Below are 67,316 nucleotides of genomic sequence, written 5' to 3'. Positions count from 1 at the left end.
GTAATTATTGGTTATCAACCTGATAATAGCCATTGCTCCACTTACTGTAGCAGTTTCCACATACTTATACAATTATGGCAATTATTAACGAAGCTGTGTTTTCTCTGCAGCTCTCTGCTTTGCATTTCAAACATATAATGCAGACACTGAAAGGGCTTTTATTTTGATACTGAAACTGTGTCCTTCACAGAAAGAAAAAACAAGAAGCCAGCCTTTCCAAACAACAGCTCCAACTTACTGGTCTTAAAAGAAATATCAGAACTGTCTTAATGAAAAGGGAATTAATACCCCTGTTCTTTCAGCCTCTCAGTTTCGGCAAGTTTCTAAAAATGACGGTGGTTGACTTGGGACTTAAAAGCTAGAAGTAAAAAAAGACAAGAAAATGTGGACCAAAAAAAGAGGAAAAAACAGGATCACAGGGAATACCTAATGAGTTGTTGCATGTTAGAAATCTGGCAACGTCAAGACAATTGTCAGAAAAAGTTAGGAGATCATCGCCCAGCGTAACCAAGGAAGAGCATACATGATTCAAAAAATGTGGGCGAGATTCCGAGATGACCTTTTTAACGACCCACAAGTCAGTCTATTCGTTTAAAAATCCATTGGGCCATATTTTGGAGACTACTGGCATTAGTAGGGCCACACATTTTTGGCCACAAATTAAGCTGCAGTGGCCTCTCCCGGCCTATCAAAGTAACCCTAACCCTAACCCTAACCCTAGCTGTAACCCTAACCCTAACCCTAACCCTAACCCTAGCTGTAACCCTGACCCTAACCCTAACCCTAGCTGTAACCCTAACCCTAGCTGTTACCCTAACCCTAACCATAACCCTAGCTGTAACCCTAACCCTAACCCTAGCACTAACCCTAACCCTAACCCTAGCTGTAACCCTAACCCTAACCCTAACCCTAGCTGTAACCCTTACCCAAACCCTAACCCTAGCTGTAACCCTAACCCTAACCCTGCCTGCAACCCTAACCCTAACCCTAACCCTAACCCTAGCTGTAACCCTTACCCTAACCCTAGCTGTTATCATAACCCTTACCCTAACCCTAACCCAACCCTAATCCAACCCTAACCCTACCCTAACCCAAACCCTAACCCTAACCTAACCCTTACCCTAACCCTTACCTAACCATAACCCTAACTGTTCCTGTTATCCCAGACCCTAACCCTAGCTGTAACACTAACCCTAACCCTAGCTGTAACCCTTACCCTAACCCTAACCCTAGATTAACCCTAACTCTAACCCTAACCATAACCCGTGCTGTAACCCAAACCCTAACCCTCACCCTAGCTGTAACCCTAACCCTAACCCTAACCCTAGCTGTAACCCTAACCCTAACCCTAACCCTAGCTGTAACCCTAACCCTAACCCTAACCCTAACCCTAACCCTAGCTGTAACCCTAACCCTAACACTAACCCTAACCTAACCCTAACCCTAACCCTAGCTGTAACCCTAACCCTAACCCTAGCTGTAACCCTAACCCTAACCCTTACCCTAGCTGTAACCCTGACCCTAACCCTAACCCTAACCCTTACCCTAGTTGTAACCCTAACCCTAACCCTCACCCTAGCTGGTAGGGTTAGGGTTGCCCTAGCTGTAATCCTAACCCTTACCCTAACCCTTACCCTAACCCTAACCCTACCTGTTTTCCCAACCCTTACCCTAGCTGTAACCCTAACCCTAGCTGTAACCCTAACCCTTACCCTACCCCCAACACTAGCCCTTACCCTCACCCTAACCCTATCTGTTATCCCAACCCTAACCCTAGCTGTAACCCTAACCCTAGCCCTAACCCTAACTAACCATTGAACATAAAACAAATTTTAAAAGTCAGTAACCAAAATCTTTTTTTTCTGCTTATATAATAAAAAACTTTTCTTCTTTACCCCAAATAAAAGAAATTTAATTAAAAAATACACAAATTATTAATGAAAAAGCATTTTTTATCATGTTCGTAGTTTTGTTTAACCCTGAAACAGCACTCAAGTCTTTTCCCACTTAAATTTTAAAGAGAGGTTAGTGTTAGCATACTTTCTTGACTGTATTTTAATGTTTTTTATCATTAGATTGGCATTGTCAAGCTCAACCTCCAAGTTCTGGTTGTAAAACACAGTCAAACTCTGAATTTTAGCGGCCCCCTTGTGAAATTCCTCTGGAAAGTTTGTCCGAAACGCAGCATGTTTTTTTAGTGTGGACTTTATAATCTTTTACCACTGCAGTGTGCTTGTTGCAATGCAAACACTATGGTTTGGTTTCTGTACTTACAAATAAATAAATAATTTCCACTCCAAGCAGGATCATCCTTGCTGATTTTTTCGTTTTTGGGTGGAAAGAGATGCTACTTTCACCTGTGTGAGACTGCTAATGTTAGCTTTGCAAACGCACCTGCTTATTGACACAATGCATTGGGTTAGTTGCTAGGTTACGGTAGGTGTTGCAGTCAATATTTGTAATAGTGTTGGAATTTTTGTAAGAACTTTCCCATGTTAGTATAGGATGTTTTTCTCATCTGACCTGAATCCCAATCACTTGGTAGCTCTTTCAGGCCACTCAAGGGTTACTTTCGGCTGCATGTGGCCCACGGGCTGCTGATTAAATAGCGCTGGTTAAAGGTATAGTTAGAATAATCATGTTTGATTTTTAATGTTATATCAAAAGCTAAAAGAGCATCAACATCAAGTCAGCAGGAAGTTACTCGTGAGTTAACAGTTCCAGGGACTTACTGGGGTTTACTTGTGAGTTTGATAAGTTTACAGGGAGTTTGAGGACAACATGCTGCAGGCAGGAAAGAAGCAAAGGCAGAAGACGGATGGAGGAGCAAGGTGTGCTCAGCAGCTTCTGCCGTGCGGGGAAGTTATCCATTTTAAAAGCAGCAGCAGCAGAGTACCTGCTAGCTTATCATTAGCAGGTGAGACACACTGATAGGATCTGAGGACGCGAATGGATGGCGGCTCAGACAGACAGATGGCTCTGCGCTCCATTAAGCAGTGACACAGCAGTGTGCTGGACACACCACACTCTCTACTCACACACAGAGTAGATTTCACATCAAAGAAGAGAACTTGACTCTTTAAAGAGAATAAAAGAGGCACAGAGATATAACCACAGGATTTATGGCTGTATACTTTTTGCGTCTCTTAAATTAAATGTTTTTTTTCTCTCTTTCTTTTTGATTTGAATTTCAGTCGAGCGCCCCAGAAAGTGCCACAACAGCTGTTCAGCTGAAAAAGCAAAGAAGTCAGCGGTTATTTTTCTACTCTGTGTTTGATTCAGTCATCAATTACTGTACAGTGGCAGCAGTCACGATAAATAAAAGTCAACAACTCACAAACAGCAGCGCCCTGTCACTGGCGCTCATCCAGCGCCCACAGCAACATATCGAGTTATAGAGACCGCCTGTATACACATCATTGATCTCTATAAGTTCTTCTCCAAAGTCTACACGTTTGATCAAAGCTCGGGGAGGGTGGATGGCATTTTTCGAAAGCGAAAAGACCAGTCGTGCACCCGAGGAAGAATAAGGGGGGGAGGGCGTCTCTTCTGCCACGACAGATCTGGATCAAAAGTACCTATTGCAGAATCAAAGTCAGGGCTATCAATATTTCATCACAGGAGAGCCTGCTGGTCATCTCACACCTCCTCCTGCAACCTTTCCTTTCCGTCCTTTCTGTTTCAAGGCTACTGTTTCTGTTTTCTACAAACCTCCTGAAGGACAAATGATTCCCCCTCCAACCATTAGTGTCAGAAAGAGGAGTTTACATTAATACTACGAGCTCTATGAGGATCTACCTTACTCAGTAATGAATCAAAGCTAAGATTAGCATGATCATAAAAACACCAAGATTATGAAAATATATGAGGACACCACCTTTTACCCTCTATGCTAGCTTTTGCACGTATCATTACACTAACCAAGGTAAATAAGTTTAGCTAAATACCAGCTAAAGTTAAGTTATGCTAGTGAAGTTAAGTGTATTTACCAAGTTAAGCTAATATAAGCTAACATAAGCTAACATTTGCGTTGTTATTTATCTAAATTAAGCCCTGTTTTTTGTTGTTGTTGCTGTTTTTACCAGTTAGGAAAACATTAGCCAACATTCTCTGCTTTAATGATCTTAGTCAAACAGAAATGAAGTATTGAAGCTAATGTTAGTCAACATTTTTACTGAATTAAGCTAAAATTTTCTACATAAAAAGTCTTCTTCAATCTTTCTTTTTCTTTTTTTTACCAGCTTGAGCTAACACAAGCTAACATTTTCTGCGTTAACCATCAAGGCTAGATTTTACAGATTAAAGCTAATATTTTCTGAGTTGAAAGTCCTTGTCAAGGTTTTTTTTTTTTTTTTTTTTTTCCAACTTGAGCTAACACCAGCTAAAGTTTTCTGTGTTAACCATCAAGGTCAAGCATTTTTACTGATTTAAGGTAACAATCTCTGCATTAAAAGTCTTTGCAAAGCTTTTCACCAACTTAAGCTAACACAAGCTAACCTTTTCGGTGTTGATCATCATGTAAATAAAACTTTTTGTGACCAACTTAAAACAACATTAGCTAATATTATCTGTGTTAAACATCTATGCCAAGCATTTGTACTGATTTAAGCTTTTTTTTTTTTTTCCATAAAAAGTCTTCAAGTTTTTTTTTTGTTTTGTTTTGTTTTTTTTACCAGCTTGAGCTAACACAAGCTAACATTTTCTGTGTTAACCATCAAGGCTAAGAATTTTTACAGATTAATGTTAAAATTTTCTGAGTTAAAAGTCCTTGTCAAGCATTTTTTAAACCAACTTAAGCTAACACAAGCTAACAATTTCTGTGTTAATCGTCTAAATAAAGCTTTTTTGTGACCAACTTAAAACAACATAAGCTAATATTTTCAGTGTTAATCATCTAAGTCAAGCATTTTAACTGATTTAAGCTAACAATTTCTGCATTAAAGTTTTTTGTCAAGCTATTTTTTTACCAACTTACCCTAACACAAGCTAACATTTTCTGCGTTAATCATCTTAATAAAGCATTTTGTGACTAACTTAAAATAACATTAGCTAATGTTTTCTGTGATAACCATCTATGTCAAGCATTTTTACTCATTTAAGCTAACATTTTCTGTATAAAAGTCTTCGTCAAGCTTTTTATTTTTACCAACTTGAGGCCACACAGGCTAATATTTCCTGTGTTAATCAAATAAATTATGTTTTTGTGACCAACTTAAAACATTAGCTAACATTTTCTGCATTAAACATCTTTGTCAAGCTTTTTTACCAACTAAAGCTAACACAAGCTAACATTTTCTGCTATAATCATCAAAATAAAGCTTTTTGTGACCAACGTGAAACAACATTAGCTTACATTTTCTGTTTCAACCATCTAAGTAGGACATTTTTACAATTATGCCAACATTAGCAAAGTGCTGCTTCTATGAAAACCAAAGCTCACATGACTACCTAGTGAAATTTTCAAACTTTAAAACTGGAACATTATTATTTGGCTTTAAAGTAACAGAAATTTAATTGATAAATTCTTGACATAATAATTATGAAAGTTAGTTATTAAATGTACTGTTAACCATGCTGGAAAAGGAAAACAAATAACACCAGCTAACAGGGATAAAAGCAGTTGTCTCAATAAAGCATTTCATCTATGTTGCCCAAAGTGCACTTAAGCTAGGTTTAGGGTGAGCATAGACCAAGAAATGGGCACACTTTAATTTTACAGGCTCATGGTGCCAGCAGTAGGAGGGCATGTATACTACTAACAGTAACATTTTCAAACAAAGCCAGTTGGAAGAAAGCTTCTTCAATGAAAAAAGTCTCAGTGTTCCTGGGTTTAGTCTCAGACACCAGCAGAGCCCACAGAACGGAGTGGAGGAGGCTGTTTCTGTACTGGAAAGATATATAAATGAGAAAAACTTATGAGCAAAACATGCAAATAAAAGTCCAACAAGCTTAAAAAAGAACTTAAGCTCGACAGCGCATCATACTCATGAACACAACCCCAATGTGTCACAATTTGGATTCTTCTGCAATCCCCAAAACAGTGAGGGAGCATCATTCACGCTGTGCAGAAACTAGGCTACACTGTGCTTAACATGGCACCACACCGGCTCATACAGGAAGAGGTTAAGTTGAAGCAGTCGGGGGAGAAATGGGGGAGAAAACGTATTAGGGAGAAACCGGGAAATGAAACTTTGCATTATTTTTAGAGGAAATAATGTCTGTGCATCTCAGTAATTATACAGCAATTCGGAACTGGCTGATAGGCCTCCGGTGGACTCCTTTTTTTTTTTTTTTCTGACTACTCTCTTCCAGCCTTATCTTTCCCCACCACAACTGCACAGACTCCTACATGCATTTTAATATGGTAATTATTGGGTGAATTCTAAACATTAACCAAAGAGGAGAAAAGCTGGCGAAAGCATTTAAAGCGGGATTCAGCCACCGGTTTTCCTGTATCAACACAACTCATGCTTCTCCCGCTTCCTGATTAGGAGGATTTATTCAGGGTATTTTTAGCCCCTATCTCTTTTGTGTGCGCTGGCAGGCGCGCTATTTACAGTATTCTGCTGCCGTCATTTGGCTGATCTGCTGATAAACTTAGTCAATGAACGAGGGAGCTTATTGTTGGAGACTGATATCATTGTTAAAAATAAGACAGCCCTTCCCAGCCTGCTGCTCTTAGAGACATATTTATTCCATAGTCTACATGTATTGTTATGTATCACAATAAAGAATACTCTTAGAAAGCTGAGTTTGCACATTCTTATTTGCTTTTCCTCTCATAGGCTGAGAGAAAAAGTGTTATTTGACAACCTAGGGCCTGAAGTTGTTTTTTGTCAGCTAAAATAAATGGATACAGTCTGAGAGGGAGAGCGTGAGGGGGAGGCGAGGACCTCCCTGCGGACTCCTCTGTCTTGAGGCAAGATTTTCTCCTATTTGATGGAGCTCAACAGACAAGAGTTTTCTCACTGAGACAAAGTTAAGGGGGAGTGTTAAAAAAACTGCGGCGCCAAGGCTCACCAAAAAAATCAGTAGCAGGAGAGGCAGGAACCAAAGCTGCTCCTTTCCCGCTTTGTTTAAGAGGTCGGGGAGGCCAATAGATCTGTTTGTTTCATGTTTATGTGGGAGTGGGCTGGATCTGGAGCGTCTTCAGAGTTTTGAAAAGTTGTCTCTCGCTGGAGCGCGCGTCGGCTGTCTGTCTACCTCACCCTGCTTAGAGGTCTTAGCCGGATATTCCAGTAGGAGGAAAGCCAGAGGGATTTCAGCACATGTGATTTACTTAAGTGTAAAACATCAAATCTGAAATATTCCGCACGCTGTAGTTTGAAAAGCAGAGCTGTTCTGTGTCACATGGGGAATTTCATTCAGGGTTTAAGCCTCTGAGATTTCTTTCCTTATATTTCTGAGCAGAAAACACAGCGAGGCGAGCATCAGCTGAACATACAGGCTGAATTCATGCCTGTTCAAACGTGTTCTGTCATACAAATCGCTTAACGTTGAATCCTTTTGATTCAAAATATGACAAATGACTCAGAGTTAGTACATGTCACAGTCTCCAATCACATTAGATTTAAAAAATTAAATTAGAAGTAAAAAAGAAACTCAATCTCATGTTATGTCTATCATATTTGCACACTCACACCAAAACTTTCATCTGGCATTTTTTTTCTGGAACATTCCATTCTTCGCGTTTTTTTGCATTTGCCCAGATCCTTTCCAGAGTAGTTTGACTATTCAGAGACACCGTATGCTACTTGCAAAATCATGTTTTTACATTTTCAACACATTTTCTACAGTTTAGTGCAATGTTTTGATGATTAATGGGGGTCTGTGTGTGGGTCTGTTTCTGTGTGTTCCTGTGTTTGTGTATGTGCATACATCAAAAATGCGAACAGCAGTTGGAATCAATTGTTTGCGTAGTGTTTTTTTTTTTGTTTGTTTGTTTTTTTTTGTTTGTTTTTTTCAATTATGGATCCAAGAAATGCATCCACAAAAAAAAAAAAAAAAAGAAAGAAAAACAAAACAAAACAAATACACAAACAAACAAACAAACAAACAAACAAACAAACAAACAAACAAACAAACTCAGAGCGCAAAAACCTTCAAATAAAGACCCAAACTGTGAATATACAGGATGTTAAGGTGCACAGACTAAACAAACAAACAAACAAAAAACCTTGTACCATGGACTTACTTGTGTTGCAATAATAAGAAAAAAATGTCTTTTTTTCACTTGAAATAAGCCAGTTTCAACTGCCTCATTCCAAGTTGTTTAAAGACAAAAATAAGGCCTGAATTGCTTGTAATAAATAAAACAATGTACCAATGGAAGAAGAAAAATTTGCCTGAAACTAGAATAATGTCGTATTTAATTATTATAATAATCAATTTTCTCTTGTTACGTTGATTTTTTTCTTTCTTTTTACTTGTTACAAGCAATTCAAGCCGCGTTTTTATCTTTAAACAACTTGAAATAAGACCTTTTTCTGGACTGGTCAAGTGAATGTGGCTCATGTCAAGTCTAAAAAGACATTTTTTACTGAAATTAAGACAAAAACACTTGATGAGAGTGTAGAGTTTTTTTTTTTTCCAGTGTACCATACTCTTTCTCTAGCAAGCCTGCTGTACTGCCTTAAGTATGACCTGTAAACCAGTTACCAGTAAGCTACTGTTGGCCTAGGTCTCAGTATCAGTATCTTATCTTAAAGACAGGTAAGATAGGAGGAAACTTTATTTTAAAGTCTTTGCTGGGTGGAAGATCCAATGACCAAAAGATACACAGACCCCTTCCTTTAAAGCAGTCTCTCATTGTCCTCAAAAAGCATCTCAAGAGCTGTAAACAGTCCTGGATTATCCTTTCAATATGGCTAAAAAAAAACAGTCACAGATGAAGAAGACACCAGTGTTATGGTTTGAAAAAAAAACCTTATAAAATTAGAAGTTTTGAAGAAATAACTGATACAATTTAACTAAAGACACATTTCTGTAAGATTAGTTGTACTGCTCTGGTTGTACTGTATCTAATATCTATTTTAGTCTTCACTTTCCTGGATATGATGTTTTTTTTACGTGACCAGGAGAGAGATGAGCATATCATTTTTCTCATCAGTTGCCTTACTTACAGAACAGGAAACTTCCAACTGTCACTGTTTTTTTCCTTTGTGTGAGTTTTTTTTTCTTTCACTCACTTTTTTTCAACTCTGAACAACTTAACACTTAGGCACTACTATGTTTTGAGGTTTAAATCAGAAAGAATCAAACTCTAAATAAGAGTTTTTTTTTGTCTGACTCTGCTTCACTAATGGCTGCTAACTTCATGATTTGGCCTCAGTTGTTAAATAATGTCTGCACCTCTTCCTCTGGACGATCACTGTGTCTCTCCATCTATCATCCACTAGGTGCTGGGGTTGTGACAGCTCAGTGCTCAAGTTTATAGATAAGCTGCACCGTCAACTGTTGTGAATGATAGAGGCTTTAAAAGTTTGGACTGAGAGTAGCAGAAGATCTTTTGTTCAGATGCAGTTGTGAAAAACTTGAACAGGTCATTGCTGAGTAAAAGCAAAGTAGAGTCAGTGTTTGTGATTTTTTTTCTGTGATCTTAAACCCTGCTTTAGGAATTAATTAGCACGGCTAATTAAGCTATTACACTCCATCTTAGCTGGTGATTTAATCATGTTTTGCTGCCTTAAATCTCTCAGTCCTAGCAGGTGCTGAAACATTTTTTGCTCTCTGCGTGTATCTCTGACTCCCTCGCATGATTTGTCCTTTCTTCCATCTCTTTCTGTGTCTTCCTCTTCCTCCCTCTCTTCCTCCCTCCTGGGTTAGCTTTGCAGCCTAGCCTGTGGGCCCAGGGATGTTGTATTAATTAACTCGCCTCACTGCACTCTCATCAAGCTGCCGGTAAATGGCCCCGCTCCAAGTTTCCCTCCCGGAGCGCTCCAAGATGGCAGCATCCGTAAACAACTTGAAATTTACGGTGCTGCAGTCACAGCGGCGAAGGCCCCGGCTCCTCCTGACTCTGAGGGAAGACAGAATGGAGCGTGCAATTCAAACAGAGCGCTCGCTCCGCACACCGCTGTGTGGTTTAATATGTAAATGCGTTTTCGTTAGAGTCAGACTGCCATCGCACTCATCTGTTTCTCCTCTGACGACGAGCAAAGTGCAATCTTTCTTAATGTGCGCTGCAGTACAGAGCGGGCCTATTGCTCAGCAGTCATAAACAACTTTGTATACCTTTTACGTGACATGATTAAAATGGATGCAAATCTTTGTCAATATTAACACGGTTCGACAAGCAGCCATGCAAATGACTCTACTCCTCAGAGAGAGTGCAGGCTGTAATGAGGTAAATACTACACTGTGTTTTCTGTAGCATTGGAGCTGAGCTGCAGAGGAAACTAAAGGTGGGTAAATACAACACTGCATCCCAGAGGCTTTCTCAGCCCTGCTATAGTCTAAATAGCCGCTATGCATAATAAACTCCAATTAGAGAAGACATTAGAATACAGAATTCTCTCAGAAACCCTAACAGGTCTAACTGTCACTTTTTGCTTTATTTCACTTCATTTTGCTCATGTTTACCTCACTTTCAAGGGGCTGTGAGGAGTTTGAAAGTGATCTTTAAAAACTTTCCCTTCTAGATATATGCCTGATCAAAATTCACACACTTTAAAATGAGATTATCAGCTCCAACATTGATGGTTACATGTTATGTTAAATTACGACTTCTTAGCTTCCAGTTCAGGTCAACCAGGACCAGATAGGTTTACAGCATGTCTAGGTCTCTGTGACAACACCACACGGGCTGACAAAGTTTAGTAGAGAGAAGAGATGAGAGATGCTAAAAATGATTGCTGTGACTAATTTTGTAGTGATGGTGGACACAGGAGCCAAACTGTCAGACAGAAAAAGTGAAGAAGAGCAGAAGAAAGCTAAACAGGAGAGTGATACAGCCCAAGCTAAAGGCTAATTAGCCCTAACTGGGCTAACCAGTTAGTAATAATGTCCATTCCAATCCAAATGCAGCAGTTATTGTGCAGTGGTCTGTTCAAACTTGAGAGTCTATCGACAAAATAAAGAGTGAGGTTACGTTAGCTCTGCTTGCTAGATGACTAGCAGGACATAGCTAACCAGGATTTGCTAATGTTACACATTACAGACATGTCTTAGAGCGCTTGACTGCCAGCTGCGCTAAATATAAACGGCTACTAACTACTTACAAACTGACAGGGTAACGTTAGCCTATAGATACGTCAAAGCATCAGGCTAACATATAGCTATCTGTTGCAACGTTTGCTCGATACCTTTCCTCCGTGTGTTGTATCCAGTAAAAAATTGTCTTGAACAAAGATTTTTTTTTTGATCTGATCTCCTCTAATGCCAAAGCAAACACACACCTTGCTAAAAGTAATTTACAATACTGTATGGAGACTCCAGGCCACAAGGTGGCGAGGGAGTGCAATCAAAACAGATCCTCCTCACAGCATCTTTAAGCAAGAAAATTAGCTCCAAATCCAGAATATAAGTGCCACCAATATATGATGAAGTCTGTATTTGAGGACCTTTCAGAAGGAAAAAGGTAATTTTCTCTTAAGGGAAAGCTTCTGTTGTTTCTCTTCCTTGTCCATTTTTTTTTACCATCTATCTAGCAACTGGTAAGGCAGTTGAGCTCAGCCTTGTGGGTAATAAACAGTGACACCAACACTAAACCAAATACCTCTCTGCATTTTAGTGTTATATTTGATTTTTTTTTATATATATATAGAAAAGAGGTCATTGTTGTCTACATAATCCATGCTCCCTGTCACGGCCTCCTAACTTCATGAAGCTCAAACCCCACAGAGACTGTGGCATACAAGAGGGACTGTAACACCACACTATGTAACACTGCCCCAATGAGTAATAATGTAACAAACTTTCACTTCAATTTCGTAATATTCTGCTGCATTTGTAATAAAATTCTTGAAAGCAACATGGAATAAACTTTGCTGCATTATGTCATAAGTTCTTATTAAATGCAGGAACCTGCATTTTGTTATAAGTGATGCAATATGTAAGAACTTATTACATGATGTGGCAAAGTTTGTTACATATTGCAGACATATTGATCAGAGCCAGACCAGGAGTCAACAGGTTGGAGGTTTTACAGCCCAACATGAACTGAGAGGGTTATCAGTAGAGTGGGAAATGCAGGAAATCTTTGTTCTAGCAACTCCAGGTGTCTGAATCTGGTGCAAGCTCACGTCCACAGTCAACACACAACGGAGCAGAGCTGGGTGGAGAGGCATCTAGTGTATTTGAGGCGTCAGGCTGAGACGTCGGGTTCGGGTTCGGGTTCTGTGGTCCAAAAAGTCTTTTAAAAGTTTACATTATCAGTCAGCCAAAGTGCTAGTTTTGTTCAGATGAAAGATCAGAATCCAAAAACTGTTTACACTTTGTATTGAATATGTCTCTCTTTAAACAAACTTTCTACTTTTTGGCATACCAAGAAAAAAAAAAAAGAGGAAAAAACCTCACTCGGGAGGCCAAGTGAGTCAACTGTAAGGCTCAGGAAATGGAAAGGTGCTGGAGGCCCCTGAGAGACAGTGAAGCTGCAGGTTTCAAAACAAGACTTAAGCTTTTAGACTTTCAAGATTTATGTGCATGAAATGTTTTGGTTTGTCTGAGACAGACAGAATTTTTTCATCAAAGAGGGGTATTGTGTTACAGTAGCTTTGCAGGATTCACTGCCTAAAACAGTCCTAATGTTCCTCACACTGGTGTGTCAGATATCCTTTATTTCAGCATCTGTCGTCAACATTCTGTCTCTTTAAGGGCTCCTGCTCCAGATACCCCCTTCCCTCTGATTGAGCAGCTGGAGGCCTGTGAGGGGTGGAGCTACGGGGAGACCTTAGTGTTTTGAGCCTGTGTTTCAATTATGTGATAACCTCATCGATTCAGCAAGTCTCATAATGATCTCGTTAAGATCTCGTGAGGATCCTGTGCTTTTTTTTTTTTTTGGAATGGAACATTTTGAGCTGTTTACAGACAGATTTAACATGGAAAAAAACTAAAATCTTATCAAGTGTTTTTTTTTTTTTATCTTATTTTAAGTAGAAAATGTCTTTTGGACTTAATATGAGCCACATTCACCAGAAAAATGTCATATTTTAAGTTATTTAAAGACAAAAATGAAAGTCTTCCAATGGAACAAGAGAGTTACTTCTTTCATATTAGTTTCAAGCATTTTTCTAGCAATTTTTTCTTGTTCCATATGCATTTTTCAAACTTGTAAAAGACAATTCAGACCTCATTTTTGTCTTTAAATAACTTAAAAATAAGACATTTTTCTGGACTGGTCAGGTGAATGTGGCTCATATCAAGTGTATAATACAATTTTTACTTAAAATTAGACAAAAGCACTTGTTTATCTTTTTCCTTTTTCTTTTCTTTCTTTTTTTTATTTTACAGTGAGGGATTCATCTAACATCTGAATATGCATCATTTGGATAATGTGAACATCTAGTATGGATACTGTACATCTTTGTCTTAAATTGTGAATGCATTAACAGTATTTTAAAATCTGAAAGAGTTCAACAACATGAGAGCAACAGATTCCAAAAAAACTGCAGACATATTGTGAAGAGATACGAGGAGAAAAGAACATGAAGAGGGGCAGAACAACAGAGGAGGAACCAAGCTACAGAAAAATGTGTCTGTATTTGCTTTGTGTTGCTGTGTATGCGTTACATTGTAGGCTGTACACTTCCTTATTTCCTTCAGAGCATCTTGACTGTAGCATCCTCACACAGAATCCAACCTGCGCTCATCAGGAAGATCTGAAATGCAATAAAGCTAAGAAACCAGGAGTGAGTCACGCTACCAACAGCGCAGCACAGGCGCTCTTCATTCTGAAGGCCAAGCACAGAAATACACCGACCCAGCATCATCTATAAACAATGATCTGAGGCTTCTTCCTCCTCTTCCTGTGGACACAGCTTCTGTCTGTTTTCTCTCTCGGTGGCGGCGGTGGACCAAAATAGCCCTCTCAGAGACACACCCAGAAGAGAGTGAAATCAAACATCATTATTCCCCGGGTAAATATTGTGAAGAGATCTCATCTCGCCTGGCTGCAGAGGAAATGAGGGACGTGGCATTATTCCTGGTGCGCTCTGGTCAGCCTTAAATCAGGCCTTATTGTAGCAGAGCCAGAGCTGGAGAGGCAGCCAGCACCCACTCCACTGTCTGCTGAGCACACCAGCACACAAACGGGGGCAAAACTCGCATCACATGAATGTATGGAAGCATCATAAACATGCAAAATGCATCCAGAAGTGAAGCATAAAGAGACGGCTTCCAGGACAAACAGACGCCCCGCTGTGTGCTGATAAATGCATGAGGCAGTTATGAAAACAGCACGAGGGCGTCTCTGCTCTTATACCTGCATTTGGTGTCTTTGTTTTAACCTAAAGCACATTTCAGACTATTTTTCTCACACACACATTCATAAGGAAAACATATGGAATGGGGCAATCTCTCATCCTTCGCTGAGAAATAGTTATTCCAAAACGCTTTCTTAATGTGCAAATTTTTCTACCGCTAAACACCGCCGCTGTCAAAGGAAAATTTCAATTACAGTAGTAAACCCAAATCTAGCATGCAGCATTACCCATCACTGTCATCCATATTGCTGCCTGCAGTTGCCGTGCAATTGGCTGAAAATGGGCTGAACTGCAGCAGATCATCAGACTGTTTTAAAGACATGAGAGAAGCTAACCTTCATGCTAAATCCAACACAGCTGCTACTCAACAGAAGTTTTACTGTCCTGATGTCAGACAACGCTTTGAGACAAAAGCCAAAACCGTGACAGGTTACAGTGTCGTCTGCAACTTTGACTGTTTTAATGATGGCTTAAAGAATATAAGGGAATTTATTTGGGGTAAAAAGTCTTTTGTAAGATTATGAATGCTGTTAAACCCAGTTTCCTCAGAAATTTATGAAATTACTTTCAAATATTGTGCCTCAAATCAGGGGCTGCGTCATGGGTGGGCCCAATGGACCCAAACCACCTCAAACTTTTCTTTAAATTATTATTTTTTCTTTCTTTCTTTCTTTTTCGTTTCCTTTCATCCTTTCATTCTCTTTCTTTCTTTTTTCACTTTTTTGCATTCTTTTCTAGCATGTTTTGCTTTTTTTTCTTTCATTATTTAAGTTTCCGTTTACTAGTGTTTTGTTTTTCTTGCTTTCTTTCTTTCTAAACCATTTCTCCCCTTTTCTATCTTTCCATTTTTTACTAACCCTTTCCTTTTTTTTCTTTTTCTTCTTCTCTTCCCCTTTTTTCTCGCCTCTAATTTCCCTTCCTTTTTCTTTTTTTCTTTCCTTACTCTTTGTGAATTCTTTTCCACCATTTGTTGCATTTTTTCTTTCATTCTATAAGTTTCTTTTTACTGGTGTCATTTCTTTCTTTCGTTTTCTCTTTCGTTTTCTCTTTCTTTCTTTCTTTCTTTCTTTCTTTCTTTCTTTCTTTCTTTCTTTCTTTCTTTCTTATTTATTTTTTCCCATTTCTCCTTTTTTCTGTATTTCCTTTTTCTTTTTTCTTGCCAATTACCAACCCTTTCATTTTTCTTTTTCTTCTTCTCTCCCTCTTTTTTCTTGCCTCTAGTTTCTCTGCCTTTTTCGTTCTTTCTTTCTTTCTTTCTTTCTTTCTTTCTTTCTTTCTTTCTTTCTTTCTTTCTTTCTTTCTCTTTCTTTCTTTCTTTCTTTCTTTCTTTCTTTCTTTCTTTGTCTCCCTTTTTCTTTTTTTTCTATCTTCTTTATAGTTATTGTTAATTGATTTTAAAGAGTGTTATAATATGTGATATTTAGTCTGTCAGTAAAAAAAAGTTATCACTCATTCAGCTTTATGTTATACAGGATTTTGGGAAAGACTGTAGATGTTTTTCTTTTGTTTAACAGAGGTTAACGTTGCTGACCTCACAGCCTGTATTACAGGGAAAGTTGAGGTGGCGCCACACATTAGTGCGTTAGAGTGCTACTCTTTGGCCGATACCAGGGAAATTTTGGCTCTGAAATTTTGGAAATCTTCATTTCTTCAATTTCTCATTATCAGCTTGAATGAGGTTTTCAAAAATGATCTTGATTTGAATCAACATGCCTGAGTGGAAATTCAACTGTGTACCACATAATCACATGTAGAAACAATCCCAAGCATACTTCATTAGGGTTTCCACCAAGATCACAATTCTAGATTTGGAGTTTAGAAGTCCTGTCAAGGTAAGTTTTGATGACAGCTCTGAGGTAAATGTATTTGATGGTATGGTTTAAAGGAAACATTTAAGTTTAACTAACGCTCATCAAAATGTGTATGATTTTAGAGGCTACAAATACGTATCCCTTTATTGATGACACTCAGTTAGTAAAGGGGCCTGCATTAATTTGTATGATTAGGGGTGTGGCTTAGTTTACGAACAGGGGGTTGGCTGTGGCCGTTTTCCTGGAGGCCGATGAATCGTCTCAGCTTAACAACTCTAATTCTGTGCTAACCAAAAGTCAATTTGAATAAACACGTCCAATGCAGCAAAGTAACTTTGATGAAATTCATGTTTTATAGCATAGCATACATCATTTTGTGGTCACCAACACTTTAGTCCTACTTTAATGTTATACTCCCTTTCAGCAGACTGTCTGCTACAATTTGGTGTTAGTTGCAGGTTTGTACGATAATTTGTTTCCTGACAGTGTTGAAAACTATGATGACCCAGTACAAATTTACAGATTCTATAAACGGAGTTCCCCAAGGAAGTATTCTGGGTCCTGTTTACCTTACATGAAGTCATACCAAATTTAGGGTCATTGCATGTTAAAAAACATTTTTTTAAGTCCATCTTTGAAAATGATATACGACAAAGATAAGTCATTACAGCCTTTTATCTCTTAGCAATTAACTTATTCGATCTACAGTGTTAAATTTCACTCTTAAAACCTTAAAGATGCATGTCAGTGTGGCTTCTTTTCAAGCACAATCTAGATTTTCCAGCTGGCTGCCTTTATAAAACACATGCTCTGAGTTTGTACAGGAACACAGTGCACAAAATGTTACATCTTCTCAAATTGGGGTTGAATCTTCGAACTCTTTCTGAGCACAGGACGACCACTGAGGAGCTGACCTGAGCCTCCAGTCAATTATCAGCTCTCACCACAAAGTCCCTCATCAGATTAGCTGTGTGTTTTATTTTTGGTAGTATCAGAAAGTTTGCCCAGCTTTATTGTGTGCTTTAATCTGTAAAAAAATCTGCTATCTGAAAATCTCTTTGACCAGCAGGGGCCTCTAGTGAACACCCCCAGCCTGGAGGAATGAGCCAATTTCCAAAACTACCCGCTGGAAATCCTTGCTGTCTCAAGAAATACTTGTTTGCCCGTCACTACAGAGCAGGACTCTGTCCCTGAGACAGGGGCTGCAGTCCTCAGTAGTTTCCTCTGAGCTGAACCCCCTCTTTGATTTCCAAAGTCAACAGACAGGGGCATGGATTCCCTTCTCTGTTCTCCTCACACGATTGTCGGGAGATGAGAAAAAGGAAAGAGTGGAGAGCCAGGGAAAGAAGCTATGTCGTGTTGATTGCCGTCCTTGTGCCGGCGGCTTGCCACAGCTGCTATTCTGGGGGCTTGTTTTTGCGTGGGGAGGAGAGGCGCGAGAGAGTCAGTGAGAGCGAAGGAGAGGAGAGATTTTTGCCACGCTGCTGCAAAATGAGAAATGACACGGTTTCCCCAAACGTGGCGCCTCATCGGCCTGTTATGGATTAGTTAAGGCTGTTATTCTAATCTGCGCCCCTTTTCTTCACTGCCTCATTATGGAGCCGAGGTGCCAAGGCCTCATAGGGAGAGGAACGAGGAGCCCTGTTTGGAGTCGTTAAGGAAGATAGATGACGGCGTGTTGATGGGAGTCAGAGCCGATCTGACGGGGCCGCATGAAGCCAAGCTCCATCCATTTGTGATGTAAGAACTTAAATCCAATCACTGAACATGTTTGACCGTGGACGGCAAGAAATCAGCAGCAGAACAAGGTCTTTTATACAGCCGAGCGTCTTTGATGTCTGAAAAATGGAAATATGATGCAAAAGTGAAGCCTTCAATATTGTATAGGGCACCATGGCAGCTCTCTCTGTAGTGAGGATAGAGGGACATTTTCCTGTCTGGTTTATAAAAAAGGGCTGTCTTTCCTTTGAACTTAACATTTAATTAATTTCATGCGAGTCAGAAATGCTACTTCAACTCAATTCTCCCGTTTTTAACTTCGTAATTGACTCATTTGAATTTCAGCGCGATCAACAAGGGCCGCTGATCACCACTTATCCTCTCATGCAGACAGGTGCAACATGTCTAACCCCTCGTAACCGCTCGTTAGAAAGACTGTTTCACACCGTGCTTAATGGAAGAAGCTCGCACAAAGAGGAGGTACTTGTGGATTTACCTGTAAATTATCCGTGACACCGGGGCTATTAAAGGGATCATATACGAGCCACATAAAGGACTGCGCTTCATCCACTCCACCCCAATCAGCTCAAAGGCCTTTTCACTGAACATGCTCAAGAGCGATTCATCGGCAGATAAAAGACAATGTTGTACAGAGGACAAACAGCGCACAGAGCGGCTGAAAATCAGTGGAAAGGGTCACAGGTGATATAAATCCATTTTGACCTGGAGGGTGAGAGGAGGAGATTGTTTTCTCCTGATGTCAAGGACCCGGAGTGGAGGTAAAACCACTTCCAGAAAGTTGAGATGCTGCGTGAAATGTTGATCGATGTAATATTGATGGCTTGTTTGTATCTGAAAAACTATTGTTTTTTAAAAAGAATAAAACGATACCATGAAAAAATATTTCTTTTTTTCTTTTTTTTTTTGAGTCATCATCAGTTTTTTCTTTCAGTCAAGATGCATTTCTTTCATCATTGAAACTCTCACTCTTTGTCACCGAGACATGGTTTTGACTAGAGCCCGACCGATATGGGATTTTTTGGGCAGATGCCGATACTGATACTGCGGGCAAAAAAAAGCTGATATATTGACCGATATCCAATATATTGGCTGATATATATATATATATATATAATAAATTCATTGAGACGCCTTATTATAGTCTTACATTAGACAATGGTGGACATGTGAATTAATAGTAGCATTCATCTCCCTTGGCCGGCCGATTAATCGGTCGGGCTCTAGTTTTGACTACTCAGAGAACAGGAAATAACAGCCTGTTATCATGGACACACACTCACACACACAAAATTCTGACAAGGACAAAAAAAGCCCTAAAAGTAGTGTAATGTTAAAAATAAACCAACTTGGTTAATGTGCCACAGGTTGGTATAATGACTTGGTATGATAAGGAAAACTAAGAAAATGACTCAGAAATAAAAACAAGAAGAGATTCATCACCCTGTGAGAGACTGCGAAAGAAAATAATTCAGCATTTCAGTAAAATGTTCCTCAGGATGTTTGTCACACTGTCTCTGGCTAATGATTGGGATCAACCCACCGATTTGATTTTTTACAGCGCCAGAAAATTGTCTTATTTTCTCAAGAGAAGTTAATGAGAAAAATAAGATCAGATCTCAGGAAAACAACAGAATTTATTCAGACTATGAGCTTTGTTTTCTCGAGATAAAGAAATTATCATGTCGTGCTGGGAAAAAAATGATAATAGGAAAATTAATTGAGCTCTTACGAAAACAACTGAAGTCAACCTATTATCATGAAAAAAATGAGAAAATCAAATGTTTAAAATCCTGACCTTTTATGGCTTCCATACTTGTCCAATAATCTCCATAAGGTTTTGGGTGATTTCCGGAACATGTTATGTCCTGAAACACCGCAGCCACCGTCGCCATGTAAACTGCAAGCTGGATTTTTTTCGTGTAAATGCTGAAGTCACGTTCTGATTTGCACATTATACTTTTGTAGTAGCAACTTAAATTGCCATACCTGAACCAGACAACAGCAACATCAACAGGACAGGACTTGGGCTTGTGCTGCTGAATCTACTGACTGACAAAATGTGCATCTGTTGTACCACTTCTTCAATCAGGGACAACGCATTCAATTTATACCAGATGATCAGCCCACCTTTACTTCAGCAGAAGGCCACTAAAAGAAGCCTCTGGACAAGATCTGCTGTATCACCAACTACAGGCCTGGCATGGAAACTAGAGATAGACCGATGTGTTTTTTCAGGGCTGACACCTATACAGATTAGAGCAGGCCCATAATACATATTTGAAGCTGATATTCATTTGCGGTAAAAGTGAATATATGGGCGTTAAAATTTTGAATAATACAAACTCTGAAACTTAAATTTGTTTAAATGCTGATAAGCATATATTCATTAACCAGCTCCCAGGCTCAGCAGCATGTCTCATAAAGTTAAATGAAAACTTAAACAAACTGAGACTGTTATTATAATTTCAGGAGAGTCTGCTGCCTAAACTTGCCTTCAAAACATATATCTGTCTTTTGGAGTTTCTCCATTTTGCTATTTTTTTCCCCTCTCTACTGTGTGTGAGTGCGTGCATGCACAGCTTTCACTGCTGATTGGCTGTGATCAGAGCCATGACTCTGCGTGTAGCCAATCAGATTGTACTGTGGGTGGGACAATGGGGTTGCTGCATTAGAGTCAAACTTAAAAAGTTTCTTATTAAAAAAAAAAAAAAAGGAAGAAAAGAAAAGGCCAGTCCCAATATGCCTCAAAATGCCAATATTGGGCATTTTTTTAATGCCTTTTTGAAAGGTTGTTGTGTAAATGAGGCCCTAATAACTTTCCATTAAATCCTTTTTGACAGTCCATCGCCCCTCGCTGCTTTTATTCTCAGAAGTACAAACATCCTGTCATTAACAAATTCCCCTTGTCCCATTCACTTGTGCTAAAATACAAAGCTCTCATCATACACAAAAGAAGAAGACCAGGAGTTGAAAAAGGCCTTCATGCCCCAGCTATACAGTGAGATGTAAGCAGGAGGGAAGGTGCAAATTATAAATGAGCGTAATAGAAAACCTGGTGGGCCATAAATCACATCAGCAGACAGAGCATATGCAAATATGTTTACGTGTGCCTGCTGACATCAGCAGCTCTGTACAAAATGTACTGCATGTTTTATTTATCTCCAGTCCCATTACATACCGTGTGTTAGGTTTCACAAGTGCAAGAGAGGGCTGCGAGAGTGGGGGCAGAAAATGGGTGGCATGATAATGGAGAGGACCATCTGTGTGACCTTTTTCTTTATTGTAGGAAAAGTGAGGGTGGGTACTGTGGAGAGGTAAAGAGTACACACTCTCAGAGCTCGATGCTGCACATTCAGGTCATGTGTGATCTGCAGGTCAAAGCTACGTCAGGTCTTTAAAAGAAAGTTCTACAGCAGAAGTGACTACAAACCTGAGGAAACGCAGCCATTATGGAGAGAAGGTGGAAAGAGTCAACACAGGTAGATCAGTTATACTGTGCTTTTTGTATTCTAAGATGATATGCTTCTTAGCTAGCTGGTGGATAACACCACCAGCAACATCAGTTTGTGCTCAAGGTTTGGAGGAAATAATTGAACTGTATCACAAGTGAGTTCTAAAGCTAGCCTGCTAGCTAGTTAACGGACATGAAACTAGTACCGTCAGTGACAAATTCGTTTAAATTCATTGCTTTGATTACTTTAACACTTGTTCATGTAATTGTCCTAATGCATTAAGAGTTTTAGTTGTGGAAATAAAAACATTTTTCTTCAAGGAGCTCTAAACCAAACAACACATTGCTAGCGCAGCAGTAAGCTGCTATTTCATCCAAACAGCCAATGCCTGGTTTTAAAGTCAGCCAGTCATTTTGAAGAAGCAGGAAAAAAAATTACACAAAATACTAGTTTCCAGAAATTTGTCCAACAATGGGTGAAATGATTGAAAAGTTAGCTAAGATGGGCAAAAAAAGTTGAATTTGTTAGCTTATAGTGTCAGACAGAGAGTTGAAATAGCTAACAATAATGAATTATCATTCATTTAGCCTAAAGAAGTTGCTAAATAGTTACAAGTATTAGCTTGTGGTATTGGGTGAATACTAAAATGGCTAAAAATAATAGCTAAACATCGCTAAAAGAAATGGGAAAGTTAGAGTTAACTACTAGACTAACTAAGCTAGCTGAAGAGTAATACACAAATTGTGCACAGGAATGGCCCAAGGCAAAGAGTAAACGGTTGAATTAACCAAGACTAAGCTATAGTCATCTTATAGTTAGCTAAAATGGGTAAACAGTTGAAGGTGTTAGCTAAGAGTGTTGGATATAGAGTTGAATTACCGTCCATTTAGCTATAGGATGCTAAATACTTTCAGTGTATGGCATTGAGTGGATACTGAAATGGCTAAAAACAGTAGCTAAACCAAGCTAAAAGAAACAGAAACAAAAGTTAGCTAAACATTAAATTGTTATAATAAGCTATCTTAAGAGTAGTACATAATCTTATGAACAGAAAGTTAGTTGAATTAACTAAGATAACAATAAAATGCTAACATTAATAAGTTACGGTTGAAGTTATATTTACCCCACCTTTTTAAATAGCTTAGATAGAGTTAGGGATTAATGGTTAGAGAAGCTAAAGCTAGCTAAAATACATTTAACTATAAGCTTAAGCATGTCTGACCATTAAATAACTCAAGGGTAGGGTTTATATCTTGCTAAGAATTAGCAAATCTTGCTAGAAGAATTAGCCTTTAGTAATTGACAAGTGGTTGTAACAGATGCTAAAGTCATGCATGATTGCTATTGCTACATTTAAGATGAATTGAAGAAGAACGAAGGAAAATAACTGAAGATAAAGGGTAATTTGATAGTTTATATTCTGTTTTTAAGATTGATGAGCTTCTAAAGTATGCTGTTGACATGGTTTTAAGGTTTGTGTTGAGGCTGTTCGGCTATGACTAACACAAGTGTATGAGAACCACTGTGTCACAGTGACCACATCGTGCAGCAGCAACAACTCTCCTCTTTAAGATCTGGGTCAATCCTTATTTGGCATCATCCATCAAAGCATAATTCAGTGTTCAGGCCTTTCCATTGCAAGCAGAAGGACGTCATTCTGGATAATATGGTGTCCTCCTCAAAGTTAAAGGCTCTTTTCCATCACTTACACTTGATTCTTTTGATCTGAATGACTGCTTGTCCAAAGCTTGTGAAAAGGAGTCAAAGTAATTTTCAACCCCCAGTCAAAACTCTGATGATTCAGTGCCCTGCAATCAGAAACCCACTGACTGAAGTGGTTTCTTTACGTCAAACAGCCCAGAAGGATGTGACATCAAGTTACACCAACTCATCTGTGATGGCCATTAGCCGCTGAAAGCTAATCCTATTTTTACCAGCAGCTCGTAATCACAACATATACCCAGAGAGCGCCCAATCACATAACTTGTCTGCCATGATAAGACCAGTTCCAGCAGGGAGAGGAGCCTCAAACATGCCAGATAAGAGCCAAATACGCTGTCACTCAGCCAAAGCCCCTCACATCAATATCTGTTTCCAGTTAAGCACAACAAACCCGAGAACTGCCGTGCAACCTTAACATCGACATAAGGATGCTTTCAAACTGAAAGAACGACTCCTTTCATAGTGAAAACTGCTGTCAGGGAAGATTACTTCTGGTCTAACATGCAGGCTAATGGAACAGTAAATATCGGAGCGACTCAGAAAGCTTTTTATGCAGCGAACAGATTAGCCTCCTTATCTTCTGCCAGCCAAACACAGTTCAGAAATGACTACATGATTGAGCGTGCCATAAATATTGTTTTCATTAAACCGCAAAACGCACTGGATTTTTTTTCTTTACTCTGAACACTTAAAAGCTTTCTTTACAAAAAAAAAAAAGGCCCAGTGGTTTCTGCAGCAGCTTCCATCTGCGTCCTTGCAATGCCCCTAAAAATGACAGTCGGGCAGTGTGAGGTGGCTGCGCAGTGGGGAAGCGCACTTCAAAGCAGGCCATTTCATCTTCAGCAAGGCTGTCTGCCTCAAGTGGAGCATGAGATAAAAAAAGAAAAGGAAAATAGAGAAAAAAATCAATACTCCATATCAGGGTTTTTCCTTCAAGCTTTGTGCTGCTCTTTGTGACAGTACATCCAAGACAGAGCCTGAACTCTGACCCTGTTATCTGTTGTGATAACTTGAGAATTTCACAGCAAATCAACATTTTGAAGAAGCTTGAAATATCAGGCTTTTCAAACGGTGCAGGGATTCTGTCTTTAAGATAAAAAACACAAGTTGATTTGAAGTTTGAGATTCAACTTTAGACCAGAGTGTTTGAATTTACAAATCATCAATGCTAGAGTTAAGCTTATACCGCAAAAAACTGAAATCTTACCAAGTGTTTTTGTCTTATGATCAGTAGAAAATGACTTTTTAGACTCACTATGAGCCATTTTCACCTGACCAGTCCAGAAAAATGTGGTTTCAACTTATTCAAAGACAAAAATGAGGTCTGAATTGCTTGGAACAAAAAAAATCTGCCAACAAAAGAAAAAAAGAAAAATTACTTGTATTAAGACATTATTCTAGTTGTAAGCTAATTTTTGAGCAAATTTTTCTAGTTTCATTGGCAGATTTGTCTTTAAATAACTTGAAACAACGTATCAAGTATAACAAGACATTTTTTACTTAAAATAAGACAAAAACACTTGATAAGATTTCATTTTTTTGCAGCACAAGTGTGACACAATTTCAAGAAAATTAAAGATGAATTCAAAGAACAGTTTGTCTTTTGGTTTGCTGAGGCACTAGAGATCGTTTGTCACTTTTGGGGGGATTTTTTCAAATGAAGCAAAAGGTTGCGCGCTTTGTCCACACTGAAAAAGGAAGGGTTAAAACAGACAATACTAGATTTAACAACAAAGACAGGCAGAAAAAAAAGAAACTACTGCTACAATTTAAATCCAACAGAAAAAGAAGGAATGATAGGATCCAATCACAAAGCGTCATTGCCCTTCAACTTATTTATTGATGTACTGAACATGGAAAAAATTCAAAGTATCCAAACACAAAGTAAAGAACATGTACATCCTTTTAAATACTCAACAAAAGATATTCTATTCCAAAAATGCCGTGAACCGAGTCAGACTATACAACTTCAAATAAATAATCATTCTCATATTAAGAATTGAGAGAAAAAAAGGGGTGGGAGGGAACACTTTTTCATGCCAGACCATCAGCACATTTGTCAAGACCAAATAATCGTGAAAGAAAGAAAAGTTTTATCGACGGCTGGTCAGGCATGAAAAGTGTCCCCTCGACCCCACAGCAGCAAGTATCACAACTCATCTAGACTTAAATTTAACTTTTACAAGTAACACAAAGAAGGAATAGATAAACGAGAAAAAGCAGTCGCAAAGAGAATTATATAATGCATAGCACACTGCTCATTGAGGGGAAGCATGACGAGTAATTGGTTTAAATGCCAAGCAGGATGCAGGTGCAGTATTCAGTGCATCTGAGGCTCCACCGGCCTCCGTCTGTTTGTTCGACATGAGTTAAGATGTTGTTCGACAAACTCTTGCAACCAAATTTTGCTAAATGGAACTGCTTCACTGATCTTCCCCCAAAGTGAATAAAGCAATATACACCTTTTTACGATTTTAAAGACAGGTTATATGCATTACGTATATATATGAGTATGAAAAAAAACAAACTAATCAAATAGTTCAAAACTGTGGTTTATATCCATTCTTTACCACATAAATATATATCTATAATGTTTATATATAAAAAACAAAAACATATGTCTATAGTTTCTTAATACCTTTTTTTTACGAAGCAAGACTATCTACAGACCAAACAACCAACAAATTTGATGCACTGTAATGCTAGTCCATGGGACAAGAAATCAAGTTTTTTAAACCGAAGGCAAATTTTAAAACCAAAAAGGAAAAGATTCAAAATAAAAGGACCTTACATACTCCATAAAATTAAAGAGAAACAATATATAAGATCACACTTCCCGATGAAGTCCAAACTAGAACCAAAAGAAGTCTGGCAAATACTCAACATAAAAAAGGACTTATTTACAGAGCTCAGAGCTCAGGAGTAATCCGTTCTGTTCTTCAGACTAGTTTTTTCTTAAGCTGCTGCCTTTACCGGCTTGTCCTCCAACTTTCATACAAAGTATGTAAAAACCCTTATTGGTCAATATTAAGACAAAATCAGCCTAATGATATATCGTAGGTACACCACAAACACCATGAGATCTGTCTGAAGGGAATCCTTTAGGAAGAACTGATTTTTGATCCCCCCGTAGACCTTTGAGATTCCTCCTTTATGTTAAAATTTTGCATGCACTTTCAGCGATTAAACCTTGGTTTGTTTTTTAGGCCGTTTCCAAATCAAATCGGAAAGCGAGTCGCTAGTCAGAACGATCAGGATGACGGGGGGACCCACAGATGATTTTACAAATGAAACCAGCACTGCCATTGATTCTATAATCTAAAGATAATACAAAGATCTCAAAAGGTATCTTTTACATCATAAATCTCCCCAGAAATTTCAACCACTGCAAACTTTCCTGTAAAGTTCAAAAGCTCACAAGGTGTCATATGAAGATATTTCTCAAAGTATCCAAGTCAAAATATTTTGTTCCAGGTCCAGTAAAAAGTTTCTCCAAATTTTTCTTTTTATAAAAATAGATGCTTTTTAAACCCACATCAAAGAGGTTCTTAGCTCTTTGGCAAGGTACTGCTTTAAGAATTTTTTTTTTGTCTTTTATCCGTTAAGTTTACAATAAGCAACATTATGCAGCCAACCAATAACCAACTGATATTACAATGAACGGAATACTTACAAAATCAACTAAACTGCAAAGAGTTCAAAAGAAGTACTCGCTAACCACTGAAGGCAGAACGCACCTAAGGCAAAAATCAGGACACAGATTAACACAAAGAAAATCACTACACAAAACCTTACAAGACTTACGGTTTTCAAAGCAGAAGTGCAACAAAATGACAAAACCTATCGTAACGTTTTTAGATGGTCCATCTGTCAAGACAGCAAGAGAATTCAACATCACAGGCAGTCAGACCTGCAGGATTTTTTTCTTGTTTTAAAGTAGATCAAGAAGATTCAAAGCGTAGCAATGAAAAGAAGAAAAAAAAATCACATTGTTGGACGCTAAATATTGTTTTGTCTTCGTAACACTGATTTACAAAGCTGTTTTACTAATGTAGAAAGTTACGGGCGATGCGCTCCCATTTTCTGGTTCCATTTTCTGCTGAGTTTTCTAGAAACAATCTCAGTGGGTATTAGGCTTTGTGTGTTTTGTTGGTTTTGAACGAGACTTGCAGCACTCTGTCCCCGAGGCGATATCCATTCAAGCTGGCGATGGCCACGGCCGCCTCGTCGTAGTTAGTCATGGTGACAAAACCAAATCCTTTGCACTTGTTTGTGTTGAAGTCGCGGATAACCTTGACGTTTGTGACGGCACCAAACGGGCCGAACATCTGCCAGAGGATGCTTTCATCTGCATCTGGAGCCAGGTTGTAGACGAAGATACACCAGCCGGTGCCCGCGTGCCCCGGGATGTTGATGCCAGCCAGGCTGGTCACCCCGTCGATGGCCATGGGCGAGAACCTGCTGTAAGAGAGAGGTAACGGTTTCAGGCCAGAGCAAAAACAAGGACAAAGTGGACACTTTCAGAAGACATGAGATTGTGCAAACAAGACTAACTAAATCTGACAAGTGTCCAGAGATCTCTCTGAGCAGGAACGTTTCCTCTACAGTTAAAGCAGACATCCTAACTTGAAGAGTTATAAAACAAAACTTTTTTTTTAATCTACGGGCACTCTGATCATCCTTATTGAAAAGAAAAGAAGAAGCTGAACTGTCATCATCCTGGACTGCACACAGACCAGGCCTAGGAATAACAAAGCCACCTTCTTGTACTACGATCTGCTCTTTTTGAGCTCATGATGTGCCGACAAAGACCCGAGTGAAGAAGCATTTATCCAAGAACAGAAGGTGCCTAATTAGAATAAGTACCACATCCAAGCTGAAAACGCTGCCAGGCCTGAAATAAAGAGTCACGCAGAAGCCCTGGCTTTTGGTAAATGTGGTTTCGCAGTTTGATGAAACAAAATTCAAAGTGCATGGAAAGCCTATGAATTATTGCAGCAGGTGTCACATAAGATTAGCTGCTCCAGTTGGCCTCTCAGGGAACATCCACCATGACAGGTGTGCTCCCAGCATCAAGGACACGCAGAGAGATTTGGCAACCAAGACGTCAGCCGATGAGCCGGGCAGAAGAGAAAATCACAAGTCTATTGTCGCCCGTGATGGGCCTTTGAGCTTTCAGGGGATTGGACTTCAATCATACTCGAGGAAGGCATTCTTATAAAACTCAACTTAGACAAACTGGTATCCTGGCGAATCCTGAAAGCTGTCTGACGCAACAAAGTTTAAAACAGGACAGGGCTGTCCATAATAGATCAAGGTGAGAGCAGGAAGCTCAAAATACAAGTATGCAATTTTGTGCAATCGCGAGTAAGAGACTGAGGAATTCTGTCCTTTGTTATGTAGACAAGCAGTGGAGACAACGCTTTAATCTAGACATGTTGTGACATAATGCTGAGATTAAAGCGTTTCAGGGGAACACTGTCACTAACCTGGTTTAAGAGCCAGACACATTAAACTTCATTTGCCTGGGAATGTAAAGCACAACAGACACAGCCCGAGAGTTTAAGAGACAGTTTAAGTTTGTTTATGATCAACGCACCTCCAACACATCTGAAGAGGCAGCTTCAGTTGATGGTTTAGTCTCAGGATTGCCAAAGAAACTCTGTTATCATGTTTCTGTTTTTTCCTTTAAAATCTTATTTGCTAGTTTGATTCTGTTGCTTCTCAGGATTTTTTTTTTAAGAAAGTTAAAGAATTATCCTTTAGTATTTTCAAAGAAAGTCTGAGTCAAATGCCTGTAGAAAGTAGATATTTAGTTTAGATATTTCAGCTTAAGTTGTTTGAAAGAAAAATACTTGTAGTTTTCTGGTTGAGTTTTTGTGTAGATGGAGTAAATCTGCGGGTCTGTTCCCAGGTGGGATCTAGCAGGCTCACAACACAGGGTTTAGTGGTGCAACAGTGTTTTTTTTTTACATCAGTGTGAGCTTGAAAAATCAGGGATAAAAATCACCAGAAGAGGAAAAATGTGATATGATTGTGCAACATGTGCAAAGGGTGGTTAATCTATCCAATTCCCTGATTTGATCCAATAATTGAGCTCACGATTCGATAATCAACAATGCTTGATGCTCTTACAATTATTGATTTTTCATTCGCCAGTTATGCAAAATGATCACACTATTAAAAAAAGACAGTCAGCTGCTGAATTACTTCTCTTTTCTTGAGAAACAACTCAAAGCACTTTCTGCGTATCATACTTTTACAACAGAATTATTTGTTTTAATTCGAAACAAATGTTCAAACTTGCAAATAAATTTCCACATTTGGAGATTTTTCCTGCAGAACAGAAATGGTAGTTTTGGAACCGAGTGTGTGCACAGCTATGTAACGCCTCACACCTTCCTAACAAGTGAAGTTACATAGCAAAACTTATCGCAGCTTTACTGGCTTATATAATGTAGAATACAGAAGTGAACTAAGGGAAAAAGTGAAGCTGCACACTTTTTTTTTCCTGTTTTAACAATAATAAAAATTTTAAAAAATCATAGATCGAATGTCAGCTTTTTCATTTCATATAACTTAGTCCAGCTAGTTAAATAAACACTAACCCAACCTCTCATGTGTTTCCTCTTTTATTAAAATGTTCATTTCGTCACAAACGAGTTACAACCTAAGCCGACCTGAATCATCCCAAAGCAGAGAGGAACTGAATCAATCCGGTGTGTTGCAAAGCTCAGCAAAACACGGGACAAATGTCTGATGTAAAACTGATATCATGTGTAAATCACCTTGCATGTTTTCACGAACTGTTCAGCTCCAGAAAGGTAGGACGTTAAGCCTTGCGTCTGAACGGCAGGACGTACCGTGGATAACTACGGCGTCACAATACTGTCAAAACTTAAGAGGAAATATGAGACGTGTGCACGGCTGCAGAGGAGCCGCTCAGAATAATAACAATAATGACCTTATAGATGACATAAACCTGCGTCTAACCTTCTTTTCTGAGCTTTATGGACACTCTCACTCTGTGTGGATATTTATCTGTTCTTTGAAAAACCAGAAAGAGCGGAGCAGCTTTTCCTCTGTTCGAGAGCTACATTGTCTGTTGGTTTAGAAAATAATTGATTACATAATTTAATGCGGAGTTGAATAGACGTTGCATTTTGATGGTATTGATCAACATGTCCCTTATAAAACAGTCTGTGTTTTACCTTGTATGAAGTAGGTATGTGTAAACTTCTGTGCTTTATTTTTTGTTTTTAATGTAGCAATTCCTGCTAAATAGTCTTGCACTGTGTCTGGCTACTTCAAAAATAAATTTGTGTCAAATTTAATTTAATTCTTGTGATACCATGACTGGAATCAGGAAACAACAAAACAAAAGTGCCGGCATTTAAAAGCAGGAAGTACATGGATATATATTTTAGTCTTTTATTCAGTACTGGATAGTTTCTGTGAATCAATACGTCTCGGCCTGTGTCATCCTTGTATCGATGAAATATTGGCGCAACAAAAAGCATAAAAAGATGTAGATAGGTTTCTCAGATCTTCAAAGACCTCAGCTGTGATGCTGCGGAGGAAGATACTGTCTCAGGTCAGAGGAGCAGAAATCTTAAGCGACACTTCTCACCGGTTTGTTCCAGGAGCATGTGTTGCTCTCCCTCTGCACGTCGCACACACGCTAAATATTTACATCATCACTCCCTGAGAAAACAAACAGCCCGACACCGGCTGGATAATGCATGTATGTTTGTTTGTAAAAGAGCCACTGATGCGGGCACACAAAAGCTTTTTCCTCGAATCAAATCAAGGCCACCTTATGCAGCGTTAACTACCTACGCAACGTTGCCAAGAGCACATGCAGGAAAAAATAAACAAAAGGAGAAAAAATACATCCCATCAGCTCCCTCATGATGGGTCTGAATTTCCCTCAGGATCAATTAAAGCACAAAATCTATTTACCTTTTGACACCGTAGGCCATGTTCAGCAGATTGTCCAACCTGAGGAGCACAAACAGCAGCACACAGATGCATTAGTGTGATTGTAAAGAAGGCTTTTTATGAAGCTGGTGATGCTTTTGGACAGGATGACAGAGATGAGTAATACTTCTGATATCATTTACAGTCAGGTGAATCCCCAGACTGCTCTTATTAACTTGCTGACAGGACCTGTTTTCCGTGTCCGACCTACACAAACGCAGCCAGCAGGAGACTGACGGTTGAAATGAAAAAAGCAGACTCTGTGAGAATATGCAGATTTTATTCCCACGGGTTCATTTCCACATTTACTGCCTGGACGAATTAGTACAAGTAGACGAATTGTCCTGAAAGAGACTCATTTATTGGACCATCTAATGATTTAGCCACCAGTGTATTACTCATCTCATTTGTGTGTTTGTCAAAAGTCTGCTAAAATGTGTCGCAGGCCAAAATGTGCAACAGGAGGAACACAGCAAAGTTGAAAATGTGGAATGGGGATGATTTATTCTGTCCAGAGTGTTGATGAGCTCCAACACAGAATATTTTCAGAGCACTGCTGTGAGACTATTTATATGCTAATTTCAAACGCCTCAGACATCACTTGCACCATTAACTAGACTCGGCTCAAATCAGATTGTTGGGTTTTTGGTGTGCCCCTTTTACCTGAAGCGCTGTGCCTGCTGTGCGAGGGGTCCTGGGTACCTTCGATTGGGCGACTGATACAGCTGGGACAGCAGGGCCTGGCTCGTCTTCTGGCTCGGGTTGTTTGCAAACTTGACTGTGATTGGTTCGGTGGCACCTGGCGGCTTCTGACAGTTCAGACCTTTGATGGCCTCTTCGGCTTCGACTCGCCGGTCAAAGCGGATAAAACCGACTCCTCTGGAGACGCCTGGAGAGAGGTGAAACATATATCATCAGATGTACACTGAGATTTTCTTAAAGTGAGGAAAACATTTGGTTACTAAAAAAAGAAGGGGCCCCATTTTTTTTTAAATCAACTCTCTGATTAGATTTTTGGTGATGTAAATGATGAAGTAATGAACTGCAGAGTAAAGCTTGTCAGAAATGGTGAAAAGCTCAAAATTGAATACCTCATGTTTAGAGTTTTTCTGCTATTTGTGTTAAAATGAGCAAAACGAAAGGATTTCTGAACATAACCTTCTACAGATTTGCTCAAATGAGATAAACATGTCTGAAACTGCAAATCAAACCAGATCCAAATTCAGACTGAAATGACATCCAAAGACTTTTAAATTAACACAAATATTTACAAAAAAAAACAGCACAAGAGAAATGTGCATCCAGACAAAGGGGCCTGTCCATAAAGAAGCATCCAAACCGAGGAGATATTGTCGTCATCAGACAGAACAGGAGCAAAGACAGACTTAGATGCTCGTAGATGCTCATGTTTCATAGAGAGCTGGAGAAAAGCTGCACAAAAAGAAACCATCGTTCAAGCAGACATGTTCAGCGGCTTACCGACTAGCTTACATTATCAGATAAGCCTTATCTCTATGTTACTTTGATTTGTTTGTGAGTTAATTTAGATATTTAGAGAACAAAAAGTCAAAAGTTTGCAGAGTTCGTCCAGCAGACGTTTGTTATGACCCTTGACTTATTTACCTACGACTGCTGCTTTTGATCCTGTTTGTCTTCCTGCTGTCACTCAGCCTTCAGCTTCAGCGTGTTTGTCAGGTCAAAGTGTTTCCATCACTGTCACAATCCAATCAGTGCACACCAACAATTAACTTTTTTTTCTCTTTTTTCTTTGTTTTAAGAGTTTACAATCTCTTAAAGTAAATAAAAGCTTTTTAAACTATCGAGATCCTATTTGTTTACAACTCCTGAAAATACTAAGTTTACTCACGATGGATTTGAATTTTCTTGTAAGAAAATGTTATTTTGTTGTTTCTTTGTATAAAAACTTAAATAAAAAAAGGTGACAGGTTAATTTGTGTTTTGATAGTTTGTTAAATTTAACACTCTCTTTCTCTTAAAGGTTGTGCGTACACACCGAAGCGTCTGCACTTTTCAACAACGGCTGAAATTTGTAACTCTTCCTTGACGTGTGTTTCTGTTTCTAATCTGAGAGTAAAACACAAAGTGAATTCTCCTGAAACGAGCCGTTTGTGTGTGAGAAATGAAGAGCAGCATTCCCATTGTGCATGCCTGGAGGGATATTACGGGTTTCCACAGCACAGAGCTGTTGGGAAATGTCTGTGTGAAAGATTCTGTTGATCAGTGTTTCATGAGGGCTCTGCTCCACATGACAGTTGAGAAAGAGAGCGTATAACTGCTCTAAGTGCATTTGCTTTCCTGCCTGAAACAGGCATTGCATGTTCACCTTGGGGAGGGGAATAGAAAGGGGCTGAAAGCAGGAGACTGTAAGAACAAGGAAAAGGAGACTGGATGGAAAAACGGAGCTGCTTCCACCCGCTTCCTCCCTGAGCATATTTATGAACACGCAGTAGAGAAGTGTGTTTTTGGAGACCTGATTTAACCACCACTGATTTCTCCTGCAGGCCTGGTTTGTGATTTATAGTCAGTAAGAGAAGGAGAGGGGAGGGACTGTCATGCTGTACTCACCGGTCACCTGGTCCACCAGGATGCGTGAGGTAATGATGCGTCCGTACTGAGAGAAGAGCTGCTCCAGTTCTTTCTGAGTCATGGTTTTTGGCAAGCCGCTGACGTACAAATTTGCATCTCTGATGGAGGCGGAGCTTGGACGCGCGTAGGACACCTGCAGGTGGAGACAAAGCGAACATTAGATCGGGGTGAACTTTCACACCTTTTATTTGAGCTAAGACGAGACACACAGAAGCAGAGCTGAGCCACTTCAAGCCTGAACTTCATGTTTGGAGGCTCAAATCTTTGATTCTCATGACAAAAAGTAGCTTGAAATAAAATATTTATGCCACATTTTTAATCACCACTGACAATTTGTTTAGCAAACTGCACAAAAAAGGTTCATCCTGATGGCACTAAAGAAAAATGTAATAAGCGAAGCTACAAAGGAAAAGCAGTTCATCCATGAAGTACATCCAACACAAATATTTGCAGTTCAGTGTCTTTATTCACCAAATAAAGCCTGGAGTTTAACTCTCAGGTGTCTTGAGACTAAAAAACGCAAACACAGTACCGACAAAGATACTCTTACAAATGTTCCCAGCAGCTAACATTTTTCTGTTTCACTGATCAGGCTTTTACAACCACAGGTTAACACGCTGCAATAATTTGCCTCCCCCCGCCATGTTTGTCTTCCTATAATATTTATGGACAGTGATGAATCAGCCAGTTTAACTTTTTTTTTTTTCCCTGGGAGACTCATTTTCTGTCCATCATCTCAGTTGGAAATATGACAGAGATGGATGCAGCATCAGGCCTGTCTAGACACTTCTCATTTAAAAATAAATTCATGATTTCCTCATGTGGCTACAGCCAGAGGACCGACTGCGGCGCTGCCTCTTAAAAACAGCCCATCCAGCCTCCTCTGAAAGGTCCAGAGGCGTGTGTGTGCAGAGCCCCGAGCGCCTGGACAGATAAATATGCAGCATGAATCAACATTTGTCCATAAACTGGTCCAGGAAAGAGAAAACAGAGTGAGAGCGTAGAGAGTCGTCCACCAGGTCTGTGGATCGATACATCATTACACCCCTGAGTAGTCATAAAGTCATTTCTTCTCCCCGCGCACTGTCCCCTTTTCAGTCATGTGGACATTTATACAATAACACGCAGCAGGAAGCCGTGCAGACTGAATCTAGGAGCTGAGGGGTTCAGGATGGGGAAGGAGGATTAATGCAGAGAATCACAGCAGCAGGAGAAAAGTCCATCGGCCGTACTGTCAATTACCTGAATAGCAGCAGCGCTGTATTTAATTACAGTCTTAAATTGTGCTATAGCAGCTCGTGCTCTGCAGTCTTATGCAATGGATGGTATGAAAAGGATTTACTCACTTTAATTAAACCTTCAAAAAAAAAAAAAAGGTTCCTTTTTGTGCTCTCAGATCGATAAGAGCTCCACTCAGTCGGCCCACCTCTCACACTCGGCCTGCTCCTACCCTGAAGGGGAGGCTGACAAAGCCAACGTGGAAGCTAAAGCCAGGCTACTCCCTCGCTTCTCCTCATCCTCCCCTCCCTCCTCTCCCCTCCCTGTCTCACCTTCACACTTCATTTGATGCTAATGTTTGCAAAGTATATTCCTCTACCTCGCCGGGTTTATTTGCACTTCTGACAGGGCGGCTGGAGGATTTTGGATGTGTGATATATGGGGAAAAAAAAATGTTGCCATGTTCTACTTTCAGAGGTATGAACCTGAGAATGAGGCGAGGAGAAAAAGAGGAGTGCTGTTTGAGAATGACGAGGTACGGCTCATAACACGCCTCATCTTCAGCTGTAATATTCAAACGTTAAATACAGAAATAACCGAGCGTGCAGCTGGAGAATTTCCTATCACTAAATGTGTTTTTGCACAGACGTTTTCAGTAATACCCCTCTGCAGATGTGACGAGGAATCTGGCCTGCTCCTTCTGAGACCACTGCAGAAATATCTTATAATCTGGCTCCCCCATCCACAAATCCTGCAGCACTATACCAAGCAAATGAGGTTTTCCAGCAGCACATTGAGTGCTACACTGCCTGATGAATGCTAATGGCAGCCACCTCCCTGTAAAGACATACAGCAGAGCTACAGCACATGCAACCATAGAAACAGTTCTGCTCTACTTGAGGCCCAGGCAGAGCCGCATGTGCCCAGATTAACAATAGGCTCCCTTTCCACCCCACGTTTCTCCAGCCTCATTATGCCTCGACTCCAGCCCTGAGAGCCCGTCTTCAGCGGCGTGTCTCTCGGTTTTATGCTACCAGTCATGAATGGTAACAGATTTCAGCGAGGGGGGAATATGACTGCCTGATTAGGTGGTTCTGTGGTGATAAGGATGAACATGTCGATGCTTGTTAGCCTGGAAGAGAAAAACACACATCACGGCTTACCTTGATGGTTTTGGTCTGAAGTCTCAAGCCATTTAGAGTGTTGATGGCTTTTTCTGCGTCCTTTGGGTCCACGTAATTCACAAATCCGTAGCCTAGACTCTGCCCTGCAATTACAAGAGCAGAAAAGAAAACACTTAATAGAAAGTGATCGCTAACGGCAATGTGTAAAGACAAAACTCACTTTGATGGCATAGCGCAAGAGCCTGACAGTAAAAAAAGAAAAAAAACCTTCATCAGGCAGACATCATTTATCGCAATGAGCAAACAAATAAATCAGGGTATACATTTTCTACCGTCCAAGGTGAACAGAATCAAGGCAGTCTTTCAGATAAATTAAGTGATCAAGCTGATCTTTCTCTTTGATTTAGAAGAGCTTGAACACAGAATCATAAGCTCATTGTGAACAAACATCTATTAGTCGAACCGCGACAGTATAAAGTCTCAAAACGACTCTTTAGACCGACATCTTAAATTAAAAACGACAGGCGGCTGCTCTGCTTTCACAGCAGCTCATCTCTGACACAGAGCGGCAGTCGCGGCTCAACGTGTTCCCCTCCCTCCACAGTTTATCTCTAAAATGTACAATAGATTGACACCCACTCTTTATGTGCACAGAGGCAATTCAATTTCCTCCACCCACACTGCTGGGTCTCTCTGCAATTCCACTGCCGGTCAAGTTCACCCGCTCGAGCTGCTTCAGCATATTAAAACTGCACATAAACAACTTATTTTTTATTAAAGACTTTTTTTTTTTCTGATGAACACTTTGACTGGCCTGGTGCACAGAAATGATTCAGCCTCTTTGGAGGCTGTAGTGGGAATCCACAAGGTCGGGACATGATCCACAGATTTTTAAATCGGACTCTTTAAAGTCAAACAGATGTTGGTCTCATCATAAAAGCTTCAACATGCTGCACAATGATAAGACAGAGATATATACACTGAATGTATTTTTTAACGAGTGTGTGAAGGAAAATTTAAAGTGACAGCTGAGTGTCAAATTACAGCTCGCAGCATTGAGCTCCATCTCAGCCCCTATATGCAGCCATACTGTCTTTTTCCATCTCCCCTCCATGAATCACTGCTCTCATGGGTTATTCTGCAGTGATCAAACAAAGTTCATAAACTTCATTTCACCTTGCATCTGTGGGACTGTTATAGCCAGGAGAAACACGCCGAGCCTTTGAAATGAGCTTGTGAAATGACACTTTTACTTAAGCCTGCAGGGTGAACCCCCCACCCTCCTTCCTGTGTTCGACAGTAAACGCTGCATGTGGGCACGCCACACCCCGACGGTGATGTCTTCCTATAGAACGACGGGAAGCAGCGGCATCAACATCCATGACTGGGAGGCCTTTCACATGTTCGGTTACAAACAGCTTGCTCACTCTCAGTCATCATCACAGAGACGAGGAAGAGATGCACCCTGAAACAGAGAGCTGCACTCAGCTTCCAGTCAGAGACGAGTGCTGCCCATAGTGGGAGGAAAGGAGCGACACAAAGCCTAAGCTGCAGCAGCAGCAGCAGCAGCAGCAGCCAAGGCGAGAACATTTAAAGCAAAGAGGAAGCGTGCATCTCTCTGGTGATTACTTAACATCTGATGTAGCACCAGCACACAGATGTAGGCTGGCTTAAATCCATTGCCACAGGGCCAAGGGAGAGACAAAAGCAACACAGTCTGGAGGGGATGGGATTTTATGTAGAGCTGAAATTGAAATCAGAGCATCGTTCCTGTGAAATGACTTGGAGGCTTTGAATAACATTAAGGGCCCAATTTCTCCCCCAACTGAGTCTGAAGTCAGTTTTTCTCGTCCCAATTCAAGCTTTTATCAGATGAAAAGGATTTTTTGAAAATGCTGGTTTAACAGCTTCATTTATTACAGACTGCTGGTTGGATACTCTTCAGTCTGAAACGTACCATCAGAATACTTCACAGGAGCTGGAACAACAAAGAGATGCTCATAGCTTCAACGCTCTTTTTCTGACCTGGTCCTAGGATTCAGAAGCAGGTCTCAAGACCTCCAATCAATTAAATAAAATATACAGCTGAAAGCTACGGCTCAATCCATCAACATCGTTAGCCTTTATGCTTTACAATTCCTTCGTCGATTCTTTACGTTATGCCGGAGCAGCCAGACCTTAAGTCAACATCAAGTGACGTACCACACGTCAATCTCGCTCGTCAGTCAGCAGCACAATTTGCAAGACGATGGTGACAAGATCAAATTGACTGAAAGCTTGGCTTCACTTTACCAAAAAGGATGCGTCCAATACAAAGTGCAGTTTGTGCAACGCTGTAATATCAAGCAAGGTTTGTGTGCGGGCATATTTGTGGGGGTGGAGGGTTTGGGGTTTTTATGGTATTCCTTTGTTTCTTTCTTTTCTCGTTTCTTTTTTCTGTTTGACTTCGTTTTGTTTTTGTTTTGTTTTTATCCTCTGTGAGGCACTTTGTGTTGCTAAATTGCAGGAAAAGTGCCATATAAATCAAATAAAGTTAAATAAAGTTAAAGCTTGGCAACACCACCAACGTGTTGAACATCTGTCGACACAGGATGTGAAATACTAAGACTGTTGTGTCATATTTATTTACTTATGAAATCAAAATGTTGACACAGAAAACCTGTAAAGGCGACTTCTGTACGCAGAAAATTAACAGGAGGAGTTCATAAGGGAATCCATGATGGCATTGGTATCAATTAAATCTTATCCATCACCAAGTGTGATAGTGGAGCACATTTGGTAGGGGTAAACATGGTGCTACATTCATAACTTTTTATTTCTATCCTGAAACGAGTATTGGCAATAGATTGGGATTAGGGGTGTAACAGTGCATGTATCCCTCAATGTGAGTTATTTGTCTAATTTTTATAGAGATGTTCACATTTAATATCAAAATATTACACGAACAATTTTGACACAATCTTTTATTATTTTTCGTTTTCCATTTTTAAAACAAGGACAGAAAAAGGTGTTTTTTCTGTTTTTCTGTTATTCCATTTTTCCTTTTGGGTTTTAAAACAGAAAAACAAAAAAACAAGTCAGTTTTTTCGCTTTTTCGATCTTGTTTTGAAACAGAATAACGAAAGAATGAACCATACACGAATTCCACAGGGGCTTGTGTCTGAATTGTGCATCATGGCTGCTGCTAACGACCAACCGGAGCTTGAAGAGCCTCCCCCCTCGCTGCATAATGGCAAGTTTTTGGTTTAATAAACATGCTAAACAGCCCTTACAGCCCTAATTGGGATATATTAGAGATTTCCTTAACATCTGAATTTTCTGTACTGTCTTGTATAAGCTGACGTTTCACTTCAGAAACAAGTCTGAATTTGGAAGTGTCTCGTTGTAAAGATTCAACATACAATGTTTTAAATCTTACTGTACTGGAGAAACTAAAATTTAAAACATTGTGAGAAAGAACTTCAAATTTTCTCTCCGGTGTAGGTTTTACGTTTTTTTCCATTCAGTGCAGCTGATTCTGCGTCTCACAGCTAAAACGAAAACCAGTCCGACATCTTCTGTCTGCCTGAATTCCTGTGAATGCAGCTCAACATCTCCACAGATAGACCTAGTAATTCCTTAGCGTGGCATCACTCAGATGTTGAAACCTTAAGATAAGAAAACATCCTCTGGTCACATGTTTGAAAGGTTTCCAATACAAAGTCCCTCTCATAGCTCATAATGTGCTGTGTAACAAACAAGGGGCCTTTTTTCTCAATCAGATCACCGGCAAAGCTTGAGTGATCGACAGTTACGTACAAATCAGCAGCTTAAATTTTCTCCAGTTGTGGCTGAAGTTAACAGCTCAGACAAAATCGCACAAATGCCCCAGAAGTGTTATTTCCACACTTACAGACGCCTTTTAACAGATGTGTTTAAAGACAGCTGTTGCTTTGCCATGCTGTTGAAAAAACTCAAGCTCCAAAAAAGAGGAAAAAAGTAAATCAACAGCTGAAAACAGCAAAGCCAGTGTGGTGCAGCTCATTTCAGTGTGTGATTCAATCTAAATTTACAAAACCCTGAACTTTTTAAAATCCCTGTAAACAACTCACTGGTGCCAAAAAAATCTTCATCAGCTCGAAAGGAAAGCCAGCCGTCAAGGTCAAGCTGTCTCGTTGAATCTACTTCAATCTGTTTTTCCTGCTTTCAAGAAGGCTTTGGTATTAAGTTGGTGTGTCTAGAAAGTAAAAAGGCAGCAAACACACCTCATCCTATAGAAATCTAAGCTTCTGGCACAATTTCTTTGTGTCTATTTAGGTCTTATGCATGCTTTTTATGGGTCAGAGAGAAGATCAAACCTGATTTCAAGTGCTAGTCTGTAAATCTGAGTCATCAGGGGGCTCACAGCAAACTGTTTATTTGCTCAAACCTCTGAAAAAATCATTAATGCTACTCAAAAAAAGTCAGTCTTTATTTCTGCAGCACCCCCTCATCATGGAGGCGTGTAGTATTACCTCAAGTATTTTCTGTATTAACTGGAGGGCAGGCTGATTTCAGACTACCTGTTTTATTTAGTTCCTTGCTCTTAAATTACTTGAGAGTGCCATGTTCCCACTTGCTCCTCCTTCCCACGCAAACTATCAAGTATTTTCATGTTCAATCACCCGGGCAGGCTCTGCACGGCGCTCGTTTCAGACGAGGATCACTTGTCAGTTCAGCTCAACCCATTTCACACATTAACAATCAAATGTATTTCTTGTATGCATGACTGCACAAAGACATCTATTCCAAGAAAGATGACACACTTGACAGTTCTGTCATCTCTGCGTGATAAAAGTTGAAACTCGGTGAATGCATAATGAGAGCCCCCCCACGACTTCCATCCACACACATTTACCAACCATAACATGCGGCGTCCCCCTAGTTCTGACTTATGTTAACAGTTTGTGTGCAGAGAACTTAGATTAGAAATGCTGGATTGCCAAATACTGTACTTTCATTTTATAGGATCAAAAAACAAAAAATGATCACGTTTTCAAAAAATAAACATCACTAGCCTGCACAAACTACAGCACACAAAGTCAGACAGAAGGTTGCACTCAAACACAAAAAAATGTCCAGATTTACAAAATGACTTCCTCACACTCATCTTTTATGATCCACAAGAAGTAATTTGTCTGATGCATTAAGGATTTTTTAAGGCTTAAGGGGAAAAAAAAGTGTAAAAAATCCAACCAGCAGCCTGCAGCTCTGAACTCAAAATGACCGACCAGGTTACACAGCTGTGTGACAGACATCACATTGATCAGACAGCAAGCTGAAGTCTGCGCCTGTTGTGCCGAGGTGTTGAAGTCTGGATTTTGGGATTTTGTTTATGCTCATCGGAGGAACTTCTTTTCAACAACCAATCTCCTTCTTTTGTTCAATTTTATTGAATTTTAACAAAATGCAGATTCTAAATCAATTCTTTATAATCTCTTAAGTGAAGTTTGGACCAGAGCTGAACAACTAATCGAATCCCAAATCACAATTTGAGAATGTGCGATTATGTAATTGCACAGAAGGCTGGGATTAACAATTTAAATGGCTAAACATGCGTGTGTTTACAAACTTCACATCCTTTCAAACGCCCATCAGCTGCTCTGACTATGTGTGTGTGTGTGTGCAGCGTGACTATGACAGTAACGGTAAAGCGACAAAACAACAAAAACTGGAACTTTTCTTGTATAACATATAAAAAAAATAGTTGTTTATTAATTAAGATGTATATTTTTCACAACTACCAATATTCTTTTAATGGAAGTTCATAGCAAAGCATATGGACTAATATTTTTAATTATAAATGCAATTGTATAGTTGTGCCAAATTGTGCAGAATTAGTTTTTACACATATGAAGTCCAGCTGAAAAACTGCAAGACATTTACACCTTAAAAACACATTATACTCATTTACAAATGTTTTTAACCCTAACTTACCTTTAATTTTCATCATTCAAATTAAAAAAATGAATTTTATTCAATTTTCTACCTTTAAATGTCACATCCAAGGAAGTAAATCCATATTTATATGCATTTTTTATCGTTAGAGCACTAACATCAGAAAACCACAAAATTTTGCGTAAATTCATTTAAGATGTAGAGACAAGCATATCAGGTTTTAGAGACTCAAAAGATGCTTTGCTAAACAGTTGAGCAGCAAGTTAAAGGGTCACTAGTCAATAAAGATGACTTCGCAAAAATAAACCAACTTTCTACATTAGACAAAAAACAAGTCCTCACAACAGAAAGGCCTTTCAGAGAAAGATTGGTGCTTCAATCTGTAAAAACTGGTCAGCAAAGCTAACGTCTTTATTACACTTTTCTAATTAAACACATTTGGGGGCAACTTGCTCTCAGTCTGATTATTTGAGTTCCCGCCTCTTTGCTCAACAGTGGGTTTCACCAAAACTCCCTTTGCCCTCCAGCCTCAGTCTGACGTCGGAAAGATCTCTTCACTCAACAAAAGCTGCTCAAGTTTCATGAGCGAATGCAAATGAAACAGATGTGTGTATGCATCCTTAAAAAGACCGCAGAGGTTTGTGCTCCGAACCATTGAGCCGCATCACAACAAGCAGATGGAGGAAGGTTTCTGTAACCTTGACCAGTAAAAAAAAAACCCACTCAGCCATTATCCATCAGCCATGTCAGAGAGCGTCTCTGCCCATTAAAACATCCTGAAATTATTTGCACTTCCTCAAACTTCTCAAACAGCAGAGGTTTAATAGACCAATTAAAATGAATGTCCCTTTAAATTTCTGGGTTAAACTACAGAAATATCCTTTTTTCAGAGGAAAGCCCCATTTCCATAGAATTATTTCAGTCGCCTCAGGGTTTCTTTTGATCTGGAAATGCCATTTTGCGCATGGCACTTGTATCATCCTGCATATTAAAGCAGTATATATAGCTATTAAAATCAGTGTTACACTGCTGCTTGGGAGGTTTTTATAATAGATGGATAGACTATGCTGCTATATATTCTCTGTAATGAGATGCAGAATGATTGGCTGCCTTTCAAAATGAACACGTCTGCATTTAGTGGAGGTAAAAAGGTCATCATTTATCATTTATGGTGCTAAGAGTCAAATACACAAAGAGAATATCCCATAATGTGCGTGCATAAACAGAAAAGCTCACGGCATCGACAAAACTGCCTGACTGATGTGTTAAAGTTAATAAAGAAAGAAAAAGACAGTTCAGTTTACAATAAATCGTCTATTAAAGTTTAAAAATAACATGTTTGTGTGCCTGCTGAAGTGCAAATTTGTTCCAAAGCATTCGCTAAATCCACACACTGATGTTGTAAAGCAAAGCAAACAGCTGTTACCTGTGATTTTGTCTCGGACTAGTTTACAGGACTCGATTTCTCCGATGCTCCCAAACAAACTCTTCAGCTCCTCCTGGGTCATGTTCTGAGGCAGATAGTTGACTATCAAGTTAGTTTTACTGTCCTCTATGCTCCCCGACTCTACAGGCGAGGAGCAGTTGTTTGAGATTGTTGAAGGACCGTTGCTCGTGTTGTTGCACGTTGGCCCGTTGGACAGCTGTGTTTCCATGGCAGCAATTACCTGCTAAAGAGACAAAATGAGATCAAGTTAAAACCAGATACATAGCAGGCTAAATGATGGAAACAAAGAGTTAAAAAAAGAGACTCTGTTTACACAAAGATTGTTTCTTTCTCACAGGACAGAAGATTACAAGTGTGTTTTTTATGATAAACAAATGTGACATACTGAAAACACTAATACAAAAAATCAAAAAGGAAACTGAAGCTTACACACTGAACTCTTTTGAGTTAAGGTGAATGCTGCTTTTGTTAAGCAGCAAACTTTAAGACTCTCAGTTGAGGGATCAATGCGGTCCATTAATTTGTCAGATTAAACCGGTGAAGCAATACTGAGTTTGGTAGAAGAGAACTTTTAAAACTATCTATTTAGCGATAAAAACTGCATTAGCAAAGCCGACAGTGAGATTGGAAAGGACACCTTTAAGGATTTGTTTGTCAGCGACAGATAAATGTATGAAGAGTCGTCCTTTATTATCACATTCACCAAATGCCGACAGCAAATCAGTGTAGAAACAGCACAGTGCAGTTACATTTGGACCAACTTGTGCACAGAGGCCTTTTAAAAGTTAGTTCTATCAAATAATGACACCAGAGTAGCACACAGGGTTAGACCATACCAATAGAGACAGACAGACAACATGGCAGCTTTTCAGGAACAAAACCCAAAGAACCCAAAGCCCAGATTGTGATTGATGTCAATAGATGTCATCAATTTGAGTTGAAAGTGTTTTAAAGCTAACGTGATTGGTATGGCCTGAGCACTGCGACACCCAAATGGATATGAGAAAAGAAGTGCCACAGACCCCAGTCCAAGGCTCAGGCGCCCACGAACCACTTCTAAGCAGAGAAGCCACATCGCACAGTCTGACTGCCATGTTAGTTTGGAGTTGCCGTCTGAAAATGTGGACACAGAAAGTACTTCATGTTAGATCAACAAGAACACAAGCAACAGTCAGAGGTGATCACATGTCATCATTGGGGGAGTGGGAGAAGGCAACTTTTATTTTTCTGTCTTCAGTTTTGAGGAAACTGGAGAGAAACACGTCCACAGCGACACCAGGAGTAAGCATGAGGAATGACGACACACGGGATGGAGAGGTGTGCTGCATTAACATGATCACTGATAGTCACAGATCAATAAATCTGCTCAAAGCGCTCACACCCAGAAAAAGTTTTACTGACACATCCTGTGTTTGTTATCCAGTCTGTAGCACACACACACATACAAAACACACACACGTACACACAGCATTAAGAATGTTGTCCTGTTAAGTCTTTGTGTGGTCATGCTTTGAAAGCACATGACTGATCACTGAGAGGCCAGAGGACACCACAGAGGAACAACTTCTTGTAACCATCAAACACAATCAAAGTACGAGTGGTGAGGTGAACATTCACTAAAACTCCACCTGAACTTGTGTTTGTGTAAATCTCCATCACCTGCTGTTTTTACAGTCATGATTATCACTTGTGGTGCAAATATGGCTCAGACAGACTTCTAACCAACATAAGTTTCAAGTATAAGAAAATGACAATACAGAAAACGTCACTAATGCTCCTGTTTTCATATGAACGTCTTAAAGAGACATCACAGTTTACGTCAGTCCAGTTTCTAGTTCCTTTGTAACAAATGCTGTTCTCCCTGCAATCTAGAGCTGAAACAATTCCTCAAATGATTCGAGGTACTCGATTACAGAAAATACTCCTGTAATTTTCTCCACCTTGAGGAATCGTTTATTTTTAAAAAAGATCAAAGAGTGGTATTTCAAATAGAGCTGAGGCCATATTAAGAGAGTTTTCAGACCCCTCAAGCTAACTCTTATACAAAATAGCAACTAGCAACAAATCTAGCTTCTTTTCTGGAGTTTGGAGACTAATGGGTCATTCTACGATACGGGTGCCATTTGGGTCCGCAACATTTGATGAGATGTACAAGGCACAAAAAATGTGTCAAAGTGTGTTTACAAATTTTGACATGCTGTATCATAAAATTCTATTTCTTAAAGAGAAAAAATTTCATTCGAAAAATAACTGCTCTTTAACTAAACAAAGATGTATTTTATCCGATTACTCGATTAATAGCTGGGATTTTCAATAGAATACTAAAATATTCGATAGCTGCAGCCCTACTGCAATCTTTACTAAAAGAAATCAGGTGACAACATTGGGCCTCATTCACTTCTATTACAGTTCCTGCGCACAAATATGTGCTTTAACCATGGGTAGGAACATTTGAAGTAGGGATGCACTTGGTACTGGTAATGTTTTGAGTAAAAGGCAAAAAATGAGTAAATGAAATAAAACTTGAGTTGATGTTTATCTAAACCAGGGGTCCCCAAACTTTTTCCCATCAGGGCCAAACAACTTTTGCCTTCTCTGATGGGGGGCCAGGGTCAGTTTTTAAAAAAGTGTGATGATCGCAGAGGTGTCCAAACGGTTTCCCATAAAGCCACACATAACCAAATATTAATAACCCTTTCTGGGATCTTGATGGGAAAAAAAAAACGAAACAGAAAATAAAGAATAACACTATTAATGCAATATATAACACTATTTATGAAATAAATGATGACTAAATGACCCTTTTTGAGGTTTTTCACAGAAAAAAAAGACCATGAAATATTAACTTTCTTGTAGACACCACTGTTTGCAGCTCACTCTCATTAACTTCACTGTGAAAACCAGAAAGCAGGCAGGCTAAGAAACCAAACTAAGTGATACAACACCTACCAGCATAATACATTTTACTACCAGTGTTGTTGTAAAACAGGATTTTTTTTTAGGGAGGGGTTTCAGATAGGGCACAAACTGCAGAAGGGTGGAATAGACAATTACTTCCTATGCATGTGTAAGTCTCGATCATGTGGCCAGACTGAAAAAAAAAAAATCATAATGCACCTCTGGTATTGTTCAGGGGGCCGGGCAAAACAAGGAGGCGGGCCGTATCCGGCCCCCGGGCCGTAGTTTGGGGACCACTGATCTAAACTAAAGCAGTTTGGTGAAAACAAAGCTTGAGAAATTACAGAAATCACCCTTCAACTGTTGACTTTAGATCCTGTAGACTAAATCATAATTTAGCCTGAGTGTCAAGTTCAGATTTGGATGATACCTGATACCAGGGTCAGAGTCCAGCATCCCTAATTTGAAGCACAATTCTGGGATTCATCAATATTTTCGTACTTGAATTTATTCTTGTTCTTCTAAAATGTAAACACACACCCTTTTAGCTAAATACATGACATATTTAAGGTACTTTGAGTAAATGAAAAAAGTCACTTCATGTATTAATCAAAAAAAACAATGCCTTGTTACCCTAATCATACCAAATCTTAAATTTAATCATTTGTTTAAACAAAAACATGACTGCGATAAAAATGCCCTATTTTTGATGACACGCATGTCACTTCTGACTTATTCTGATTTACTTGCACGTGCAAGGTGGTCAGAACAAAACTAGTCGGATCACATGTGTTATGAATCCAGCGATGACTTGGCGTATGCACTTGATTTATGCACTAAGTAGGAACATTTCTACACATTAATTAGTAAGCAACACCAAATGAAAATGTACTGCTGTTTGTTTTTGTTTTTTTATCCCCCCCAAGTAATGATGTTTTGCTGGTTCAAACTTTTTAAATATGAAGATTTAAGGTCAGTTTTTATCAAGTCTGAGAGAATATCAAATTAGAAAAGAATATTTGTTTCCATCATTAATGAAAAAAAACAAGCTTTTTGAAGACACTCTAACAAAGATCTCTGGTTTGAGTTTTGTTGCTGAAACACTTTATAGATAAAATGAGTGACTATGACAGTAATTGGCTGGGTGTTAAAAGAATTGATTAGCAGAGACCAGGCTCGTCATGACAACACATCTGGGTCAGGTGCTGCTACAATAGAGACACTCGGAACATCACAACACACTACATCCATCCCTTGCTTCGTTCATCACATCCATTAACCGGTTTCCTGATTGACAGCCTGTTTGACCCTGACATCAGTAGCATACTGCAGCACCATCATGTTCTACAAATAAAGTCAAGCAGCAAAATGTGAGCTTCCATTCATGTTTTAAAGATCAGATAGACTGCAGTATTCTAAGTCGAATATGGGTTTTAATCCTCTCCTTGTGTCAGTATTTACAGTGAAGTGTTCAAACATACAGCACAGAGCTGAACATTTAGAGTCTTATTTATGAACTTCTTTCACCTTGTTGGTTCCACCTTTGGAAAATGTCAACGTGCAACATCTCAAATGTGAATTGATTTTCTCTACTCAAGTGATGAAAACAGCATTGCAGCTGTCAGATGAACCGTTGAAAATCAATACAGCTGATCAATATTTCTTAGTGGGGTCATCTTAACCAGCCAATGTGCCATTTTTAGTGTCCACCAGTCAGTCAGGAGGATGGGTAATGTATGACTCAAAACATTACATATTAAATCTTTATCAATTATTTCAGATTTGATTTGTTATGCAGTCTGCGTGTGAAACGTCCTCTGCTCTCACGCTGTGGTCTGTGCGAGTTTATGCATGTCGATAAACATTAGCAGGAGTCTCCAGCATTCACACATCACTCCTCTGACATTTTCTTTTGACACATTTGGTGAAATACTTTACTTCCTGAATCTGATTTTTCTGTGTGTGAATGCTATTTCAAATCCTGACTAAGAATGAAATCAGTGCAGCTGTCACGGTTGAGGAGGACCACCTTTCATTATTTGAACAAGCTGTTTCTTCTTCATGTGCTGCTTTTTTATGGCTGTTAATTGTGTAACAACACTGCGGCAGCTCAGCTGTCACTGTCACATGCACTGACTGGCTCTGCTAAGCATCATAATGTACATAAATACACATGAAGCTACAAACTGCAGCAAACAGCTTGGTGTCAGTCGGATCAAACAGCTGTGGAAGCGTTCTGGACTCACATTGGATTGGAAAATAATTACAACCTCAGCTTATTCAAGTGTGAAAAACTGGAGGTGTTCTTGTAAGTGTGTTCGATGACTGTCTGCTGTGATATCCTGACTAAAAATGACAATGCCCTTAAGTGTTATTCACCACGCTACAAACCACATATCTTCCTGTTTCCAAATCCAATAAGCCTGCACCTTAGAGCACCAAAAGCTCGATTTCAGCTGAACATAACTGTAAAAAACAGAGCGGGTTGTGTGAATCTGTGTAGCTCTGCAAAACAGGTTTGGTTAAAGCTTTGTTTGTTTCTCTTATATCCCCTCAAAGTGAAAAAGAAGGTGTTAGAAATGGTAGATGTGAGATATACCCACAAAGCAAACAGTGTAATACAGACAACATTTTGATTTAGAAACATAAAGATCAGATTGTAAATATCTAAATCATAACATGGAGTGCAAAATTCGGAGGTCTCATCAAGCCAACACAGGCTCTGCTGTTTTTTTATGACCATGTTTTACACAAAATTGTTCAAAAAAAGCAGCAAAGGCTGTCAGAGTGGAAAAAGTTGCTGTGTAACGCCACTGTGACAGTATGACCGGGCGCTCTCAACCTCGTAAAGTTGATGATAAAATAATATATGTACGGTACGTTGATGTGGAACAGCAGCCACACTTAGCTTTAATTCACAACACGAGTACAAACATTACAGCAATAACATCTGCTTTATTGCACCCTACGGTAACTCTCCAGGGACATACAGTTTAGAAAGAAAACCAGTTGTCCTCTTTTTGCTTGTTCTGGTTCAAGTTGTAATCTGGTTTGTCGCAATATATTTTTTTAATAGGAGAAAAAACACGCAAGATAGTCGTGTTAGTGACTAATATTTACGTTCCTGGTCTTGCACCATCTTATGAGAGCTGCGTTTAGGGCAGCCACAGGTTTGAGCATCCTTTAATCGTTAAGGAGGGCTCATACAGGAAATTATGTAAAATAGATTAGATGACTTATCAAACCTAGCCAAAAAAATGCAAGTAGAAATCATAAAGTCAAGACTTTAAAGTTATAAATTTTACTACTTTTTTTGTAAACAAAAAAGTAAATATTTTTTAAAAATCAGATTAGTATCAGGGCAAAACATGCTGATGGGGACATCCCCAGTATGTATTTGTTTGTCTTTAATTCTGGGGACAGGGTCTCTGCAGGTTTCAACAAGCTAAGTTTAAGACCTTTAAAGACTTTAAGACCATTATGTATATAATTTAAGACCCATTTCATATCAGTGCTGGCAAAAAAGTACAAAAGACTTGAAGGAAATTTGGAGGCCCCGAATTTATTCACAGCTCTTTCACATTGGAATACAAAACACGTAATCTATCTTAAAAATTCAGAAGCATCTCTGTTGTGAACCAAGATTTGTTTGGAAATCAGAAGAAGAAGCAATATTGGGTCCTCAAAAATCAAAATATTTCAGCACGAGACTTAAGGTTAATGCATGTTTTAAACAAAAGTAACGTCCATAGATTTTTGAGACCTTTCAAAATTGTTTTTCAGACCTTTTTGGGGATTTTAGGAGAAATTCAGACATTTTAAGGCCTTAAAATCAAGTAATTAGATTCAAGACTTTTTTTTAGACTTTTTAAGACCCTGTAGATACCCTGGGGATGTCCTGAACAGCTTTTATTATTTTCTCATCAAGTTGGGCAATTTGGGATGAGTTGGTTAAACTGACAGTGTTCTGCAGCAGACTGTGCTCAGTTACAGCCAACGTGAATGATTGATGAGATGAAACTGATTCAAAAATACTCAGATCAGCATTAATCTGATAGTTCAGATCAGGATCGAGACATCCCTACTTCATTCTCCCAAAAACTCTCAAACATTTGAGTTTCCCACAAACTTCTCTTTCTCATGTATTTTACATGCTTACACTACTTAATAACCCAATGACCTCAATGTTTTTTTGGCAAATTAAACATATGATGTATTCATCACTTCTACAGGGATAGCTGGTGTGTGGCAGATCGTACAAACAATCTAATGCGTTTTAAATGCACGCACTTGTTCCTAAGCAGAGTTATGATACTTGACCTCTACAAACGATTGTGTAGATGATTTCCAATAGGTATTCAATTTCATTTTGAACATTTTGGACCTCAAAGTTAATAATCTCATTTTTGACTCAGAATAAGTCAAATCCCACACCATAAAGGGAAAAATATTCCTCAGCTGGAAGCACGAGGATTACTAAAGGTGTGCATCAAAGTTGAACATCCAGGCTAACGTCTCTTGCAGGTTGGGAGACCTGTGTGCACACTCAAGGTTTGTTTCTCTATTATGTAACACGTCCATTACCATCACTGTTTCTCCTGAATGCTGAATGGACTGTAGACAAACTGCATCGCGAGTGTTGCAGAGCATAAGTGCAAGTACGTGACTCATTTGATTCATGTCCCTAAGCCAAGGTCAAACCCCGTGACTACATAACCCAGCAAAAAATAGAAACTCTAGCCGTACAGCAAACAGCTTCGACCCGCACGACCCATAACGGAAAACACATCTCATTCACTTAACAACAAAAGCAGACGAGTGTACATGATTGTCGCTTAGGGTCTTAACACAGTAAATTGTCGAGTAAGAGGTTCAATCAGGTCAATGTGCAAACCAGCCTTATACAAAACAGCTTTCCTGAAAGAAAGCTCACAAATCAGCACCAGTGTCTGAAGCACACCTGTGTGTAATGTGAACGGTGTTACAAGCTGTGTGTTCCCCTCTCTGCATGGTGCTTCTACACACGCACACACACACACACTGCACATCCTGGTACTGTAATCTGAACAAAGATGAAGCAGTTATCTAGTTGTTTAAGACAGTAAGCTGCAGACTGAGAAGCCTTATTACTCAAAAACAACATTAAAGTACAAACAGCTCAAATGAAGTGATATTCTCCGTCGACTGCCTCGGGACAACATCAGTTTCACTCACAATGAAGGCACTGGTTATTAATAACTCATATTCTAAAGCAGCAAGTTAAGGACAAAAACATTACATGTGATCACTGCCAGGCCATGTTCAATACTTGATTCTGATTGGTCAGAAGCCTTAACAACAGAAAGCATGCCATTATTGTGATCAAGTGGGCTCTGCATGCTGGATCCAGGCACAGCTGGCTAAAAGTGCTGGAGCAGAGTGAAGTGGACTGCTTGTATCAGAGGTTTTGGATGCAGGCCGATAAAATTGTCTTTTTTTAAATTTTATTTGCAGATATTCGATGTTAACATTGGATCAGGACACCTCTAGCAATAAGTGAGTAAAATAAGCTTCAAATTAATACTTAATGTCGACTCGTTCATGTGTGACATCCTGTGAGGAACTTTTAGATCAAAACTCCTGTAGACAAAGTTTTACCTGATATCTTTTTTTACTCCTCTTATCCTGAAAACATTTCTGATAGGAAAAAAATCCTGCTGGTTTCTAAAAGTCAAACAACTCATCCACTGTGATTGTTTGCTTTAGAAAGAGGTAAAACAGTTAAAGGTATCTAAAATATCTTAATGGTCGCTGTTGAATTTTGGCCATACTAGCACACAAGGTTATAATAGTTAACAAAAACGTAACTAAAAACGAAAACTAAAATTAAAAATACATTGCAGTTAACTCAAACTAATAAAAACTAGAAAAGAAAACAAAAACGATAAGTAAACTAAAACTGTATCTAGCAAAACTAACTGAAACTAACCAGAATTATAGACAAAATGCCCTTAGTTTTAGCTTCTGTCAATATTAATAGCCTTAAGGATTTAAATTTATCTGACACATTTTCCCTACCAATTTTACGACAGTTTTTAGCAGTTGTCAGTGCCGTACGGCACCATCATAGCGACGTACTGGGACGTGCTTGTTTACTGCACTGACTGGCTGTGCTCTGTGCTGCGACCAAACGTAGTGGAGCAATGAATCAGAGCATCTGTAACAGTTTAATTTCATGTGAGTCTGACTTTGTTACAGAGTCCAAGTTTCAAATTATTAAAGCTAATATTATATCGTTTTATGTAATTTATGTTTTTATTATTTTTATGTAATTTACGTTATCATTTTTACATACTTTATGTTTATATTTTTTATATTAAGTTTATATTATTTTCTTGTGTTTAGGGCAAAACATTTCAGTATCAGCATTGACTGAGCAGTGAGCACTATGTTGGACTGGAAAATAAACAGTATGACAAAATATTTACTCTGACCTTTTTGAATCCTGCACCTGGTTAATAAGGTATGAAAAAACTAAAACTAAACTGAAACTAAACTAAAACTAAGCCTTGTTGCAAATATCCAAACTAAATAAAAACTAGAACCCCTGCTCTAGAACTAATTAAAACTAAACTGTAATGGAAAAAAATGTCAAAACTAACTAAAATATAATGACAAATCCAAAACTATTATAACCTTGCTTGCACATCACTGTTTGTTTCATAACCAGCTAAACACTCCTCACAAGAGCTTAAATAACTAAAGGCTCCTCAAACTTGTTTAAAAAGATGTTGTGTGGGGTAGTAAACAGACTTATAGTTCTCTTTAGCAGCATTTAAACTGCAGGCAAAGCTAAAGTGCAATAAACTCAAACTTGCTTGTTGAAAACCTAAACAGAAACTTCTCTCCACAGCAAAGTGTTTTCTAAACTTGTCCTGAGTGCATCACTCTGTAAATAAGAGAGTATATCTCAGTGAGGTTTAAAAATGATCCATGTTGTGTTTTGCATTCAGAGTAATTTAAATGACAGTACAGCGTTTGATCAAAACAGGAAATTTCCCCTGGGGGCAATTTTCATGAAAGAGAACAACATTGAACATCAAACAAAGTAAAAGTTTTTCATCAGTTTCAAACTCCAGCTGATTAAAGTCAAACTATGAGAAGCAAAAATGTGAAACTGACCAGCCAGTCAAAGCAAAAACACTCTTTTTTTCTTTTTCTCATGGTATAGAACCCGTTTGATGACTAAAAATATCAGAATAATTAAAAACTGCACTCACAAGTGGACTGTTAAAAATGCACAAACAGAGATTTTAAAAATGGAAGTGATATTCAGCCAAAGTTTCCCATATGCCAAAAACCACAATGTTCAGCATCAACGGTCTCCACATGCTTCCTCCCTCGTGTGCAGAGTAACAGAGAGAAACAGGCCACAGGAGAACATATTGTCGGAGAAAAATGACTTCCTTCAATCTCCGTTTTATATGTTTCACCTTTTATTCAAAGTACAAAGCACAAACATTGGCCAGCGTCCCGTTTGAGAAAGCGCCACAAGGCAGAAATATTTCATTAGATAAACACTTGGAAGAGGAAGCTTGGCAACACGCCTCTCCCCAAAAATTTTCAGTCAGAGCTTTGAGTGTGTGCAGCCAGCCAGCAGCCTCCTCTTAGTGCACGCATTTGAGAGCAGAGCATCTTGTTTCCCCAGAGGCCTCGCCTCACAGTTTTTCGTCAGGAACCAGCCCCGGATAAAAACCACGAGGTTCTTTTTTTGTTTTCCCATCATTGCTAAAATAAACCCATCCACCTCCACAGCTTTACCCCACTGAGCAGGCTGCCTTTTAGGACTCATTACAGCAGAGCGTGTTTAGTTATTGGTACTCTCAGATCCCACAGACGTCTCACGAGGGGGAGAGGAGCTTCGGCACGCAGGCTGACTATTAAGAGCTGCAGAGATCCTTAATCCAAATCGAGTGATCTCTTCTGACCTTCGTACAAGTTTTCTGCAAACTGTAGCTCTAACAACATGCAACCAAGACAGAGGGACATTCAGCACTGAAGGCACAGCTCTGTCAATACTTCACATGCAAGTCTTCCACTCACACTTTGTGATCGCTGCACGGTTTTTGGAGCCTTTGCCTTCAGTCGCCCTTCAACCTCTGAGGCTGGTGCTGCTGGTTTTAGAAGCCCACTGATTTATGCTAATTAATTACATGGAAAATTGACTCTGAGTGGGTGTTTGGAAGCAACATTTCACAGCTGATCTAACTCCTGATGGGAGAACAGACGTAAACCAACTCATATGGAATCAATCGAAGCTGCCAATGCTTCATACTTTAACGCTTCAGACAAACTTTATCTTTAAAGTGCAAAACTAATTAGCTGCTTCATGGATTTTAAAGAAATGAATGCAGCTGTTTTTAAAACTACCTTTATAGATGTTTAGAGGAAGTCATGGAGCAGCATTGAGTGTTATGAGCCTAACATTCATTTACCCATGATAAAAACCTGTTAACAGTTGCATAAATACTCCTAATTCTTTCTAACACAACCTGAAAATGAATCTCATCGGCAAACAGAGCTTTCAGGGCTCTCTTTGCTCTAAATTAAAACCAGTTTGACGGATGTATTTAAGTCCCAGCTGCCACTTGAGGATACTGAGGCTGCCATTTCGATTTCAATTAACAGCAGCTACGATGAAGGCCACAAATTGGTCTACTCCAATTCAGAAACCTCTGACTTCTACACTCGCTGTATGGATTTGAGAGAACAGTTTGAGTTCTCTACAAAGATTTATGCTCAAAGAGGAGACAGCAAAAAATTAAAGAGGCTGGGCAGTGTTACAGGTTTTATTTTTTCCTACCTTTACAGTATTTGGACACTGATTCGTGCTTTTGTAAGATTGCATAATTGGTTATATTTGATTTGAAGAGACTGTTTCTATCGGTCTTCTCTAGTGCACAGAAATAAGAGATGAAAGACAAATTATGCACTCCTCAGCAGAATCAAAACACACAAACAAGAGGCTGAACGGAGTCCATTCTGATACGTTTTCAACATCATCTCGAGCAAAAGAGAGAGATAAACAGTTCAAGATCTGACGAGCTGCAGAACTTCTTGAAGATGAACCTGAAGCCAACAGTGAGATCAGCATGTTCTGATGTGACACCGAGCACTTAAAGTGAGGAGAGGCACGAATCTCTGCTACGAGCTCCTCGGAGGATTAAATTGACCAAGTATGCGTGACAGGCTGCGGAGTGAAGAACTCCGGAGTGCACACGCTGACATGCACGGCCTGTCCTTGAAAAACTAAAAGCCCACAAGTAACAGTTCAAAATATCCCAGCTGGAAACACAGATGTGACTAGTCCAGCCACACACACACATACACACACACACACACACACACACACACACACACACACAAACTGCAGCGTGCGGATGCTACAACATGCAATACTTGAAAATGAGCCCGACTGCTTGGGAGATTTGAGCTCAAGTGAGGAGAAAGCACCAGAATCAAACTGTAAATAAAAAGCCAACTATTTCTTCTTCTTCTTCTGCGAAAACACTCGGTCGGGATGAAACAGAAGTAAAACCAAATACTTCCTAAATTTGTAGGGCAAGAACTAATTCAATAATCTGAACAGAAAAAAATTAATCATATTTTGAAGGTCTGTTAGTTTGCAGCGCTCAGGAGACTGCAACACATGTTCATCTTTATCGACTTGTTCTGAAATCACGACCCGAGGCATTTCTGACTTGTTCTGGCCTGACGCTTTTTGTGAGCCACTGTCAATAAACATCAACAAAATAACGCTACTCCTCCATATTTAACGCTCTTTAGCAAAACTCTCCTTCTTTAACGAAAAAACAACCTGAAAATTAGCCTCAGTCATCTACAGTCTGAAGCATTTAATTAAACATGACCACCAAAACTCTTTTACATATTTCATGGAGTGTAATCTGTCGAATGTATTGATTCTGAAAACTTCCTGAGTGAAATCATAAAACTAACACCAGCAAGAGCAGATGGAGAGTGAAACTAGCTCAGAGAGACACTTGGATATGACCGAGCTGCTGTTAAAGACAGAAAGCAGTCCATATGTTACACAAGAAACTGGCACTGTGAGAGTAAGAGCTGGAAATGAAACAAAATAACTCTGGAGTTAAAAAAAGAAAGTGATCGAATGTGATTTCTGATTCAGCATTGAGGTTGACATTTCAGTAAGCCTCCGCTGTTTGACTGCTTTTGACATGAGGTCTCTGACTATTAGACTGTAAAAAAGAGTTACTCTGATTTAGTCAATTTGGGAGTGAAACATCAAACACGAAAACTGGGTTTGGAGAATTTTAACAGCTGCTATGAGCTTCAGTTCAATAACCTACAAATCAAAAGAAACGTCTGTAATGTTTAGACACCGCTGGGCATATTCACACTCCCTCTGCTTCTCACCAAGAGAGGCCTACACGCTCACACAGCCAACTACACAAAACAACACAGTGCACAACACCTATACAGCGTGATGTGTGGGGATATATGGAGGGTGGTGACAGGCTCAGGAACACTGCATGACTGTCCTGCAGTAATGACCCACACATGCAGAGGGAGGGCCACCCTGTGGCCGACACTCAATATGGACCACATGGAAAAAAAAATCAGTCCTGAGCAGCATCCAGAGCCAAGACTAGATCTCTGCAGAGGGGGAGATGAGGGGAGGCCACAGGGAGAAGAAAGGGGGGTTGGGACACACATTTAAGAAGGACAAAGGGGACAAAATTGCTTTTTTTACCCCCTCAGTTAAGCCACCCACTGTATGCTGCTAACCCAGTTCTGCCAGCAGCACACATTGCTGTACAGAGCGCAGTGATGTGGCCTTTGGAAGTTCGCTCACTGTCCTGCGTTTTAGTCACTCTGTCAGCAGCCTTTATTTAGAAAGGCAAACGTGTGGGCTCAATAATACATAAAGACAGCCGCTCTTATCTCCTGTCCCTCTCAGGACAGCACAGAGGCTGCTGAAATTGTGGAAGTGGCGAGAAGAGAATAGAAGAGGGAAAAGCCTAAAAGGAGCAGATTTATGGAAACGGGAACAAGAGGCAGTCTTCTATTTTTACTGAAGCTAAACTCGTCATCGACTCTGGATGAAAGTGTAAAAATCTCACATCTGCACATGCTCTCAACATGTCAAACTCAAGCACATGAAATAAAGTCTTCCACACAAAAAGTTTGCTTTATTAGCAGGAATACAAATAAAAGTGAAATGGTTGGATGGATGAGGGTAAAAAAAAGAGGATGCATTTCCAGCTGATGATGATATTCCACTTTTTCTTTCCAGCACATTTCACATGTGTCACAAAACAAAGAAATATAAAAATCAACATGCAACAGCAGTTAAATGATGCTTAATCAAAAAACTAGAATCCTCCTCCTGCTGGTCTGCACAGATGTTTTGTGTATTCTGGCAACCTCCTGCTAAACTAACTGGTTAGGCTCTTAGCTGCTGGCTCAACGATATGTAATCTTTCACAACCCACCAAACGAAGGTTATTCACTGCTGACTTCCAACTCTGATTCCTGCGGCTTCAACATATTCACCTTCTTGAGATCCAAGTGTTATATACTTCAATCACAGGAGCATACATTAAAAATGGAGCTATTTTTTATACCAGAGGTATGAATGTAAAACTTGCTCTCAAACTCAAAACACACAATTTATTCATTTAGAAAAACCACAATGAACTAGTTTGGAGTGTTTTCAACTTTGATAGTGAAACTGCATGAGTAGACTGAGATTTTTAATATCCAAAAAGCTCAATAAATCATGTAGTGGAGTAAAAACAAAAAACTCAGTGATATAGCTAAAATAAAATAAAGTTATGAGGTATTAAAAGACTGCAAGAAATTAAATAACGCTATTTAATTCAAGCCAATTGTGTTAAAGTTTAACGTTGTTTGAATTTGACCCATTGTAAAAAGCTAAAATGTTCAAAAGGTTGCCTGACTGTAGCTTTGGTGTTGCTAATTGGGTTAACTTTAATGTGAAACACATACAAGCTGGGTGACAGGAATGCTGCCTGGCTTAATTAGTTAATCAGGAGCACCTGGGCTGCTGCAGGAAACTGCGCAACATGACTCAACACGGCTAACACTCGAAGTCTGAATGACTGCCGCACATTTCCCACTCAAAACGCAAGCTAAAGTCAGAAATGAGTCGTTACTTTATGTAACGGAAGCTACACAGAAGGTTTAGAAAAATTACACCACCAAGCGGCGTTTTTGTGTAAGCTTGTGACCAACTGCTGTTCAGTGCACGCGGTTTAAACTAAAGGACTTCTTCCGGCGGTTAGCTAGCACTAACGGTTCTTGCTACCGCGGCGTCTTTGAACACCAACGTTAATACAGGCGACGCGACTCGTTGGCGTGCTGTTGCACTTATCCACCAGTCATGCTAGCATGTTTAAATGTGCTGTCTCGTTACATATACATTTGTACAGTTTATTCTGACAACTTCAGCGACGCTATGTCTCTCTGGTGTCTTACCTTGAGGTGTTGTAAAGGCGTCGCGGGTATTTAATGATGTATAGTCTGTAGACATCAACCTTTCCGTTGCAGTCTTTGCGCAGTAGGAAAGGGGCGGTGGCGGGAACGCGGCCACCCTAAGTAAACTAATCAGACCCTTAGCCAATCAGCGAAGACCTCGTCTCTACCCGCGAATACAATTGATTTGCTGCAGGTGTACTTTTAGCTGAATGCTATGTAGCACGAGGCTTGTAATTTCACAGCAAAACAAAACTCACATAAACGAAACTGCTGATGCAATGTCCCTCAACCTGCGTCACGGTGCCACCAAAACCGGGTCCTGAGGATTTTTAAGAGAACAGTGCTAAAATGTGATCCAATTGAAGTTAAAAACTCAATAACTTGCTGATAACTGCTACTTTTTTCTTAAAGACTAGTGTATGAAAAGAGAATAATCATATTTTAGATTAATCCTAATGAGATAGGAATGCTAATACGTGGATTTTGACATTTAAACGGTCAGAATCTCAACAAGACCTGAGCTATTTGGATTTTCTTCAGGACAGTTCTTGCAGTAAAGACCGACATGGAACTTAATGAGCAGCATTTAAATGTCAATCATGGCAGGAAACAATTAAATATGATCCATAAACTCACAACCTACAGCCAACTCATCCAAGAGTTGCACTGAATCCTCAGCCCTGAGGCTTTTCTACATTTAAATAACAAGAGCTAACCTTCCAATAACCTGACATTTTGTTTGAATCTCGAGTTAATTCACACATGCTTTGAAGGACAAACTGTAAATAAATCCTTATTATGAAACAGATCCTGGAAAAAAAGGCAGAAATAGCTTATCTAACTGTATAACTGAACCATTTACACACCAGTTCAACTCAATATTTTCCACATGCTGTTATATCCTATCATTCTCTCCCCTTAGGATGCTGTGGAGTAGCCCACTACTATGCGGATCCCACATTTCAGCACTCCAGTAAGGCCCATATTTCTTCACACTACAGCAGTAAATGCGCCCGACCACGTCTGCAGCCTCGTATGGTTAAGATTTCAGCACATGTGCGGCGATCGCTCTCTCATCCTATCTTGCACGATATGCCAAAGGCAGCGCAGTTTCAGAGTAGCAAAATCACCAGGCGTCAGTGGAGACATGAATGCATCAGATCACGGTGACTTTCCTGTCGCGTTAACATGCAATAAGAGCTGCCTGAGACTACAGTGGCTGCGTGATCTGAATCCACACAGTGTCCTCAAAGAGCTGACAAAGGAGCAAATATCGATCTAAAAATGGTTCAGGTGAATGAGCAAATGTGGAAAAATATCTTACCGTTTCTATAAATGAAAGTTATGGACGTCCTTTAGGGCAAACAATCTCTGAATGACAACACCTGGCCAATATCTCGTAAAAGGATGAATTCCGCTTTCTTTAGTTAAAACTTGGAAACATAAAAGCCAACACAAACAAGATAAAATGAGGAAATGAAATATTTATTAAATCAAAACACAGAAATGAGTTCCTTTCAGCAAATGCATAAAACAAAAGGAAAAGGGAACAGAAGAAATAAAAGGAATCAAATAATTAAAAAAGCCGGCTTCTGCCTGTCTCGCTCTTTACAGGTGCGCCACACAAATACGCGACATCACTGAGTGGAAACCAATGCGAGGAGGAGGTTGTCTTTAAAAGGAAGATAGTCCTGCCGGCGAATATATAGGGCCGTATCACAGCATGCCTATACCTCTCCGCTCCCTCCGTTTCATCCATTCAACCTACACACGAACACGCATTTCACGCGGAAGTATACCCGGAGTAGCTCCATCCACTGCTTATGCACACACGAGCTCTTCACTGCCATTGGCTCGCGCGCGCTCCTCTTCTGGGGCTCGAGCGTCTCAACAAATCACACAACGCCATTCGTCGTCGGCCCAGTCACTCAAAGCGATCAAGCTTTTCTTTTCCTAAATATGGCATTTGAAGTCAAACATCGCCTCGCTGAGACACACCGTGTCTTGAGAGTACGCGCTCCCACAAATGTGTTTTACGCCACATCATCACAGAGAAAGAGAATCTGACCAAACTCGTGCTTTTTCCACATTTTTCAACAGGAGATCACACTCTACTTCTGCCTCCATGTGAAGCAATTGAATAACTCTTAAAAGCCACCAGCCATCGTTTTTTCAAGCTAAATCATGTCCCCTCACTGTCTGCGCCATTTCAGATTTCACACACACTCATCTGAAAACCAGTGCCTTGTTTTGGTGCAGGTTTCAGCACCACGAACAGCTCCAGTACAGTGAATCAGCCCACATGTCTGTCTGCCTGTTAGACTACAGTCAGTGGTCAGCCCTCAGCGCTCGACCTATAGACCGCAAACAAAGGTGGGCGTTAGTTTGGTCTGCTCTGACGGATCTAAAACAGCAACACCGCTATTTTCGTTGTTACATTTCAGCAGCTTGATACACACTGTACACAAAAGGGAGCTCATCACATGCTCTTCTTTTGTCGACTTTCAGAGGGTGGAGCAACAGTTAGGCTCGCGTGGGTACGTTTGGAGAAGGAGATCGATGCTCTCAGGAGCAAATACAGCTAGAAGGCGATGCAGTACACCTGAAAAACAACAGGAAGTGTATCCAAGTCATGCTATCATATTTTGCACATATTTAAACCCTGCTGTTATCAGTCCTGAACTAAGCAGCATCACTACACGTGATCATGAAAACCTCATTGAGTCCATTCACATACAGCAATCTTTATTGTCTATTAAAGGCACTTCACTCACAGCAATCATCTATAAATATGTGCTGTAAAAAGTCATGCACTAAATCTGCATCATCATTGTAAAAGAGCATAGTGACAGTAATCTGACAAATAAAGGCTTGGGATTCCTTAAGTGAAAACTCAAAGGAGAAAGCTAACCTTTACAGGATATGTGACAAAATGCTCCATTTATTTGTCATAAAATCAACACAGATTGCTACTTTTCATAAATGTTTTAATTTGACAGTTTAACAAAACTTGTCAAGTGGTTCAAGTGCTGACAAAATATTAACTCCAACCAGTTTAAACTCTTATTTTTTCATATAATGTGGAAATGTTGATATTCTTTATTGTATTTACATTTTTTAAAAACACATGAAGAGTTTATTTGCAAAAGCAGATAACTCCGTTTTAAAAAAAAAAAGAAAAGTTTTTAAAAGAAACAGTTGTGGCGTATAGCGGTTTCTGCAACAAAACATGGGCTTTGATCCGGTTTCCAACAGGAGATATCGGCATTGCACCAAAATGGATTTCAGCTTTGTAAACAATGCAATACAAAGAGTTAATCACAAGCATCAGCTCATTTTTTTTCCAAAATGGTGTTTATCTGTTTTTGCAAATGAACTCTTCACATATGAAAGGTATCAAATCAGACAAGTCGGGCTCTTAATCCAATCAATACTTAATCAAAGACAAGGCATCATGTACGCTTCAAGTCTTTTGTGAATGGAGAGTAGGCAGTATAAATAATTAAAACATTTATACTCTAGAAGGGATTTTGGTTCATTTAGAATAGTTAAATATGGCCCCTCTCTTTTACAACTGCAAATTTTTAAAGATTTTTTTAAGCCCTTAAAATTGTTCAACCATATCTTAAACTTCCATTGTGTTTCATGGACAGAGAGGTTTCTAGGACAAATGAAAAATGCTAAAAACTAAAAGTATTTCACTATGATGAAATATAAAGGATTTGACCTGCATTGCTATGGGTTGGTAAAAAAATAATACAAAAGTAGACAAATAGGATATAAAACAACCTCTAAGAAACACACGTACTGTTAGAGAAGATACCACAGCTCCAGTCTTGGCCTTCATGTTGAAAAAAAACGTCTCAAAGAAAATGAGTGAACTAAGTTTGACGCAGTTCCATTTCTCTACCTCAGACTTCTTCAAATTAGCATGACAATACTCAAACATTTTAAGGTCAAAGAAATCAATCTTCTTAAAGGTATTTCCAGGCTTTTAAATCTTTATGACAGCACATGTTTAAGACTTGCTGCTCTGGTTTTTAGCTCTGGGGGAAGTTATTCATGCCCACAAATATCAATTAGATCATTAGCATTTAGATAGCATATAAGAATTCTTAAAATGAAGGAGAACACGGACCTATTGGCCCTATTTATAATGGTGATTTGTGAAAGTGTGTCTCAAAAGAATGTCAGGAAGACTTACTGGGTTGGTAGATTATATTTAAAAGATCAGACACAAAGAAGGGTCAGTGTATCAGGATAAAACAGGCGCCAGAACTTCCGTGTGATGTTCCTAAGAATAGAATTTGACAGGAGGAAGCAAATGAACAGCTAATAAAAGGAGCTGAAATGCTAATTTTCCTTATCACCCGACAAATCAGCTTTTTGACTTCAGTTACTTCTGGGCTTCTCCTTTAAAATGTAACTCACCGTTTCCCTTTAAATGTTATCTCAGTGTAGCAGTCCATAGTTTTGGCTCAGAGTTGAACAAATGCAAAAACTCTCAGAGAACTGGTGCATTAAATACGAGGCCACTGGGGAGATTTTACCCTCCAAGGCAACATTTATTGGAAAATCTTACCAGGCTTCCTGTAGCTTTGGTCCAGCACCATCTTCCTGTCAGGGCCTCGCAGCATGCTCCTGGAAGAGCTTCACAGCACCCAGGGAGTAGTAAAAAAACACAAGCATGTTGAGTCCAAGAAAGAGACAAAGAAGCATAGTGCAGTGTGGGAGAGTGGACATATTTAACTCTGTTAGTTTCGAGTTGAAAAACCATCTGAATGGACGAGAGGAACAGCATTTATTAAAGTTGTTCAACACAGACTGACCAACAGGAGCAAATGGTCTGAAAAGCAGGAGCAGCTTTTGTTTTGATGGTTTTTACCACACTAGTTGCCCATGCTGTTGCACTTCCTGGTCTGATACTCACAAGGAAACCTGTTGGTTTAGTGCACAGATCTGTGATCACACCCATGAGGGGCGGAGTGAGGGGCACGGCCTTAAAGGGGCAGCTCTGAAAAGGCAAAATTGAAAGAAAAAAAAAAAGGACATTTCTTACCTGTTTGCCACCTAAATCATAAAATAAAAACAGAATAAACAGGTTAAAGTTGTTAAAAAGAGTAAATAAAAATCCAATAACTATAAAGTAGATTCAAACAAAACTCTAAAAGTCATGTTACAGGTTAAGATACTTTGAGTCCACTTTAAAAGTAATTACAAATACATTTTTTCCTTTAAAAAGAAGCTAAGCACTTTCAAATAAATGCAAATACCCACATACATGAATCAGTTTATAAACCAAAATTCAACATTTATTTAATTATAACATTAAAATAAATACACTTGGATCAATTTGTAGTACTTTAAGTTAATTTATGGCCTACTAATGTTAAAGAGCCCACACTTAAGGAATCCTTGTCTCATTTTCAGGAATTAACATTGCAAATGTACAAGCTGATTCAACCAGTTTTGGAACAACCTGTATTTAGATATCAGAAACCTATATCCATCCCCCAGTCTTTGTACTCTCATTCTGCACAGTGCTTAAAGACAAAGGGCTAAAAGGTGGCCACAGCCTCATCGGGGGACTCTTTACTGGAGAGCAATATAACCCTTAATGGAAACAACGAGCTGCAGATCAAATAACCATCCATATTTCAGGGCCTCAAATATGAACTAACATGTAATATGTACACCCACCCCCTCAGAGGGGTTGAAGGTCAGTGTGGGGGTCATTAACCTAATCCATCTCAGTAACATGGAGCGCCAAGGTCTCATTTGGACTATATGGATTGTAAGCTCCCACAGGCATGAAGTCCTGACAGAAAGGGGGTGCTGCTTTCTCAACAAGTGATCCATTTACAGTGAGTGGCTTCAAGCTTGTGTGCCTCTCTAGGATGGACATAATGGTTGATAATCAAGTACAGACAAAGTACACTTGCTGGAATTTTATAACCATTTTAACAACTGGAGTACCTCTAGTGACCACTTGAGGTTGACTTCAAAAGTGACATATGGCCCCATCTTAATGTTTTTTTTTTATGGAGGACTTCAGCATGTTTACAGACTTGTGCAAATTGATCTCTTTACCTCAGTTCTTTATTTGAAACAGGTTTCAAATACATTGCTGCTGATCCTTCGGTCTCAACTTTATTTATTTGCCAGTCTCAAAACTGATTCAGTCAGAACTTAACACGGTGACTATAACTGTTGGTCTACGACAGGGGTAGGCAACCTAGGGCACGGGTGCCAGAGCTGGCACGCAAGGCTATTTATGTTGCCATGCAAAGAATAATGACAATGAGACAGAGAACAAAATAAATAAATAAATAGATAAATAAAATATATTATAAAACTACTGTGTTGTATTCACGTAACATGAAATTGAGCACACTAAAATTCTTCTTATGTAACAATTCAACAAAAAACTTAAAATATTTAATGTAAATTATTGACGTTACAAGTGAGCAAATTTGTCTTGTAAATGCGTTACCATGAATCTCTTAGGACGTCAGTCTGCTAGCTCCTAATCGCGTTTATTTAGGGGCAAATCAGTGTTAGCAAAGTATGCTAAACAAAGCAACATATTCAAAACTTCCTGTACTATAAAAAAACAGGCAACAAGAGGAAGTTTCAGCATTCCTCACAGCATAAATAAGCATGGAAAAACATTCAAGGAGACTTTTGTATCGACAGTCAATGATTTTATGAAAGAAGTTAGTCTTGGCACTTTGGGCACGGGTGTATTTTAAAGTTGCACGAGTCAGGAAAAGGTTGCCTACCCCTGGTCTACGAGTTGCTCATAACAAGATACAATTAAGGGTAAAATGTGGTTACAGTGTTATTCTCATCAGGAGGTTTAAGTTCCCCCTCAGTTGTAGCTTTTAGCTGTTTTCTAGCCAAGGAGGTTCTGTTTTTGGGAGCATTTGTCTGTTTGTCATAACTCAAAAAGTAACAAACGGATCTGAATGAAATTTTCAGGAAATGCTCGAAATGAGATAAGGAAGAAGTGATTACATTTTGGAGGTGATCTGGATCCCCGTCTGGATCCAGGACTTTTTGAAAAGGATTCTTTATCATTGTGAGATGGGGCCGTTTTCAACATATGTGTATATAACTCCACCATAAATGGATTGCTTTGCAAAACAATACAAGACAAGGTCACCATAATTTCTGACAGATGTAAAAGCACAATCCAGATCCTGGCAATATTCTGGATACTAAGATCCAGAATATGAAATATGTCCTGGGTCATCATCATTTTCAACACTGTCAGGAAACAAATTATCGTGCAAACCTGCAACTAACACCAAATTGTAGCAGACAGTCTGCTGAAAGGGAGTATAATATTAAAGTCGGACTAAAGTGTTGCTTGAGGATCACAATATGCTTGGTGGAGGTCTGCGCTCTCTCTGGGCAAGTCAGAAATATTCTGAGACACTGAACCATTAAACATTTTGATAACTAACAGTAAGATTTTGAAAGTGACTCTGTATTGACCTGGGACAGTTGTGTTGGACACAACTGTGGTTGATTAGACTGACAGGTAGGTGTATGAACGCTAGTTTTAAGTTTTGCTGACAGTTCTTTTGGAGTCTGTATTTCCAATATGGCGACCACCTTCCTTGGGCTTCACCAAGTTCACCAGAGACCAGTGTTTTCCTCGGTCTATGCTTTGTAAATGACATAGCTTTATTAATCCTCTGTTTTCAGAGGGTTGGTGCTTGTACTAGACTATATTCAAATGTGTTAACTGACCATTATGGAACTTAAAGATCATGATATTAAGTATTAATCAGCTGCCACACACTTTAGGGAGAAAAGCACCTAATTAATCCAAAGGGCAGCAAACTCTGGAAGGAAATTAATAACTACAAAGCCTACAAATGTGATACAGTAAGCTTGTGATGAAAAGTGATAGAAAAAAGTACAAAACATTGATCTGGTGCATGTTGTTGAAGATTCCTACCTTCTTCCTGTGCTTTATTCGGCTCCTTTCATCTCCCCTCATTGATAATCTGTATGACTGATCCATTCGACCCCACCTCCTGCTATTAAATGTAAAGGGTGAACACTCCTGACCCCCAGGCCCTCCCCGCACACTTACAAACAATGTGCAGCTGACAGGCCGACATTTTTATCAGACCCGGGCGCTCTGACTCTTCAATAAATCCCAGCAAAGGGACAAAGATGTCAATAGCTGTTCCTTTGAGACATTAACGCTCCCTGTGCAGCAGCCTCTTCTGTGACAATGGTCTCTGTGTTGCATGGAGGTGATTATTAACGCTCCCTGCTGGGACTGAGCAGAAGTATGTAGAGATGAGCAGCAAAGGAGGTAATAAGCTGCACTGCAGTAGAATGTCTGTCTCAAAAACCCTCTTACTCTTCCAGAGATTTTGATGATGATCAGAAAGAAGCATGGAGTCAAGCGTTCGTTTAAATATGGCTTTGAATAAATCTTT

The 67,316-nt window shown here is 39.4% G+C and overlaps 1 protein-coding gene across 6 annotated transcripts; it reads right to left on the bottom strand.

Annotated features, from left to right (window-relative positions):
• Window positions 1–24,947: 24,947 nt before the first annotated feature.
• On the bottom strand, window positions 24,948–60,658 carry elavl2 (ELAV like neuron-specific RNA binding protein 2). Of its 6 annotated transcripts, none has more exons than XM_074699170.1 (8): window positions 60,179–60,658; window positions 44,460–44,550; window positions 43,417–43,660; window positions 36,114–36,217; window positions 33,712–33,865; window positions 31,828–32,014; window positions 31,108–31,146; window positions 24,948–27,606 (listed from the first exon to the last, which is right to left on the bottom strand). In XM_074699170.1, the coding sequence occupies exons 2-8, from the start codon at window positions 44,529–44,531 to the stop codon at window positions 27,276–27,278; spliced, it is 1,131 nt and encodes a 376-aa protein (XP_074555271.1). In that variant the 5' UTR covers window positions 44,532–44,550; window positions 60,179–60,658; the 3' UTR covers window positions 24,948–27,275. The 6 variants fall into 6 exon arrangements, with proteins under 6 accessions (XP_074555271.1, XP_074555268.1, XP_074555266.1 ...); XM_074699167.1 differs by having other exon boundaries at window positions 31,789–32,014; window positions 43,417–43,657; XM_074699165.1 differs by having other exon boundaries at window positions 31,789–32,014; window positions 60,179–60,656.
• Between the last annotated feature and the right edge of the window lie 6,658 nt (window positions 60,659–67,316).

This window comes from Halichoeres trimaculatus, unplaced genomic scaffold (genome assembly GCF_033239565.1).
Source record: "Halichoeres trimaculatus isolate MK-OKI-2021-1 unplaced genomic scaffold, fHalTri1.1 fHalTri1_scaffold_22, whole genome shotgun sequence".
Classification (NCBI taxonomy): Eukaryota; Metazoa; Chordata; class Actinopteri; order Labriformes; family Labridae; genus Halichoeres; species Halichoeres trimaculatus.
Note: the sequence above shows the minus strand (reverse complement) of the source record. Positions and strands in the feature narration are given on the sequence as shown.

Excerpts from the sequence above, each read along its gene's own strand:
- elavl2 (XM_074699165.1), bottom strand. The coding sequence starts at position 44,531 with ATGGCAGTCAGACTGTGCGATGTGGCTTCTCTGCTTAGAAGTGGTTCG. Across the intron at positions 36,218-43,416 it reads AGTCCGAGACAAAATCACAG|GGCAGAGTCTAGGCTACGGA; the intron begins GTAACAGCTGTT and ends TTGTAATTGCAG. Across the intron at positions 31,147-31,788 it reads CAGCAGGCACAGCGCTTCAG|GTTGGACAATCTGCTGAACA; the intron begins GTAAAAGGGGCA and ends TGTGCTCCTCAG.